Source organism: Electrophorus electricus, chromosome 17 (genome assembly GCF_013358815.1).
Source record: "Electrophorus electricus isolate fEleEle1 chromosome 17, fEleEle1.pri, whole genome shotgun sequence".
NCBI lineage: Eukaryota > Metazoa > Chordata > Actinopteri > Gymnotiformes > Gymnotidae > Electrophorus > Electrophorus electricus.
In genome coordinates, this window is record NC_049551.1 from 8,142,743 (window position 1) to 8,211,075 (window position 68,333).

The 68,333-nt window shown below is 41.0% G+C and overlaps 1 protein-coding gene across 1 annotated transcript; it reads left to right on the top strand.

Annotated features, from left to right (window-relative positions):
• Positions 1-30,418: 30,418 nt before the first annotated feature.
• nrg1 (neuregulin 1) lies at positions 30,419-59,534 on the top strand. Its single transcript, XM_026998233.2, has 9 exons — positions 30,419-31,881; positions 47,282-47,420; positions 50,136-50,194; positions 52,572-52,595; positions 54,063-54,165; positions 54,457-54,592; positions 55,002-55,132; positions 55,890-56,090; positions 56,292-59,534. The coding sequence occupies exons 1-9, from the start codon at positions 31,179-31,181 to the stop codon at positions 56,974-56,976; spliced, it is 2,181 nt and encodes a 726-aa protein (XP_026854034.2). The 5' UTR covers positions 30,419-31,178; the 3' UTR covers positions 56,977-59,534.
• Positions 59,535-68,333: the final 8,799 nt, after the last annotated feature.

The window sequence follows — 68,333 nt, forward strand, 5'->3', positions numbered from 1 at the left end:
AGCATAAAACTTTAAATGGTAGAATAACATAACAGTTATCAATCTTGTATAAGTGTTGCTATTGATTCTGCACTCTAGATGGCAGTGTTGTACACTATTGACTATGACCATAAGCTTCACCTGTATCACGTAACATCCTAGATGCTGAGACACTGCATTAAAATCATTGTTGAGTCACATTAGTTTTCAATGTATTATGTTACATTAGTTTTCAAATACTGCGTTACTGTATTACTGCATGTAATTATTTTAAAATACAGTAAATTAGGACAAATAAATTGACAAATAAAAATGTATATTAGGCTGTATAGATCGATATATATGTAGATTATATAGTTTTAATTTAACTTATTTGGGTAAGGGAAATTTGTGTAAACCTCACCTTTTTGTTGGTCTTTTTCGAGATTTGAACCTAAATCATCTACAAAACTATTTAATTATTTTTGTCCTTCATCTCATATAGCGACTTTCCAAATCAGTTCTAATAACATATTCTTCCACATCATCTTAATTTCCTGCATGAATTTGACAAATACTAATCCAGCATCTTAAGTATGTTCCTACATACATAGCTGTTATTCAGTCAGCATCTAATCCGTTTAGACCCTGAAGGCTTACTCCTTCAGCACACACAAGTGTCCACCTAACCCTTGTTTTAAACATCATCAGTCACTTTTTGACCTGAGGCGTGTTCAGTACTGTCACTGTTCTCTGTAGAAGAGGCAGAACACATGTTGCCACCGACAGCGGTAGATATCAACAGGAAATGTTGGACAGCCTCTCTCAAATCTCCGGGTAAACAGTGATCTCACCGTGGCATGATTAGGCTTTCCATTAGCATGGCTGCTCACCTAGATAAGCCTCTTACAGATGGAAGCGTCCCACTCGCACCAGGGTAAACCAGTTTATGATGCTGAACTATGATGCTGCGGTTTGTATTTTTACGAGATGGTGCCAGTCCAAACCTTTCTAAGTGTTTATCCTACAAACGTCTTTAGATTTTTATGTGAATTGTAGTTGCCGAAAGACTGCATGTCAAAATTAAAGTAGCGTTGTGTCAGAATGAATCCTTGTGGTACATGTATATCACATTCTTAAGGCAGTGTGCTGCTAGATTCACCCAGAGAATGTTTCAGAACATGTCTATTTACGGAAATGGAAATGTTCCGAGCGTGTGTTCTGGAAGCCCAGGAGCGTGTGCAGCCCATGTGAGTCAGGCATGGGGGCGGTTGTGGGAGCAGAGGTGGGGCGGCTTGCTGTGTGATAAGGTCTTGCCCCGCGACCTAATGGACTTCCCTCTTCAGTGGCTATACCCTGGGCCTGGTTCTTGAGCTGAAATCCGGGCCTATCAACAAACTCGTGGCATGTACTCATATGCTAGCTGTGGAAAGGTCACAGTGTGTAGGCACTGGGTGGCCCTTGGGCTCTGTGAGGGCCATTCTTGATTCAGAAACATAGGGGCTGGAGGGCTACGTGCTTCATATCACTGAGTCATCATCAAGGGCATTTGCTTTATGAGTCACAACACAAAACGAAGTCAGTTTGAGTCTCAAAATATAGAATAACCACTTTCTGTAACAAATATATTGAACAAAAAACCTACTTAATTTTTTTGTCATTAATTTTGGAATAATTATCCTTAAGCATTTGCATGTTGACTGTATTTGTCCTGCATTTACATTTATCTTGTTATATTTCAGAATGAGACACTGTACACAACATATTACAGGTTAGAAGTGTATCTCATAACTGTTGTAATAACAAGATTAATGCAAATATTGTAATCTACTCCGGTTTGGTGCATTATTATCTGATCTGGATAATTTGCTCTTTATCTGGGTGTTTTTATTTTACCCAGGGTTGCCAAGAGAGGTCGCTATGCACTGTGCCTTCTCGCCAAGCTTGGGCAGGCAGCATGACCTACCAGTCCTCTTTTACTATGCTCTACTTTGGTTGCCAGGTGAACCATTCTGAAGTTGATACAGTTTGAATTTGATTCATCAATAAGCAATGCTTAGGTCTGGACTGCTTAATTTTTTGTCATTGAATGCTTTTGACATAGTTGTGTGTTTAGCAGGAATCACAGACACATAACTCTGATCTTAGCAACTGCTAAGTATGCCTGGGGATCTCCAAAAGCTATGGTGGACTCTAAAGACTACTAGTAGTAGACTAATGCTCACACCTGCAGGTATCACATACTTTTGTGCTGCGTTGTAAAGAACTGCAACAAATCACCGCCACCACTTTTCTGTAGATGACAGCAATGGTCGATGGCAGCCTTAATCCAAAAGAACACATGGAAATTGTACTTTTTCCTAAGATAAGCATTGTGCTATTTTAAAGAGAGGAAGTTGGAGGAGGAAGGCCTCCTGAATGTCTCTAATCTGCTGTTGGCTTTATGCAGTAGGATAATGCCCTCTGTGTAAGCAATGGACTTTTTCAACAGTCTCAACATGACCTTGTACTTTCTACCAAAAACTAATGCAAAATGGCCTAGTGTTTTTTTGGTAAGGATTCATGCATATACATATATACATGTAGTATGTGTGTGTGTGTATGTGTGTGTGTGTGTTATGTATCACTGTAGTTATCTTAAATGCCTAAATTATTACTTACAGGCTCACACACACAATTAAAAAAAAAAATCTAATCTAAAGTCGCACTTGTCTCTGGTATCAATGGCCTGGCCTGAAATAGCCATTAGGTACTGTTAATGCATATAGCAGTATCATATTATTCCTTGACCTGCATGTTCGCAATTGTTCACAAAGTGTTTTTTACTGAAACTGAAGGCTCTCTTTCTGGTGTTTGCCAGATGTTTTAATTCAAGTCCAAAATACTTTAGCAGAAGAGTTTTGTGTTCCTCCAAAATGAAAGTCTCAGAAACATTTACATTAATATTTTTATGACACTCATATTTTACAATCAGTTGGTAGCATAATTTTTTTCATAATATAAAATGGAGATGGTTCTGCATCCCTTGAAACACCCTTTCTTCATGTTGTCATTCCTCAGTAACAATGTGTTCTCTGGTGTTCGGACAGAAGTGAAGTCCCATTGGTGCTTTTGGCATGCTAGGCCCTTGAGTGGGCTTCCTTCTGTGTTTATCTACTGACTCAGGCCAGGCGGGTGTGGTGGGGGGGAGTGTACTGTGGAGGAAGGGAAAGCAGTAACTAGGGGGGAACGCGTCAAGCTCCAGCACTTCCCTAGGGGTGAGTGGGTTTGTTTGGAGGACACATCCTGCTGTAAGTCACCAACCTACGTCCCTCCCACCCTTCTTGTGACAAACACTTTGCCATTTCATGGTGAGAATGTGCAGGTGGTGGGCTCTAATCTGATTGGCTGTGTTTACATCTGACTTGACTGCGTTTGGTGCAGAGATGTAAAGTACATTTGTATGACTGCAAAATGGATTGAGAGGAAATGGGGATAGGAAAACCATTTTAGGTTACTAATATAAATGTGAGATTTGCATGATGGATACCACATAGAGTTTATAAAACACTTGTAAGACAGAAATTTGGACGCATTTGTGCCACTTGTGGACAAAATCTGAGCAACATCAATATATCACATCTGTAACAAAAAAAAAAACCCCAAAAACCAACATATGTTACATTTTTAGAATGGTAGCTGTAGTGTTAAGTATTTAGTAGACCAGATCAAAATCTTATTAATTGTCCAAAATGACTTGTGAATGGTAATCTAAAAGATCACCAGATCTCATTAATTAATCTACATGATGTGAATGATGACTGCATGATGATATGTCATATGCTCATATGACTACGTGCTTAATTTAAAAATGTTTTGCAAATGTTATGTGCATTTTCATTTGTCAATTCCTTATTTCCTTATTCCATGAGTATTTCTTTATTTTGCTGTATTACAGCTAGCTCATTATTTACACTTGTAATCATCACATATATTCAGGGGAAAGTCACGTGCTCAACACAATGGGGAAAAAGTCCTGTTCCATGCTAGTAATTCTCTCTTTTGATGAATTATTAACTGAAACAAGCTGAGTGCCATAGTATTCCAATCCTTTTGTTGTAATGTTGGATAAAGGGCACTTTCACCAGACTAACAACTTCCAGGTCTTTTTGGATGAGTGACTACCAAACCTGTACTCTGCCTGGACATGGTGAGTGTCTATTGCCCATGAAACCCTTACTCCAGCTCTCTCAGATAAGCTGGACATTGCTTCTAGAAGCCAGTTCCCTACATTATGCTTGGAGTTCATCTAATAGAAGTGCCTGTAACTACCAATGATATTACCTTTTAATTATTGAGTACACTTTAGCCTAGTCCTTGCCCTGTCTCATTAAATGTAAAACATAAATGTATTACATACACATATGTCTATTAGAAAATATTTCTAACACAAAGTGAATTGCTTTGTATATGCTTTGTAAAGTGTATAACTTTGTATGATTTTCCTAAGCCTCATAGCTCTGTAGCTCGAACTGGCTGGGCCTAATTTTAGCTTTGTTTGGAACTTTTGTTAAGTTGATGAATTTGTAGTCTTTTATTCGAGGTATGCGTGGCAGCTTTACATGGAGCTAATGAGATTGTGCACAGTATGAAAATCATTGTAGCTCACCTGGAAGAGCATGATGCTACTAATACCAAGGTCATGGGTTCTTTTCCTATTGAACATGCATGCTGATAAACCTAAAGGTTGCTGTGTGTAAGAGCACCTGCCAAGTGCTGTAAATATATTATATATGTATTTTTCTTATTTAGAGCCGATATAGCTGGGAACCTCTTTTGACTTTCAAAAACGTCTCCTTCAAATCCTTTGTGTTGAAATAAGGATGATCACCATTGGTAAATACTTAAAACATTAAAGCAATTCAAGCACAGAAACTCTGATTTCACAAGTCTAAAGACCAATTACATATACTGTGGCCACAGTGTCCTTTAACTCACATTACATTAGCCCTTAGAGCTCACCAACTGATACGGTTGTTCCACTATTCTGTGGTGCAACAATCATTACATTTCTATCAATTGCAAAAAATCAATGTCATTTATTACTGTTGGAGGGTATTATATTATTGGGCTGGTGTAATTCAACTGTATTTCTTTTCTCTGAGACTACTCTTGGCCTGCTCTGTAGCATCATTTCTGAGCACAAGGTTATCTGACCCTAATTTCCAGGTAATGCACGTAGAATGCAAATTACCTGCTACTGAGTCATGGATAAAAAAAGTGTAGCTTGGAACAGGATTTATGCCCTCTGCTTTAGTAAGTCAGAATTGGGTCACAAACAAGTAAGATTCTATTGACTATTACTAGACCTTCTTGTAAGACTTTCCTGCGTATCTTGAAATGTATGTAGAGCGGGTCACCATAACCTAATATAACCTTTGTACTGGATGGGCTGGATGAGGATGGGAGGACTGAAGGCTTCTTTATGTCCAAGGTCTTTGTGTCCAAATGCTGATCTAAATGATGCTGTTTTCCGCAGGTAAATAGCCATCCATCCTATAAAGCATATTAGAGACACTATAAAAGACACTGCCAGACAATGCTGTGCAATAAAATCTGAAAGCACTAATGCAAGAGAAGAGAAATTCAGCAGATGCTTACTTTATGTGATATTTATGATGTGTCTCTGATGTTTTGGCGCTCCGTTCTCTCCCGCTATAATCACGATGGCTGAATCATTTTTATTTTGACATGAATAAGTGAGCACAAATCAGGAAGTCATTAAAATCCAAAGAGAAATGACCGTATTTGTATTGGTCAGCAATTATATAACACACCGGTTAGAAATAACCAAAGTACAGTGATTATAATATATAAAACAGGCTTTTATTAAATATATTATTGCATGATTATACTGCGTGCATCCATGTTTATACTTCTCATGTATGCTATATCCACAAATGAAATGGTTTGTCTGTATTTATGCTTATGCTGATGACTCCCAGTTGACTCCTGAGCTTGGGTTTATTTGTGTTGATTTATACTGGATGATGCTCCACAATGACGTTAAGACTGTTGAGCAGTCAGTAAATGACTGCGCAGTGAGAGAGCTTAAAGCAAGAGAACATGTCCACCCGTCCACTCCCTGCAACCGACCTACACGGTGCAAGGCATGGCAGCCAAGTGCCAGGCAGAAAACGTGAGGCCATGGGGTAGGGACGGGGCTGTGACCCTGAATTGTGCCTGGATTCAGTGCGGCAATTATCATAATTCTGCCATTAGAATGTACTGGTGCAGCAGAAAGCACATGAAAGGTCCCGAGATTAAGCCGTACCTGACCTCCATGCTGTTTTGTTCTCCTTCATAAACCTAATGATTATGTACAGTAGGAGAGCACATCTGCTGACTCTGGAAATTACTCCATGTGAATTTCCATTGGAGAGAGATTTACTGGAAAATAGTGTCATGGAAATTTACCCTGAATGCTTTGTTACACATGATCATTACTCATATTGAATGAAAACATTTACATTTACATTTATGCCATTTAGCAGGTGCTCTTATCCAGAACGACTTACAAAAGTGCTTTGTCATGTACTCATAGAATATCCTAGTACAGTACAGTAGGGTAGAGCCCAACATACCAATGAACTAGAATACTGGAATCAATACTAGGAATCAGTGCTGATACCTAGAAGTACAAAATACATAAGGTCTATCCTAAACAATGATAAGTGCATTAAACAACATAAACAATACCCTACAATAAGTACTAAATAAATCAGTCAATATGGGAGCAGTGTCAATATTCTGCAAATAGGTGGGTCTTCATTTGCATTCTGAATTGGTGAGATTCAGTTCTTCCATCAAGGAACTTTTTAGACTTGGTTGTTCAGAACTACAGGTCCTATATTGACACATTTGCAGATGTATAGGAACATTAATGCTTATACACATTACGAGTCTGCCTAAAGCTTCATATGTTCGAGACTTTTTCCAGTGCACTTTTCCTTGAACTATACTGTGTTTAATAAACAATTTAAAACAACTTCACTTTCAACAACGTTTCATGAAAACACTCCATTACACAGAGTACACATATCATGGTCAACATCTGGCTTTTTGTGTGAAGGGAAAAAAAAAAGCGGCTTTGGTGATTCTGCTGTCCACTCTTTTCATCTAAGTAAACGTTGGAACACAGTGAAGCAGCAGTGCTGTGTTTAATGCTCGCCTCCGTTGGACTCATAATATTTACGATACGATACTTTAATTGTGGTCTTTGTCATTCGGTTTTTGCTTGGAATGACCTTTTATGGAGATGAAAACATGCACCTGTGAAGCACGTTTATTGGGTTTAAACTCCCACTTGCGGCCTGTAAGGTCTGAAAAATATTTACTTTATCGAAGCTAGCATATTTTTCAGAAACAAAACAACACTGGCAGTAATCATAAATTGCCTCATCATGTGTCAACACAAGAAATGGAACAGTGTCCAAGATCAGTATAGGACTATACTATGGAGAGTTTGCATACCTCATTATCATTATCATTACCTTCTGTGTTAATACATACTTACTTAACATTATAAAAGCTTGCACACCTCTGCCTCATCTCAATAATGTTAATGAAGCTGTGGAATGGCATAGTTGAGGTGAAGAGTGTCTAAGGTTTTGGGAAATGTCTCTACACCCAGACCTTGCCAGTCGATTACCTTTCAACCCATCTGTAACCCTGAATATACTGCTAAAACCACAGCAGAGGGTTTAAAGAAAAGATTCATAAATATATTTGGGTATCCATAACCTTGGTCCAGTCTCACTTGTGTTTTCTATTAAACAACCTTAAAATCACCATTGTACAGTATCAGTTTCATCACATTTAATCGCAGTTTACCTCTTACCTTGGCCAATGATTTTGTATTGAAATGTAACTTTATTAAATAATGACTGATAAGAATATTAACACTTGAAGTTTCTGTTCTTTTTTTATGTTCTTTTTGTTTGTTTTGTGCTGAAAATGCCTAAGATAACTATACATTTGTGTGTGTGTGTGTGTGTGTGTGTGTGTGTGTGTGTGTGTGTGTGTGTGTGTGTGTGTGTGTGTCAATTTGTTCATGTATATGTCTGTAATTTATAGTTTCTTGCAGTTAGTAAAGTGATTAGTTAGAAAGTCACTATTTTCATGTTCCATGAAAAATACTACAAGCTACCAAAATTGAACAGAATCCTTGGTGCATATTCCAAATCAAATACATAAATTCATTCAATGGTTGATTCTTGTTTTGATGGCTTTTAGGCCAGTGAAGATGGGGTTGAAGGCCTCATATGTAGGCGTCATGCTTACACCATCTGTGCTCCTAAAAAGCCTTCAGTTTCTCTGAAAAACCCTCTAGAAACTTAAGGTCCCCTAAGTACCCTGAACTCACTAGTGTAAATTGTTTGTATGAGAGGGCTTGGCGTAGGTGAAGAAGAGTCATCGTTTGCGCATCCTGTACACTTATTGTCTATAAGGAAATGACGGTAATCAAGAAGTCATACATGTTTTCACGGTGCCTAATTTTCTGTTTTGAGTCACATTTCTAAACCAAAATAATTTAAGCTCAGTGCAGCAAGCCAGACAGTGTTTTTCCCCCATATTTCTCCCATTTCCTTTTGTTTATTTACCTTATTTAAATTTAAGGACCAATAGGAGAAATCATGTTTAAGGTCATGTTTTGTAACGTCATAACTCCCCCCTTTTTATAGCACTGGTGCTCTGAGAGTATGCCAGTAAAAGTCTGTGGAGTTGCCGAGCTGTTACTGTCAGCGCTGTCACCCAAGCATGTTTTCTTAGTATCAGGCCTGTGATGACTATTCGATGACGTTGATAACACTCATCAGGAAAAAAAGAATGTTAAATGTTAAAATAAAATTCTTTACCACTTTGTTGCCAGCTTCACATCATTAAAAAAGGTGAACAAATTTAAAGGTGTCAGAAAAACTCTTTGGTTGTGACATTCATTTGGTAAGCTGTTGAAAACCCTTTGCAAGAGCAGTTGCAAGGACCATGGAGTCCTATGACTATCATGGTCTCAGCATGGAGAATGGAAGCAAGGCTATCATCACCTTATTAATTGCTGGCTCCACCTCCCTCATTAACCAGGTCTCTCATCAAAGACTCCTGTGTGTGAATAAGCTCTCTAAGCACCTGTCTCTGCACACTCTCCCTTTTCCCATGGAGGTACTAAGCCTATAGCCTGTGTCTCCTGTCAGCTTTTCCCCACTTATTGCCGTAGTGTGTTTATCTTTAACTGCCTTGTCTAGGCCACCCCTGGTTGTTCTGCCTCTTTGTTTATCGACCGTTCAGTTTGGACCTGTGCTTGCCTTGCTGCATTACTAAAGATTTGTCTTGCACATGCATCTTGCTGACAAGTATCATTACAATCATTTTGGAATATTTTAAAAAGTACTCTGTTTCCAAGGTTCTGCTGAGAAGCAAGGATCTTACCTAGGAATTCTGTTTTGATTTAAATCTCAGTAAGATTAATTTTATTATAAGTCTTTATAAATTCTTAGAATTCTTTTACTGCACAACTGTGCAGGCATGAAAGGCCCTAGTGGTTTGCAGGTAAAGTTCCTTCTTTTGCAGTTTTGTTATTAATTTGTATACATTTCTAAGGCATATCAAGAGGTGCTCATGAGTTTTGCAGAGAGATCCATAGCAAGGGAAGTTCTTATGCTGATCAGAAGCTACCAGGTTATATATTTTTGAATGTGTGATTTCTAGGCATTGAGATCTTTCCTCATCATGATGATAAAACAATGTTAAAAATAAAAGTGCTTTCTTTAAAAAGGGATTAACCGATTAATTGAAGCAGCACTCAATAGATCAACATGAATGAAAAGTGTCAGGAAATCTCACAGAGGCAGTGATGTCACGTGACTAAGCTCTGTCTGGCTCACTCCGTCTCATGGAAACACTGACACTAAGGTAGCACAGGAAGAACGTGTTTACCATTCTGAAAAAAAAATGTTTACAGTGACTCGGAGACAACATCATAAAACGTTTCACTGCACCTTATTGCTTTGTCATTGATGAGAGTAAAAGGGGGGGCTGATAATAAGGTAATTTTAAGTGTCTTGGTAAATCCAAATTATACAAACAAGAAAACAATGTTCTCTTGAGTAAAGAAATAAAATTAGTAATCATGGCCCAATTTCCCAAAAGCATGATATGATATATATAAAAAAATATCATATTCATCATATACCATGTTATAAAAATCATGTTAAAGTCAATTCAATGGAAGCAGAAGTAGAATTTATATCATCAAAGTTGATTTTAATGTACAAAACACAAGGACAGCATCAGGATGCAGGGTTTTATTCTATAAGAGTAGTTACTAAGTGAGATGGACAGCTTGAAGTATGGTTATTTATCAATTATATAGAACAAAATACTGCATACTAATGCTTTATGTTTACCTGTAATACAGGGGTTGATTTTCCCAAGAAAGCCGTATGAAAATGTTGACGTAGACGACGCCACATTTCTTGCACTTATTCTGGTCAGTTTTAGCAGAAAGTTTTGCGTCATTAATCCCTTTGATGTCTTTCAACAGGTTCCCCTCCCATGTAACCTGCACTCTCTTTGTGGGCTGTGGGAGGGAACTAGGCTCGGAGTTTTGTTAGCACATGCTCCGATGCCCTTTGCGCCTGAGCCCAGTTGTGCTCCAGCCTGCATCCTGGGTGCCTTTTCAGGGCACATTCCAGAGTCTTTGCTCAGTGCAAAATCAGATCCCCATGTCGATAAGTGAAACATCAAGGAAGAAGGCCACTCCGAGTTGGTTTGGGATCTTTCCATACTGCAGGCCCACCCCAGATCATTCCCCTGGTGTACCAGGTAGCACCTCACTTAGCATAAAGGCTGAGCTTCATTGAAACACCCACAGAGTGAAACTGAGCACAAAGATTACAGCAGGACAAGGAGTTACAGGCATTCAGAAAGAGAAGCTGTTTTCTTAGGACTTTAACATGCCACTGCTTGCACTGATGAAAAGATTGAGGATTATATCTTAAGAGCGGAAAAGGGAACCATTCTCAGAATTACTAAGAGTGAAAATATGCGTACATTCATACATAAATCATTTGAGAACATAGATTATGTAGTCTATCCCATTTAACTAATTTTCATGTAATCAATAAGCATAATCAATAAGTAGAGCTTTTTTTAAAGGGTTTTTCTTTTTTACAGACACATTGTAGACACATCTTATCTGACCCTTGTAATAGCTGAACTTCAAATAATTTCTCTTAGGTGGCAGTGTTCTTAGTGTTTAGTAGGGAAATGTTGATTCTAATATCCTTATTAAACTCAACTTTTAGGCAAGCACAGTTAACTGATCTCAGTAAAGATATGAAAGCTGGTATCACCTAAAATCTCCAGAATGAAAGCTTGACTTATTGATAGTAGGCCTGTTCTTGTTAATTGCTGTTGTCAGATAGCTAACCAAATGGAAAAAAAAGGATATGACTCAACAACCCGGCATAAGAAGTCAGCATAAAAAGAACAGTGTCATCTAATTTGTCATCTCACTAGTTCAACGGTCCTTCATTGTAAAACACAGAGGAAAACTAGATGGTGATGCTAACAACATTTCATGGTTATGGGTGTAAAATGCACCTGCCTACTGCAGGTTATTTCTGTTTTATTCATATTTATTCATTTTATTTGTAATCTATGTGCCATCTATCAGCCCTCTCTTTAAATGGAAAAAGACAAATTTTCATTGTGATGGAAAATAAAGTGAAACTAGTCTAATGTAATCTAATCTAAAATGAACTGCATTTTGTGAAAATGTCGATTTTAGTACTGCAAGTCATCACAAGTAGTATTTAGAGGCATATTATCCACTTACACAAATAATGCCGATGTGAAAAAAAGTTTGGCATTCCATGTTATCTGTATTTCTGCATGAAGGACTCCTAAAATGTAATATAATAATAATAATAATAATAATAATAATAATAATAATAATAAATACTTATTTAATATACCCATTTTATATTGTCCAATCTTTAATGAACAAATAGTTTAAACAGTCAAGGTCACTGATAATTACTTTTTTCAGGTAATAAAGTTTTTCGGGATTTCTAATGAGTGGTTTTCCACTTGACAATCAGTATTTCATTAAATTTGTTATTTCAGTAAAATTGGTTATCAGGTTTTTGCAAAAGAATTCCGTTAAAGTGAAATTTGGCCTGATCAAAAACAGTTTAAGGGAATCTCAGACAAAACGCTGTTGAAGGAGTTCCAAAAGGATCTCCATTCACTGGAGCTTCCATCAGTTCACAGTCAGATAAATTCAGCAGCAGTATCACTTTCCCTAGGCACACCACTGCTTCCTCATAGAAATGGTAAAGAAAATGAGAAAAGAAACATCTGAGCAAAATTGGTAGAATTATAAGCATGACATACTTAGACCCCTAACTGGAGTGACAACTGAGGATATGCAGGTAACTTAATAATGTGTGTATCAATGAGTCTTCTATAATAAAACCACTGAGTAAAATTATTGTTACTGAAAGGTTACCGTTAAAGGAGAGCAAAAATAATTGTAAAAAATCACTGATGCCTGATACTAGAGCAATGTTCTGTATGCAGATGAGCCAAAACTTGATTATTTTTATAACTGTATCTAGCATTCCCCAACCCAACCCCAACTGTGAAGCATGGCTGGAGAAAGCTTCATGGTATGGGTTCCATTGTGTCCACAGTATCTAGTGGTACAGAGAGAGCAATAGATAAAAAAGTGTGTAAGGAAATTCTACAAGAGAATATTATTTGATCTGTGATCTAAAACTCACAAGAGGTTGCAACACGCAGTGCACAAATGATCCAGAATACAGGAAGAAATACTTACATATTGGGGATACATATTTTAGAATGGCCACATCAATGTTATGTCTTTAGTACTGTTATAAATGCTTTGATCTAAAGCTGACTTTTCAAGACAGATTTTCACAAGAATATACATAAACTGAAAGTTTTTATTTACAGAAATGAGCACACCTATCCCTTGACCCATGTGCAGGAAATTATACTGCATATCTGATATATGTTCTTGTCAGTACAGGGGGCTTCACTAGTTTCCTCTTGATTCTTTAAACCATTTAAGGTACAGCATCAAACGTGTACAGTTTGATAAATGTAATACTTAGTCAATAAATAGGTTCATCTATTAGGAGCAATGCGTATAGAAATCCACATATCTTTATAGCATTCTTAGGAACTGTGTGATTTTGGAATATTTTGGAAAAACAGATGGTGATAATCTGGTCTAGTAATTTATATTCTAATCCTTTTTCATTGAAGGTTTATTCATCCATGCAGAAATCTGGGGATCTGAAAGATTACATTTACAACTGCAATTTTGTCAGTTACAACCGCTAATGACAGTTTTATTTGTAAGCTACATTATAAAAATGTTTTTAAAAAAAACTGTCCTCACTGCTCTGAGAGTGGACAGCAGCTATTTGGGAATTGGAGAGAAATGTGCCCTATTGCTGTAGGTCGTCGTAAAGACCGCCTCTTGCTCGGGCTGTAAAACACATGCGACAGAGAACGTTGCTATTCAACAGTTGGTTGGAGTAGGTGCGGAAGTCTTCGAATCTTCTCTACAAGTACTGCAAACGCCTGTTCAAATTGAAGAAACGACCGCAAAGTCAAGAATGTCTGGAAAGGGTAGAAAAGGTGGAAAGGGTGGAAAGAAAGACGATGTCCCAGGTGTGTAAGTCACTTAACAAGGAAAGGTGTTTAGGTGAGAGAGCCCACCAATGTTGCTGAAATACCGTGAAACTGGGCTATAGTTATGACTATTTTGAATTATTTACCAAATAATGTTTTCTTTTGATGTAAGCTATACATTTGTTTCGAATAAGTCATTAAGCTACTTTGTCGCCCACCACCCCCGGAATATCGATTGAAGTTTCTGAATTGTTTCGTGAGCGGTGGGCGCAGGTGTTGCACGTAATGGATTTTCTGCGGTTTGTGTTGGACAGCGGCTCTACTGTACGAGCGAAACTGGCACTAGTGACATCTTTTTGTTTCTTTCGGTTGTATATGTACCAACATAATAAGCACGTTTCGACAGTTGCAGACGTTTATTACACAATATTTATGCAAATAAATACTCCCTTTTGCCCGAGGGTAGGCCAGGATTTCAGGAAAGATGAGGGACTGGTGACGGTTCCTTGGGCAAGTTTAACAAGATCACAGAAATTCAGGAGAACTGGTTACCTTGTTGAAAAGACGCTTTGAAGGGGCAACCTAATTTTTTGGTATGACAGGTGCAACGCGTGTTTCCTCTCGGGTCGCACGAATGTTGTCTGATCCCATTGTCTGTTAATGTTAGGAATTCCTACCGAGTGCTTGTTTGTTGCATTTTCTGTTATTTCTCAATTTAGTGCTTGTAAATCTACTAGACATGACTTCCTCATTTCGCAGAAAGTACATTGAAACCAATCGTGTTGGAACAAGCACATTCGGGCGCTGACGCTGGAAATCTTTGCCAGCGTAGATGTGGAAATTTGAAGGGGTGTAACACGATCCTATTTATTTATGAAACATTGTTGATTTCTGGAATATAGCGGCAACATTTTTTTCTATGTCATTTGATATGTCAAGCCTGCAGATTTGGAGTTGTTTCTTGAGGATGTCATTGAACTCTGACAGGTGTCAGTCTATTGGTGATGAACTGTGAGTCACTGGGTTTTAAATGGGGACTTCTGTAAACAAAGGATTGACGTGATAAAATTTAATTTGCTTTGTACTTTGCAGATTTCATTTAATAACAGAGTTAAGTCTTCCTGAAAACCTGTTATGCACTGTTTAAATTGTCAGTGTCATAGGTATTGTAGGGAATTATTTATTCATTTTTCACTGCTTATTTGTAAATAGTATATTATTTATTGTAAATGTGATTGTTACTTTTTAAAAATGAATTTGACATTCGTATGATTGAATGGTAGTCTATATTGGCTTCTACTGGTCAAGGCAGAATGGTCAGTACTTAACCATTTTTCAAATCAGATGTTAATGCTTTATACAAATAAGGAACAGATTGAATTAGTGAAGTACTTAAGAAGCAATTAGATTCCCTTAGTGATCCTTCCTTTCTGTTGAACAGTTAGTTATACTCTTTATTACATATAAAGAATTGTTGATTCTTTATAATAAGTTAATTGTTAATAAGTTAATTGGAGTAAATGTTAAAGTTCAGACTTTAGGTCTCTCCCAAAGAGGACTTGTCAGTGTGCATTTAACCCCTAACCCCACCTCTTTCATCCAATTACAACACCAAGTCCAGTTCTCCAGCGGAGGCACTGGCATTAGCTATCAGTTACTGCTCAATTCCCTGCTGTCCAGTGATGGCGGACCCCGCGTGTGTCTGGGCCCCATATTAGATCATGGAATTCCTTGCTCAGCAGAGCAGCGAAGGCTGGAATGTGGCCCCAGATCCGTGTAAATTTTGTGGCCTGTAAACCGCGTAGGAGTTTTCCCCCAAAGGGGGCTCCTCCATGACACAGAGAAACAGCTGGCGGTCCGGCCTGAGCAGGCTGACGCCCTGGGCCCTGAGAAAACAGCGAGATGAGCCAGAATGAAGTGATCTTGTCTTACGTGAGGACCCTTCATGTTCTTGCTGTTTATTACGTGTTTTGGGGCCATCCGCTCTGAATGGGCAGTCGGGGGGGTGCACAGTGCTGCAGCAGACATCTGTGTACTCTGGCTATAAGTTGTATTGAGGCATTGACCCAGTTTGGCTGTAAATATCCCAACTAGAGTGGGAACTAGACTGCTCTTTGGAATAGGTTAAACCATATCTGGGGGTGTCATGTTTTGTAGTAGCTGACACTTGGTATTGCTCTTTTGCTTGCTGTATAGTCATTTTGCGGTAGGACGTCTTTATTGATGGGCAACACTGAAGTCTCCATCTTAATAATTCTTGCATCCATAACCATGTTCTGTGTTAGTACGGGTATATAGACAGTTGGCTGATTGAGATGTTTGAAATGTTTTACCTTACATCGCTTGACCAGAAACAGGTACATCTGCATTTATTATAGTGTGCACAGACAAACAAGCACAAAGTGCATATGTGCATGTAAATTGGAATCCATCAGATCCTCAGTGATTTTAGTTCAAGCGAATGAATGGCATGTTTTTATCATGGGGCACCTATCATGGGGCACCCAGACAGTGGGTTGAAGCAGGCAAAATTTTCCTTGTTTAGCAACTAGCATTGAATTACACCTACTTAGCAATGGAATTTAACCTCTTAACAGATTTCTTTTTTCTTTTTTTTTTTTTAATGAGAATGAGAGTAAAAGGTTCCGGTTTGGGTTGGGCGACATTCCCCTGAGGTGATTGGGAGTGAAAGTAACAGCTGTGAGTAAGTTTGTTCCCCTTCACGGTGAACTAAAACCGGTATGAATGCATTCAGTGTGAAATCCATGCGATTTCTCCTGAGCTTTGCCTGTTCAGGTATTGTGAGTTCTGCATTGCTCAATGCTTTGTGTAATCCCAGACCTGCCCAGATATGAAAGGTGGACTGAGAAGAGCCTGCAAGAATGGAAGTGTGTGTGTGTGTGTGTGTGTGTGTGTGTGGAGCAGTTGGAGTGTTTGAAAGCCTAACCACACAGCTGATTTAAAATTTAAAAGAATTATGGATGAATTTTTTTAAGCAACCAGAGTTATTCACTGATTCACAATGAGCACCTTTCTCTGATTAACAAAATCTTGCTTACCTTCTAGTTTCAAAACACCAACAAATACACTTAGCTGAATATCATAAGATCCAAGCTGCAGAGGGCATTATAGCCCCTTAAGACAACAGTGAGGCTCACACTGGAGCAGTGTGTCACTCTTGGCTCTTGGCATTTGTCATTTTTTTTCATCTCAAACTTCTATGGTAAACTATGTTATCTATTTCCCAAATGATGCGCATCACTAATCTTATTGGCTTGAATATTGAAATAACTCGTGTGAATTAGCAATCCGCACTTGAAATGTCATTCATGCATCACAACCCTCACAATGCCTAATGCCAACTCATGTTGCAGGGTGCAGTAACTACAGATGCATTCCTCTCCATCATCATTGTCCTCATGCTATTTGCAGACCACTATTCTTTTCAGCATTCTTAGACACAATGATTTACAGCACATTCACGACATCCTTCATTCCCCCCCCACTTTCTCTTTCATATTCTGTCTCTCTCGTACACTCTTCAGCATTCCGCTAGATCCTTTCATGTTTTTTACATGATTATATTGGTGGTGAGACATAGCCAGAACTGGGAATGAACATGAAGAAACTGTTTTCAACTGCTTCCTGGGAAGGTAGCATTCAATTGAATTACAGAATGTTTGATATCAAATAATCAAGATGTTTAATACTACTTTAACAGTGAGCAGAATATGTATACATATGTGCTCCATCTGCAGTTGATGTTTTTATCTTTCTTCATTTACTTTAGTGTAACAGTTTCCTTTGGAGGAAGTTTACATCAATAGAGCTAAACCATTACTGACTGTCTGTTGTGCCACTGTATGTAAGATTTTTGTTGCATCCGTGAGAGGGCATCCATCTATCTATCTCTCTCTCTCTCTCTCTCTCTCTCTCTCTCTCTCTCTCTCTCTCTCTCTCTCCTCCCAAATTGCCCAAATGCCTTTCCTTGCATGTTTTGCAGGGTGCTGATGTAATATCTGTTGCATATTTTATAAAACCATAGATATGTCCCCTAAAGTATATACTTCCCTCTATGTCGCTGAGGCATCTTCATGTTTGTTCCATGACAGACCATGATAATCTGTCTGGGTGGCGTGGTAGCTGCGTGCATAAGATTCATGCCATGTCACTGTGCGAGGAGCCTTTGTGTGGAATCTCAAGCCTTTGAAGTCCAGTTTGTGAGTGACTGGTATACTCCCGCGTTCCCCACCAGCATGCTCCAAAAACTCCTTCTGCTGTTAGAGACATCAAATAGTTGATGGACCACTCTGGCATAAAGCTGGTGCATAATGAGAGTGTTCTCTCAAAGGCAGAACTGCATTGAACTAGACAGTTTCATGGCAGCAGTGTGGGTCACTTCAAGCATGGGGTAGGGGTGGTGGGGGACCGGGGTATTGTTCTTCCGGGTTTGTCTGTAACTGGAGAAGCTGCCTTAGAGAGAATCGGCAGACCCTCCATGGAGCGAGCTTTGGTTGTGCAAGGGGGCAAAAGGCATCACTGACTCCCATGGTATTGTACAATGACTGGGGTTTGTTGAAAAGATGGTCCAGCATAATGCGTTTACGATAGAGTGTCGTGATGCATAGAGCTGCGGTCTGTTCTGCTGGCACAGATTGAACACATGTCCATGTCTCTCTTTCTATCCCACTGTCTAAGCTGGCCAATTAGTTATGGTTTCAGTCAGCAAAGGGACTGGACACTTCAAAGGAGTCTATGCAGAGGTTCTTGAGATAAACACAGAGCACTAATAAAAGGTCTAGATGAAGGAAAGCGGTTACAAAACCACAGCTTGTGGTATCGTTGCCGTGCCTTTTCTAGTTTTGTATAAGCATCCAATCATCCGGTCAATTTTCTACACTTTTCAATGACTTGGATTATGTGCTATTCTAGGAGAGGGTATGTGTGCCGCTCAGATGACACCAGTGATTAACCTACCAATGCTTTTCCTGTGTTCCAGCCACACCCAAATTAAAGGCAGTGAGGAGCGTGACGGTGCCAGAAGGGCAGAAGACGACCCTGAAGTGCGAGCTCCTAGCTGGCGGCAGGCAGACCAAGTTCAAATGGTACCAGAATAGGATGGAGATAGCTAGCACCAAAACCAGGAAAATCAAGATGAAGAAAAGGTAAGCACCTCCTTGCCATATTCCTATTTGGCAGCAGAAGATTCGAGAGGACTCCGTTTCTGAGCGGTGTTCCACCCGCTCCAAGGAAATTTGAGTCATGAGTTAATGGGTAACGTAAGTGTGCTGAAGTGATGGAAAAGTTATGTCCATCCATGCTTGCTGGATCCCTTGGCTGTGGAAGTCTACACTAAACATCCGCCTGTATTGTGAGTCTAGGGGACAGATTTTTATCAAAGTTCACAGCTTGATGTTAACATGATGTAAAGATATTACTCCCTATCAAAAGATATTCTCCAAATATTCCAGATATTCTCCAAATACTCCAGATATTCTCCTATCATTTAGCCAAGATATTTAGCAAAGAAGTTCCTCTGTGTTTAAGTTCATTTACATATTAGGTCTGCCACCCTTCCTTAGCTCTCAGAGTTCCTGGACTCTGATTTTCATCCAGAAACATTTGTGTCGTGACAAACACATTCATTACCCTGGGCAAAGGACAGGATAGTTGAGGAAGTTACCTGGATGCATAGTGACTTTCTAAACATTACTGGCAGATTCCAATTTGCGTTAATATTTACATTAATGACAGAGCAAACTGGAGATTTTCCATTCCACTATCTATAAAGGAAATGAAATATTCTAATGGAGCAACTCATGGTTATCATACAACATGTAAAACACGGGGGGGGGGGGGGGGGGGGGTCTCTTTCTGAACACGGATGCTGAATAAAAGAATATGTAAATGAGAATAATATATAATTTGTTTAGGTATTTCTAAATCATAAGTAAAATAAGCTAATGTAGAATATTTCCATTTTATCCTTGCAAACTTCTCAGTATGATACGCCTTCAGTTCATATTAATACTGTGTTCCAATCCCTTATTTTTATATCACTTGCATGTACGCCCCAATTTACAAGAATGATAGCCAAAGTCATCTGGGTGGTTCATGTGCCACTTTTACAAGTTGCTTATTACCATAAGCATGTGTTCTTCTAATCTACATAAATAATATAAGTCATCTAGGTGGGTGCTGATCTTGTAAATCATTGGTGACTGCAATCAGCAGACTGCAGTCACCAATGATGGACACAAAAGGAAATAAATTCAGAGGAGAGAAATAAGATTTTGCTGAAACGAAGACAGAAGTGTGTGTGTGTGTGGGGGGGGGGGGGTGCTTTACTCAAAGTTTGAGATGGATTGGATTATGATTCATGTAGCTTCATCAGCACTCTGGCTGTGACTGGGTTTTACAGAGCTTTCTTCGGTGTATTAGTCAACAGTTTCTGCCCAGTCAAACTTCACATCGTGGTTGTGCTCCCAGGCATTCCAGTTAAGTTCAAGTCTGCATAGATAATGCTAATGTGTTTATTTAAAAATCAAAAGGCGTGCTGTCCAGTTTGGGTGCTTGCCTTATAATTTTATACTTATCATGTCTGTGCTGTTTTAGAGCAGTTTGATAGATCACATTTCTACAGCAGCCACGTAGTGGGGCTGAATGCTAATCTTACACTGGTTACACAAATTTACATTAGCAATATCGGTTTGTTGGTCATATAACTTTAAAATTCTCAAAAACCATACAAACAGTATTGTTCGCCTCGTCTGGAAGAATAGTACCTCAAGGACTTCCAAAAGCATGATACTGTGGCAAGTTATATTGCGAACACTAAATGGATGCTTAGTGAAACCAGTGTCAGTTGAATACTCTGTGCCTAACTAAATCTGGTGCAACAAAGACCACACATCAGACTACAGAGGCTAAACCAAACTACAGAGCCTATTTTAAACAGCCGTGCAGTCACTTGCTAGCATTGTGATGAACTTGCATTAACATGCTGGACAAGTGGACCAGAGACACAAAAAGGGCAACTTCTCTAGTCATGTGCTACAGTTTATTCATCATTCACTGAAACCAACACGGACATGTTTAATCGAACATAAGATGTGCAGACGTGATAAAAAGTATTTTGTACATAACGAGTACTTGTATTATAGTCATTATAAATACAATCCACCATTCCATTTTGCATGTATATTTTCTGACATGTAAGGTTGTTTTCATGTCATTATAATCGAAGAATACAATTCAGAAAACATGATGGTGTTTTACGTTTGTCTGACAGAGGGACACTATCAGAGCTTCATTTAATGAAAGTTGCAGAGTCCGATGGTGGGGAGTACCAATGCAAAGTCATCAATGGATATGGTGAAGATCAACAGAGCGGCAATGTGACCGTCATCAGAGGTAAGAGGAGCTAACTATTCATTCCAGAACTATCAACTCGAGCACCAAATAAGATTTCAGTGTTTCTTCAAATATAAGCTACTTGTTAAACATGGAAAGCAACATAGGACTGAATAAATTATAACTGTGGCTGTGTTTTAGATATATCATGCTTTATCACAACTTCAGATAGCCAAATAAGTTAATATCACAGGTAAGTTTGAATTTAAGGAAACCCTAAAATACTAAACTTGACGCAGCTGCATTGAACACCTGCAGCTCTTTGTATAATGTAGGATGTTTGTAGTGATTAGCTTTGATGTCCCAAGGGGGGCCAGACAACCGCAAATAAAATTGTTTGGTGACAACATAACATCTTAAATTGCTTCAAGTGATCCTTGTTGAATGTCCAACCTGCTTGAATAGGCCGACACAATTAATGGAACCAAAGGAAGAACTGCCTGCTTTAAGCATGTGATATAGCCCTCAGCCACCTCCACAGGTTGGAGCCTCTGGTCAGCTTGGTACCTCTCATTGTGTTGCCACATCTGGTCAGGTTGGCAGAGTTTATGGTGGCACCTCTCCTTCGGATGCACATGCTCTGCGAAACTTCAAGCAAAAATTCAAGTAAAACATGCCTAAAGTACCTTGAGCAAGTTCATGGGGTTTGTTTTGCCTAGTCTCCGTCTCATCCCTGCACTGAGCACATGACCAGTATGCAATTCTGTTTAATCTGGTCACTTAATCACTTTTTTCAATTAGTGTATAGTACCTCCTTGAATGTCTGCCAAGACTGAAAAGGCTGCTTCATCCCAGACATTATTAGAGCAGCAAGGACAGGGCCCTTGCCAATTGGAAAGCCTTGCTTAATATCGGCACCTCAAGGAGTGTGTAGGCACGATCAATGAAGCTGCTTTCTGCTTCTGCTCTGGGATTATTCTGATCAGTGAATTATCAGTTATATCTGAAAAAAAGGACCTAATGAGGTTTCAGATCCAGAAATATAATCCAGGAACTTCTTTAAGGCTGCATTTACATTTATCTGATGCCTTTGTCCAAAGCAACTTACAACTATGACTGAGTACAACTTGAGCAATTGAGGTTAAGGGCCTTGCTCAGGGGCCCAACAGTGGCAATTTGGCAGTGGTGGGGCTTGAACCAGCAACCATCCAATTACAAGTCAAGTACCTTCACCACTGAGCCACCATCTAGCCGCAGATGTGCACAAGGCACTTTGGATGCTCTAATGTTCAAAATACTATCGAATTGAATATTGCAATCTTTCTGAAAGTCTTTCTATCGTCCCAGGATTATTTGTGAAAGGCATTAACTTATAAAACAGACCATGTTTGCCTTTGACACAATGGTCCTCTGAGACCATTGAGAGGCATCTGTTCAGAACCTTTCAGGTAGCTTTACTTCTCCCCCATTCCTTTCTATTTTTATTGTAAGGTGAGTGCTTTATGTGGCATCGTTCGGCAATCAGCACACTGTCAACACTTCTTAATGCAGTATCTGTTAGGCCGCTGTGGGGGTGAGGGTAGACTTGGCATAGGTAGTGACGACCTCTGTGCTGTGCTGTGGTGTAAGAGAGCCGCCAACCGTGCTGGTGGTCCACTGCCAGGTTCCCCACGGCAGCAGTCGTGACATTGGATAACCTTGGTATCCTGCATGGGGAAGGAGAAAGACAACAGAGGGTTCTAGAGGTGCTGTTTTAAAATCAGGCTAAGAACTAATTTCTAGCCAAGTGATCGAATGCCTCGCCCCAGCGAATGCATGAGTCCGGATTCAGCATGCCATTGATTTGTGGGCATTTTGTCTGAGTGGTTTCCCCTCAATGTTCACCATATAGGTAGCATTTTCTTGCAACTTGAGACCACCAGCTATCATTAGCTCCCCCAAGAAGACCTTCCCCATATTCATCAGTGCTTTTCATTTGATCCATTGAAGGGAAGTCGTTTCTCTCCATTTCATTGATATAACGACCAGCATTAGCCAGCTGTATCAGATGATACTTCACAAGGCTTCAGAAAAATCCTATACTGTACCTACTTAATAGTTAAAGCAACCTCAATTCATCCTGGGAGTTCAGATATACTAGTATTTGGTGGATGAGAATGGATTCTGTATACTTTCACCTCAAGCAACATTAAAATGACTTGCGTGATGGTGGGTAAGGAACATATATTGTGGATTATTTTGTTATGTTATTTGTTCATATGTAAATATGAACACTGCAAGATTTTATCTGTAACCCTTTTTATTCATCCAAACTACTAAAAGGTACTTAAAAAAACAATGTGGTGGGTGAGCACTATAGGGTTTAGGCTCTAGCTGACCATGAATCAACTATTAGAGGGTTAATGTCATGTACTGAAAATAAGTAGAGTTCCAACACTGGTCTGCTTTTTCTCACTTATTACTAATAAGCTGTCCACTCAGAGGGTATGATTTCAAATGGTAGTGGAATTACTTTTATTGTGTATTATGGGTGAAAATGTCACTTTGCTAGACTCCCTTTGTAGGAATAATGTAGTTCACAAAGTGTCAAGCAATATCTTCGGTCTAAGAGCATCTTTATTATGCAAACAGACTAAATCTATGGCTATTGATTTGAGTTCTCCCAACACAACACAACTCCACATTTTGTGGAGAGGTAGACAGCTGTAAATGCAGGATAATGCTGCGAAGGGTGAAAAATGGATGCTGTATGAGTGAAGGGGTTCATTCCTCTCCGGCTGTACCAGCCTGCACCATTTGGTTTTAAGGAAAGGGGAGTTTTTTGCCACTACACCGTACTCAGATGTTGGTTTCCAATGCCTCCTGAAAGCAGCATTTAAAGTTAGGATTGTCTTTAATAATAAAGAAAATGTCCATCTTATTCATATACCTGTTTGAACTGATTAAACTGGTGAGTCATTTATACACAATATGACCAACGCAATCATTTTAAAACCATTTTTATTAGTGATTACTTGTAATGTCTCCCACAGAATACAGCCAAAATCATTATCTCTTCAAGTAGGTATGTTTCAGGGGGTGATTAGTACAGGAGCCACACGTCTGGATACCAGACATAAGGTAATGGTGAGGGACTCTAGAGTGTAGCCTGCTCTTAGAGTCTTGAGTGACTAAAAAGTCCAGCTGTATGCAGGAATAATATGTCAGCGTGTTTAGTGCTGTCTGCAGAGACTATATGTAATACATGTGGTATTTGGACCTCCTAATAATTAAATTCTGTGGAAATGTCAGATTGTTTTTTATAAGCTGTTATCTGAATACGTCCTGTTTTGAGTGGAGAAGATGAATAAATGTCTAGACAAGTACAAAGACTTCTGGGAAAATATCTGAATCTGGTGAAATTCTCTTATCAGACTGTGACTATCAAGTCCCCATTCTCAGGTCTCATTTAGGTTTGTTTTGATTTGAGCATAAAATACATCTTGTTTTTTATTGTGGTTGTTTTTTAAACACCATGAGGCATTACGTGTTACCACAGGGGTAAAGGTTTGCCTGGTTAGAGAAGAGAATGGATCTTCACCCAGCGCTTTACTTGTTGGCCTGAGTTAACAATGACTGCATGTTATGACTGCAGTTGAAGATATTTTGTCTCTTACTTTCCTTCAGAGTGAGAGTGCAGGACATTAAACAGCATACTTAGTAACCTATAGTTCTGTCAAACACAGTGGTTGGGGTATTAATTTTAGTTTGGTCATTTAATTTGGTCATTCTTCACTGTTTTTCACATCATTTTTCACGTCAGTGCCTGTGTATTTTTGCCACAAAAGTACAGCGCTGTAAAACTCTCAATCCTACTGTCTGCGTATCCAGAGTCTTGGTTCTAAACTCTTCATTTCTTTTCTTGCCTCCTGCACACCATATGTGTATTTTTTGCCAAAATAATTACACATTTTCCTCTCTCTGTCCTATCTCTCTCTCTCTCTTGCTCTCTCAGTCTAGTCTTTGTTACAGTAGGCTTATGCAGATCCAAAACCACTGTTCTGTGCTGTGCTTCAATCTTTTCAAATGAATCTCAAACATGAGGAACTTTTTTTTTTTTTTTTTTTTTTTTTTTTTTTTTCCACCCAGCGATCCGGGAAGTGGGATCTTAATATTTCTTTAGACATTAATGTTGCTTTTGCTGTCATGAAATTGATTTTAAATTTAGTTCCGGTTTTAGTTAATGAACTGTAGCAGTAGGGGATATTATTGGGGGTATGTTTCCCTAACCAGTGGCTAACAGTCATGGGCAGAGAGTAGGCTTAGTTCCTGCAGAGTTATTCCCAGAGGATATTGGACAATGACCCAACAGTGAGGGAAAACCGGAGTACCTTCATTATAAACATTGTGTGTCCCTTTTCCCTGTTATGTTTCTTTCCCAAACAGGATAAATATAAATGATAGAGTGGCATGACTCACTCTGCAGGAAGTTCTATTCCATATCCATTTGGGGACAGTGTCTGAACAAGAGAACATGCTGTTCCTCTGCAAGTGCATTAATTATGTCTGCACTCAGAGAGTGCAGGCCCCTTTAACCCTGCACCTCTGTCAGATCACTGCTAAGAGCCAGACTATTGCTCTCTTTTAGTTTTAGAAACTCCCTAATGCTTATAACTTAGCTCCAGAGATGAACTAGAACAGGAAACTGAGGAAATTGATCATAAATGGGGGTGAGATGAAGCTATAACACCTTTTCTTGATGAGTATAATCTTCATTGCTGGCATTTCAAAAACATATGACTGAGTTTATTCATAGAAGTAATTTAAATAAAATTTACATTACAGATATTTAGTTACAGATTTAATTTAATTTTCTTTAATTACAAATATTATAGGCAAGTGTTAAGGCATTCTGGTCAATTATGAATAATTTTCAATCAGTGCATCATAGCTTATACTAGTTATCACTATGGTGTAATATTGCAATTTGAATTTCATATTTTGTGTGCAATATCTTAACAGTTCTACATTGTTTAGTGTTTTACTAAGCAAGTTAAATGTAAAACTGTCACATTTAGAAGTTGAATTTGTTTTCATGCCATTGTAACTTGCTGGATACTCTGGTGATGTATTATAATGAAGGAGTCTTTTTGCCATCCGCTCATACATTGCTCAAACCTAGGAGACATGGGCTAGGATCTTAAAAGGTCATATCCTACATAATGTATACTGTTACACAAAGGAACTCTGCGCTCTGTTTAGCTTGGGTCAACATCAACATCAGGGACATATCAACTGTCGTCATACATGTGTATACTGTATGTCTTCCTGTGTTAAATCAAAGTTTCAGTGCAAAATCTTCCACTGAAGGGTAACTGAACAAGTTTCATTCTAGACTGTAGATTTGTCTGGGAACATTAGGGCACTCTATCAGATGGGAGCTGTCCAGCAGAGCAGTGCTGAACACAGACAGCCCCACCCCCTGCCCACTCCTGTGCTTTACCCACCCCTGAAGGCGTTGTGTAAAAAATGAACTAGTGTCCACCTAACCGTAATGATAATGGGGTTTTTCTAACCCCCACTCCATCCTCAATCGAATGACTTACTTCCTGCCCTCGAGCTCCATTACATGCACAGCTGGGAGGCCGGCCACAGCATAGGCGTGCGTGTGTGTGCGCACAAGCGCATGTGTGTCAGGCGACACAGAGAGGGTCAGGGTGGGAGACGGATGAGCTTGTGGTGAAGGCACCAGCCAGGCGGGCAGGCAGAGGTGAAGAGACGCGCGCGCGCGCGCACACACACACACACACACACGTACACATTCAAACACACACATGCAGAGCTTGGCCTCTTAATCTTGTCCTCCTCGTACAATGACTGCTGCCTTTTTTCTGTTCAGTCACAGCCAAGGGAAAGAATAGGCTGCAGCACCAAGCATCTCCCCCCCCCCCTCCACAGGCTACCAGCAGGGGGTAGCATTTTAGTCACAAATGTTGTCTGGGCCTGGCAATGATATTGTGCTTAAGAAGGATGAAAAGAGCTCTTTTATTTTTCTAAAAGCCTCTTGTTGTCTGTACGTCAGCACATAATGGCAACGTTATTGAATTTGAGCCTGCCTCTAAAACCTCTTCCCTTTTTGGTTAAAAGTTATACTTCTCTGTCTGCTGGCATGAAAATGCCCCTCATCTTCTAATGCACCAGTAACCACCTCTATGCCAGTAGGCAGCCTTCTCTCATCAATTTAAACTCTGCACAGGGATTTTTCCAGGTCAGTTTGTTCCAAGAGACTCACTCTCTTTCTCATCTCTTTCCTTCATTCTCTCTCTCATCCATAAATAATTCATGTGACTTCCTGTAAAAGGCCACAACAAGGAAATTTAATTTATCCCCCTTTTTGCTAGTCAAATAATTAACATTGGTATTTACCTCTTCCTGTTTGATGGAACTTTAGCACCTTCGTTTGGCTCTTGTGAGGTTTTTTTTCTCTGCAAGAGGGATTCATCATGAAGCTGCACGTGTTTGTGATGTGCTGTATATTTCCAGGGAGCAGATGGTGAAGTCACTCTGAGTATCTGAGCTGTGATTGTCCTGCAGAGTTCGTTGACCACATGCTGTGGCATGGTGGCTCTCTGATGGAAGAGGCTCAATGGTGTGAAAAGGCTCTTTGACATTTCCACATCTCTGATGGACAGACCTGCATAGTGAGTTAGTCTCAGACACTGACTGACTTTGGCAAGTATTTTGGCTTTGTTCCATCCATCTCTGATGCAGTGACTTTCAGTAACAGAAGTCAGTCCAGTCCATTAATCAAACCATACCACTGTTCTTATCATCTCAAAGCTTTTGAATCAAACAATATTCACAAGGCTGAAAATTCTTAAATTCTGGAAGCCTCCAATGAAAGGTCTGGATGCCTTTTTTCCAGAGGGTTTTCTTCCCATTGACTAACTTGAGAAGAGCCACATAATGTAATAGATGCACTGGAGTTTACAGCTTTCCTTTTGAACGAAATCTAGCCCACTAATGTGCTAACAGGCAACATCATTAAGTCTATTGTATATCTATCTAAAGTGTCATTCTTGGGCTTAATATTATTTAGCCAACCATCATAATCATTGTACTTATCACCCACAAATTGTGCTCATTCCCTCAATAGTAATATCAATGACAAGACTGTTACACTAGACATGGAGTGCCTCTGGCATCCTGTCTGTTCTGAATGTATAAAGATTTAAATGTATTTATTTATTTAATATGAGAAAGCATATAATATTTATAATAAAAATGACTTATTATAATTCATATATAATAATAAGAATTATTATTATTATTGTTGTTATTATAAAAAGTAAAGTTACTTCATGGACTGGGTGGAGTACACTGGTAAGCCCCCCAATTCCCCACCCACTTGCCTTTATGTTGTGCACCTCTGAGCTATGGCTCCGCCATTTAACACAATAGGAATTACAGGCAGACGAGTCCCCACCTCCTGTTTAAAGAATCTCATTATCTCTGTCAGACAGGATTGCTTCTGTAGGGGTAGAGGGGAGTAACTGTGATACGGCCATTGACCTGACCTCAAGACCTCATGCCTGGGTTTAGCCCTTGACCTGGTCTGGATTTGACTCTTGGTGTCTTAACACCTGGGGGGTGGGGGTTACGCTGTCTGACCCTCCCCTTGTGCCAGTGTGGTGGTTTTGCAGTCAGGCTGGTGATCCTAGCTGCTGTAGTTTAGGGCTGGCCCACTGCAGGTCAGGACAGCATAGCCTAGGCTTGGGAGAAAGCAAAGGAGGACTTATGTTGGTGTAACACCACTGCTTGACTGCAGAGATATCACTGAAGAAAGTGTGTGTGGGTGGGTGGGTTTCTCTCTCTCTCTCTCTGTGTGTGTGTGTCCATGCTTCAAAATATTCTGTTCTCAGAGTCACCAGTTTCTGCGCAATCAAACTTTTGTATGACCAGGTATTTGAGATACTCAAGTCTTCACCTTTGACACATGCATAGACAATGTCAGTCTTGGATAAGGCCAAGAAGAATAATCTGCTAAGGAGATATATGTGATGAGCAGGTTTTTGATGGACTGATAGAGTTAAACCAGCACAATACTCCAGTTTAGTGTGAACACATTGCTTTACATACATCATGAGAACCAAATCCAGCACCCAGGCTCGTTTAGGTGATCTGCAGACAGATGTTCAGGTGAAACCTTGTTGAATTTCTCGGGGCATTCAAATGCTTATACCTCTTTTGAGACTCAGTAGTGTGGTTCCATATAGTGGTTTGGTGGTGTATATTGTGAATTCTATAGTTCACCTCAAGGTCTTATACACTACTAGCTATAACATTAGCCTCTTTGTGGGGATGATGTGCATTAACTTAATGCTTTAGAGTTATACATATGCAGGTATGTAATGCTGGCTCTCCAGCCCCCTTCCGGGGAGCACCGACATGACATGCCTTTGTTCTAGCATTGCACATTCACGGCAATTAATTTTACTATAGATATAAAAGTGATTGAGCTTTTATTACAGTGTGCTGCAGGAGGTTTAAAAAAAGTTTGACACCCTTACCTAGGAGGTTTGGAGTGGGCTTGGGTATTTTGTCACTAAAACAGCCAGGCTCCAGGAGTGACTGTAAAAACGTCCGAGGAATCAGTTCTTCATCCACTATTTATGTGTAGTGCATGGGGCTTCCGGACAGCCTAGCCCACCCTCCCCCTATCCCCTGAGTCAGCGATACAACGGCAGGTACAGACAAATGTAATTATGCTACGCAAAACGAAGGGGGGTGGGCACAGAGTGCGTAGGAAGTGTCAGCCAAGGAGAAGGGGAAGTAAATGAGGGCAAATCCATTTATCCTTTACAAATCAAGTTTACGATTTTAATCCCCAGTCTGGAAAATCAAATGTTTTCATTCATGTTTTATTCTTCTGCTGCACAATGGCCAGTAAAATCACTGATCTTTTAGCCAGCCGGAGCCCAGTGAAAATAATACCTGCAGTCCCATGAGAAATATCACATGTTGCCATCACTGGTGTTGTTCTTTCTGCTCATAAAAACACCCTGAGTGTAGCAGCATAATCAATGTTATAGGAAGAGGAGGAGGACCAGTGATGGAGTAAGTATGTGTGTGTGAGAGAGAGCGAGAGAGAGAGAGAGAGAGCGAGCGAGGGAGGAAGAGAGGTTGGAACTGTCTGCCTTTCTTGTCTTTGATTCGTTGCCTCTCTGTGTAATTGGATCAAGTGCAGACTTGCCTAGCACCATGCTTTGTTTGCAGAGTGGACAGCAGGAGAGTGGAGCGTGAACATTCCAGATAGAGAGAGAGAGAGAGAGAGAGAGAGAGAGAAAGAAAGGCATGTGTGCGATTGTAAGAGAGTGAAAGAAAAAGACAGACAAGACCGAGAGAGTGAAAAGGTGGTAGGGAAAGAGAAAGAAAGATCAGCTTATGAGAAGGGAGAGAGAGAGACGGAGAGAGAAGAAGGAGGGGTCAGAGTCTGGAAGAAGCCGAGTGGGTGTTCTCTTCACTTGTCCATCCTTCCGCAGTGGGAGGTGCGTGCCGCACTAACGATTGGCTGCGTCTTTCGTCCACGGCACCGGCTTCCAGACACAGGAACGGGCACGGGCACGGGCACCAGCTGCTCCTGGATGATACAGCCCATCTTAGCCCCCGCCAGTGGAGCGTGACGGCATGGCTCTTGAGCTGGCTAAGCCCCCGCTACAGCCTCAGGCCACTCACACCGCTCACCCTGCCCTGCCCTCAGGTGCGTGCTGAGCCCTTGCCACCGCCCCTGCCTCCAGAGACCACCGTTAATTATAGGCTCCGCTCTGCACGTGTATTTTTCCCTGCGTCAACAAGAGAGGAAGGATGCCTTGAGAGTGCAAGCCTGGGAGGAAGAAACCTCATCTGGCGTGGAAGTCAGAGCTGCGTCTTGGATGCTAACAAGGTTATCCTGCCAGCGCTTGAAGATCGTCACTGCTTTCTCTTGGTCTCTCCCCCCCCTCCCCCAAGCGATCTGATAATGGACAGCACACTTTACGAGCCACGACGCGCGATGCCAACAGCGTTGCTCCCACTGCTGCTGCGTAGCTTTCGGAGCTAGAAGCCTGCTGTCTGGAGACCAAACTTTCACAATAGACGAGAAGGGGATCAAAAGCAAACAAACGAGCAGAGACAACCCAAGAGGGATGGAGGTTGGAACGGAGGACTCCTCGGTCGGACTTTGTGCACCTCTGGACGCTGCGTCCCCTGCGGGCCCATCCTCGGAAGCTCCTCCTGAAGCTAGCCCCGAGGAGACTGCTGAAGAGGAGGAGGAGGAGGAGGAAGAGGTGGTAGGGGAGGGTGGGGGGGAGCGTGGTCCGCTGGGCTGCCTTGGCTTGGCAGCCGCCTCCTGCTGCGTATGCGTGGAGCTGGAGCAGATACGCAGCTGTGCCCGTTCTGAGAAGATCTGCATCCTGCCTATCCTTGCCTGCCTGCTGAGCCTGGCGCTCTGTACTGCCGGCCTCAAGTGGGTCTTTGTGGACAAGATCTTCGAGTACGAGCCACCCACCCACCTGGACCCAAAGCGAATCGGCCAGGACCCCGTGGTCATTGACGCTGACCCCACTCTGGGGCTCCCTGTGTCTGCCTCGCACCCTGCTTCATCCATTACCCTGCCGTCATCCCCTAGCACCACCACGAACCCTGGACAGCCTGAGGTGTTCGTGGAGGGTGAGTCTACGGCAGGCCCCTTCGCACCTGCCCCACCCAAGGTGACCCCCACATCAGCATTGACTAGCCGCACAGGCCCCAATGTCTGGCCCATCCCAAAAACCACCCCAGAACCTGGCAGGAACAGCACACCAAGCCAACATCCTAGTCTGGAATCTAACAACATCATTACTAAAACCTGTAAGTACACTTGCTGTTTGTCTAGTGCCTTATTGGGTGGATTGAAATCTCAGCTTTTGGCTTGAAGGTGCCCTTGTACAGAGGAGGGGGTCAAATCTCAAATTCTCGGTCGTGATTTTACTGTATAAGCATTGCGTAGTTTTATAATAAACACACAATATCCATATATTTTAGTTACTTATAGTGCCATTTTTTTTCTAGACGAATAAGTGGTTATGAGCAGTCCAAGTACTTGCCTTAAAGTAAAAATTCTGTGATGCATAAATATCTGCGTTAAATTATTTCTCATATATCAACACATGGAATAGTTTTTATTTCCATGACACTGAATAAAAATACTCATGGCATTTTCTTTTGTCTTTTCAAACCAATGCTTCATTGACTTTTCAGATGTAACTCATGTGTCATGTCATGCTAGAAGGAAGTGCCTGTTGCTCACATCTTTGAGGGCCAGCATGTTGCATCTTGTTGGCTCCGGTGACTAAGCCTACCAAGAATGAGCAACTTTACCTGAAGACCTAGTGTAATCCACCCTCCCTGTGCAACCACAACTGAGTTACTCCCCTGTGACCCAAACCAAGATAACACCTGCCACAGTGCATCAGTTACTTCCACCCTCAGTGAGGGTTGTAAAACATGGACATCAAAAGATGAGTCACCGTGTGCTCTAGGTATGGGCAGAGCTGTTGACCTGGCCACACACACAGACTATCTCACGCTTGCCACCGTGACTGAAAGCCGAACAAATTAATGGAGGGCCTCCAGACGCAGCACTGCTCTGGTCTGCCACCGTCACGTCCTCCCACTCCCATTCATCCTTTCCTTTTTTTCCCATGGCATCCACTTCTGCTGCTTGTAGCAGTTTCGCGTGGTAGGGAGGTCAGCCTGACCTAGTGTGGCCAGCTGCAGTGGTAGAGCTAGAAAAGAAAAGGGCACAGTGCACATACCGGTTATCACCACTGAATGGAAGCGGATGGGTTTTTCCATTCTGTGTTCAGCTAAGTGAGACGCTAACAGTGTCAATTTAAAGAGTAAATTGTCTCCGTCTTTTTCAGTCTTCCACAGTAACTGACACTGTGGTATTTGCAGCGCACTGAGTGGTTCTTGCAAGGGAGTTAGGGCACGTTTCTCAGAGATGACAGAAATTTGTTCAAAATAAAGCAATTAGTTCAAAGTGAATTTAAAAGTGACCACAATTTAATACCCTGTTGTGTGTGTGTGTGTGTGTGTGTGTGTTGTGCCAAATGTTCGTAAATTGTATCTTAATGTTCTATAAATATAATCTATATGATCTGTGTAACCTATATAATAATAATAATAAATGTAATTTGATTTTCTATCTGATCAACTTAAGTAAGCCTGGCAATACATGCTGAAACAAGTGAAACAGTAAATCAGTAGTGTGCCTTGGCTAAAAAAAACAAAAACTGGAATCAGTTAGATCTGTCAGCTTTTCTGTCCTTTTAGTTACATATTACTTGAATCACGTGCTGTCAGAAAGCTAAAAGCCCTTCCCCTTACTGAGCAGCCATGATCAATTGTCCGAGGCCTGAAATGGAAATGCGATCGGTTTCAGTGGTAATCTCAGTCTAAATCAATATACACAGAGAGCAGGTCAGCTGCCCCAGAAGGAGGCCCAGGGAAAGCGATAGCGATTCTGACCCTGCCGGACATGCACCAACTAATCGGCAAGGACCAATGATCTGAACGGAAGTGTAATACAAAAGCAAATACATCGATATGTGTGGGTGTGTGTGTGTGTGTGTGGGGGGGGGGGGTGTACTCCTTTGAGCTTCCTCATTTGTACCTGAGCATTCAATACATTTTGTGTATTTGAAATGCAGTAGGCCAGTATAAAGATGTTCTAAACTGTTTTCTGCAATTTCAGAAAAGTTCTGTACACTAATTCACTTTATGCATAATATTCCATATTCCTCTAAACCAGCTATTTAAAGTGCGTGCTTGCCTTTTTGTGTTTCCCATAGCAGCTGGTCTAAGCAATTTTAAAGCTAAATGAATTTCATTACTTAAAATGACCGCGATCTCAGCAAGTTTTCTGCCGATTGAAATTTCACTCTGTGTGGAGTAGCCTCTAGCCTGATTTAGCCTAATAAGACACACACATTCATACACACTCTACTTTTTCAGTCACACCTGCAAACTACCTGTCTTCAGGCAACACTATCAGCATACGTGCATTTGTTCCAACCAAGCCAACTGAACTTTTATCTCATACAGAGCTGATTAAAGTCCACATCCTTGAAGGACTCTGGCACTAAGCACACACTGCTCTGTGAGGGGTCATTGCATAGCAGTAAAATAGTTTTTCCTCTTACTTTTTCTACTGAGTGCCCGAAGGCCTCTTCTTCCCTTTAAAGGTTTTCACTCTAAACCAGAGGATTTGTTGGGAGAGAACTACTTGTTACTACATTCCCACTTCATTACAATACAGTGTATGACACACCAGCTGTCATGTCATGCGCGTCACAGGGATGTGCAATTACAGCTGAAGGCAATAATTTGCGGCTGACTGAGTGTGAGCTCACTGTTATTTCACAAGTGGAGCTTCTGTTCTCTGCAGTTCTCCTGTGTTGGCCGGTGGTTTTGTTAATGGAACGCTGTGCATACACCAAATACAGCACATTAGATGAGAATAACGTTAAGCGTAGGTAGGTTAAGGGACAGTTATAATGTGATGACCTGGCTATGATCTACTCCAACAAACAAACTAACTTTAAGTGTCAGAGTTTATAGAAATGGCTAATACATATATAAAAACATTAATAAATTGTTACTGTGTCAGGCCACTGGTGCAGGTAACAAATGCACTTTGCACTTTGCAAATGTATTGATCAGTGCAGGGAAAATGTTAGTACACACTTCTGTGGTTAGCTCCCCAGTCACTTTTCATTCTGCCAAGTTTATGGCACAACTCTTCGGCCTCTCGAGGGTTTGGTGGGTTTGGAGCAGACTGGATGGAGCAGTTTCCATGGTCACTCTCTGCCCTCTGCCCTTTATCCAGATCCTTTAATGTGTTCTTTTTTTTTTCTTCTTTTTTTAGAGAGCTTGAGATTTATGAATAATACGTTTGATGTGATTTGACTCTGAACAAGTGAGCCCTGCTCAGAGATTGTGAAGACTGTTGTAACTAGAATATTTATGGATTCTGGTGTGTTTGTTCAAAGTAAACACTTCTCATACATGTTACAGGTTTCAGAAAATATCATCAAAACCATTGTAATGTTTATTTCTGCACTTTTGTATAAATGCATAGCAGCTTTGGGTGAATCATGCTGAAATATTCATCTTGGTGCTTGTATAATCTATAATGGTAAGCTTGTAGGTCTCTATCCTGTGGTATGCTTATTTAACTGTACGGACCTATACGCTTACTTAATAATGTATACATGACTTCCCATAGACTGCTGTGCTTTTATTGATTGCCGCAGTCTGTTTTACCATCTCATCACTGGTTCCATATCAACCATCAATTTGCTATTGACTCCAAATCTCAAAGCTTTTCTTATGATACTATTATGCTTTTTATGCTTTCTCTTACTCCAACATTACTTTTTTAAAATCATTTTTGATTTGAAATGAAAGTTGATCTTTTTTGTAATGGTATGACTTTGTTCCCACTCAGCAGTGGGCAGCTTATTTTGTTTGTCATTATAGATTGCCTGTTGCTTTTTGGCCCTTTTATCATTTTGGCTAAATGATCTTTTAAAGTTATACATATTCTTGCAAATGATACGTTTATATCCCCCCACCCCACTGTTCAGGCAGCCTTTGTTCTGGGATAATTAGGTTCGTGCAAAGGTCATGTCAGACACTTAGCAAATGAGTCCTGGTCCATTACAGCCACCTCTTATCCTATGATGCTATTGTTCTCTTTTACAAGAAGCATGAGATCTCAGGGCTATTTGAGGTCTCACTGTTTGCAGTTCTGGAATAACATGGTTTTTCAGAGTATACTGATGTGCAGTTTTATTCAGCTAATGCCATGTCTCCCATTATTTGACACAGTGGGGCCAGTTAAATCCACTTATGCAGGCCAGCTGGTGGTTTTTTGAGGCTTACATTTTTATCATCAGTCATGGCAATTCCAAACCCAGTTTTGCAGCAAATCAGATGAGTTTATTCACATATGAGTGGCCAAAGAAAACCACAAATGCCTTGTGAATCTGTGCCAAAATTTGCATTAGCTGTTTGTGAACTTGCATAGTTTTAGTGTGGACAGGTAGCCAGCATGGTGATGCTGGACTGTACAATGTACCCGGACTGTGTTTTATGGTCCGTGAGGCCCCTCACCTTACCTGGATGTGGCAGCAACCACCTACCTCTTTGGCATGGACACTGGCTATCTAACATGACACACTCTGTTGTGCCATGGGTTCATTCTAAATGCCTGACCCAAACTGAAGAGCTTTACCATTTACAACCCATGGTAAAGCTGGATGGAGCGTTACATTAGCTGGTCGGGTCATGTTCTGTCAGCAGCATTTTCAGTCGAGAGAATTCTTATGATTTGGCTTTTTCATCATATAGTTAACGTTGAGTGTAGCATTCGGTGGGGCGAGTTTACGTTAATAAGCATAAGTCAACAGGATTAGCACGTCAAACACATGGGGGGTCAGGGGCTTATGAGGAACTGAAGGACCCTTAGATGAGGGCAAGCAGGCTAACAAATTCATTACCCTTATGGAGTAAGGCCAGCTGAGGCGATGCTCAACTAATTGAATTAGACCGAAATTAAGTGACATCTGGCACTGGTGCCATGGCTGAAGGTAGATGCCGTTAGATCTCTGCCATTCGGAACGGATTACACGAACGGCCACTGGTGTTCGGTCCTTTGCCTTACCCCAGTGACTCAGCAGACACACAGCACTGTCTCTCAGATTCACCGCTGTATGATGAACCTTTCCCCTTCTGCCATACCATCATCGGGGCAATTGTTACCACAGCCACTGCAAAGGGCTTTTGGCACCACCTCAGAAAAGCTCTTAGATTTTTTTTTTCTTAAGATGCAAAAATGTCTTTCTTTAAGTTCTTTCACTAATCCTTCTCCTGAGCTGTTTTTTTTTTTCATTTTCCCCTTCATTTCTCCTCACTCTTTGACCATATGAGCCTGAGGTGAATGTAACGTGTTCAACTGATGATGGGATTGCTGCTGTACCATTTGTTATATAAAGTCCATTACCTAATGATGTGCCATGCCTCATCTGTGTGGTGCTGTCGCCGCACAGACCTAGATCACTTTAGCTGTGAGATTTAGTGCTTTTATTCTCCTCTGGGACTGCAGCCGATCCCAACAGACGTGGAGGATGAAAAATGTGCGGTGTCTGCTTGCAATGAATAATGTACAAAGAGCTGTAGAGATAAAATCAACAGTCTGAGAGGTTGAAAAGCCTGAAATGTGTGGAATATGTCTAGTCAACCTTCCTTTGAATGGGTCTCAGACAGGTCTCAAAGCTTTCTCATTAAGCTGGGTCAATGTACTTTAGATCTGTACCGTATCATATCCATAGCTTGTCCTGTCTTTTGCAGTTTCTTTTTTTCCTTGACTGTAGTAGAGCTCACGGGAGCTCATTTAGCAGCTTTAACAGCTGTATTCTTCCATGATATGCCATTATATGAATACTGTATATTCTCTTCATTTGTGCCTTTGCACAGCCTTACCGGAAGGGAATCCTGCAGCATATCGGATACCGCGATACTGATACTCCTCCGGAAAACCAGGTCCCCTGGAGTCTGTGCGGTGATATTGCAGGGACGCTCATGAGTCTTGTGTTACAGCACAAGCAGGCAAGGTCACCAGAGCCGAGATGCACTGCATCGGCAGCTTTGCTTTGTGTCGGTGTGCCCCTAATATCGCAACAAAAGTCAACTGTGTCGATATGTGCAAGATGCTTCAAACTTTATCTGATTATTTACGTATTAGCATCTTATTTATGGTATAGCCTATTGAGCTTACTCATCATAGTCATCTATTCTACAAACCTGGTGTTTGCGTTTCTCGTTAGTCAGTAAGAAAAAATGAAACGAATGGGGCTTCAGTTGGGCTACAACTGGGAAAGCAGGGTTGCGTGGTCCTTTCACTCACTGACTATAATGGGGTGTGGCAGTGTGCAGACCACACAGCCGTCGGCCCTCCTGAGACGAGCTCGTCAAACGCCTCATAACGGGCCACGCCACAACGGCTGAGGCACACCTCTGAACAAGCCGACGCCCAGGCAGCCGTTGAAGCTCTTTTTTTTTTTTGTTCTCGCTCTCAAACTCTCCATGCAGCACATAAATGACAAGCAGCGCAGGAATGAAGTGGCTGCTAAAAGCATTCTGGTATGGAGGGCCTGTTTTGTCTGTCTGTTTGCTCTGCTTTTGCTTTCCAGCATCTACTCATTGTGCCTCTGTTTGGTGTGGTGCATGCACCAAGTTGGTGTGGTGTAGTTTCTGGGGGCCTTTTTATCCTGGAATCTGACCAGGACCAATCAGTCAAAGGTTTCTGGCCCACAACAAGTGGTCTGTCTCTCTTATAAAGCACTGCAAGCATTTTTTTTTTGGCTCCTGTACCACTGTTGGGCCCATGGAAGAGTGTTTCATTTAGTGCATCGCAAAGCACTCCACCTATCTGGAGCCTACCCTCGACAGAGAAACACTCTCAGGGATAGCAATCCATCCTGACAAAAGGTTAAAATATTAGTACGTATACAGCTTATGCCTCATGCAGCATTAAAAAAGGAGAGAGGATGTTAAAATGCCAATAAGTATGCATGACCAGAGGAAACATGCAGAGGAGCATTAGTCGTGATAAAAGCGCAGCGGTGGACGGAGAGATTGCGGAAGCGGCCTCAATGCAGTAAACCCCCCCCCCCATGTTTCTTTTTCTCTTTCCCCTCCTTCTATTTCTATCTCTCTTTCATCCTGCATGCCCTCTTTCTCCGTTCACTCGTTTTGTTTCATTCATTCCCTCCTCCCCTTTTCATCTCTCTCTAACTCTCCGCTCCGCCACCCCAGTGCCTTTGACCACATCTCCCTGCTCGCGGCTCTCCGCCTACCTTACGGGATGTGTATTGCTTTCTCATGCAACGTGCCCCACCCTCCGACCCCACCCCCGATCCTGCAGAGCTCATGGTGGCATACAGTGATTTCTTTACCCAGTACATGCACTTTTTGTTTTCTCTGTATCTTGCTGACATGGGCTCTGATAGGATGGATATTTTATCCATCAGCCTTGCCTGCCTGCCTTCTGCAGTGTATCTCTCTCTCTCTCTCTCTCTCTCTCTCTCTCTCTCTCTCTCTCTCTCTCTCTCTCTCTCTCTCTCTCTCTCTCTCTCTCTGTCTCTCTCACTTTCTCTCTCACAACAGCATAGTGTCTCCCAAGAAAAATGGGGTGAGCCCCACACGCCACCCACCCTGCTTGAGAAATGTGGGAAGGACAAAACCACTGCAGTGCAGCTGGTCTCCACCCACTCTGTGTACTGCCCACCGTCTTCCCCTCATCACGCTCCCGTTGCTTCATCTGACTTTCCCAAGTGTACTTATGCCTCACAGTCGCACGGCCAGTGGAGTGTTTCAAGCACTGGGGGCTCGGAGATTTGTTATGCTTTTATGCCTTCTGTTTGCATACCCAGATTTATTGGCTGGTTTTTGCCAGATTACTTAGGTTAGTTTAATCAACCGGGTTAGTTAATCAGCAAATGTTTTGAGTGACACTTCGGCTGTTGCACATAACTGGTGAAATGAATGGCAGGGATATGTCCTCCCATTTGGCAGACCAGCCTGATCCCTAGGGCCAGTCATAAACGGGCTTTGTCAGCAAGACACTGTCAGTCTGTTCTGGACTGTGTGTGCCCACAGACTGTGCTCAGTATTAAATTCCTTTGACACCCACAAGATAAATCCATGATTCATGGTTCATTGGTCACCCAAACATCCTACCTCATTCAGAAGGCGCACGAGTGCCGGTTCCAACCAGCGCCTGAGTCTGGGCTTTCATTGATGCGTTTTCTTGCTCTTCAGTGAGGCTGAAACAGGAAGAAGCAGGTTGGCATACAAGGCTGGGTCTATTTGAGCACTTATGCATGAGAGATGCTCACCTGGTGATGGGAACTTTTTGGAGCACAGACAAGTCTTGTGTGTCCATGAGATGGAACGCCAGATTAAAAAGATGCCATTTTTTTTCCTATATTTATTTATTTGTTTAATTTATTTATTTTAAATGCATACTAGATTAAATATTTGTTCATTGCTTCTCTAAAAGGCCTTTGTGAAACCTTGTGAGTGTTTTTTACTGTAAACATTGAAGGTACCTGTCAAGTTCCACTGGATCATCGCATTCTTGCTCACTGCTGGAGAAAGACAACAGTCATCAGCAGGTGCTGTCACTGCTCAGCAGTGAGGGATGTTTACTGTGAGCAGGAAAGGACAAATTCAGTAGTGGCCACCTAAAGTCCCAGTAAAGTATATGTCTCTCTCTATATCTGTCTGTCTCACAGACATCCATGGAACGCTCTGGGGTACATTCATGAATACATTTTGGAGTAGCTCAGAATATCTTCCAAATGATTTTGTGTTGAGCTCCCACAATGAATAGAACAGCATAAAGAACAGCATACAAAGTCCAGCCCAGTGTTTATTACAGATTAACCCTTCTATCTAGCATTCCATTCATATTGCAATCGGACTATCTGTTGTCAAGTTCAAGTTACAAAATATACACCTACTTTAATATTACAAATTCATCAAACTAATGGAATGTTGTAAATAATGACTGGAAAATGGTTCACCACTCCAGAGAGAGCAATGAGACTGATCACAGTTTGAGGACACTGTGTATGTAATACCTCTGTTCTTGGAACTGATAGTAGCCATATACCATCTTCGTTCACATTCCATTCCACTTGCTCTGCTAGCGTGCGATAATGTTATTGCATTATACTGTGTTATCTTGCACTGCTATCTTAAGATAATGTTGATATTATACACTGATTCTAGCTCTAAATAAATTTTGCTTTCCTAAAATTACATAGCCTACATGATATTCCCAGTGTCCCAGTGCAGGGCCTGTTTGCACTTTGGTTTCTTGTTATGTGCCAGTGCTGTTCTAGAGTGTATTTCAGAGACTCTAGCTCCCCAGTGGATACTGGTCTCCAATAATATGCTGGTGCTCTGATGCAACTCATTCATTTCCTCTCAACCATGTGGAATTCGTTCATGAACCACATACATTACAGTGTCCTATTTTTTTGTATTGTTTCTTTGCAATTGACTATTAAATATGTGGGAGGTATGTGTTGTGTAATAGAGAGTTAGATTAATTTAATCCTAGAATAAATGAGCCTCGGCCACTTTTTATGTCCTGTTACCAATTATGTGGATTTCTGCTTAACAAATGGTTGAGTTCCATCTAATCATTTGTCTTATGGCTAACCTTACTTAAGTAGCCAGACATACATTCCATGTCCTAGCTCTAGACTCTCAGTATTAGAATATTGGGCATCACATCACTGCAGCAGGTATATGCTTCGGTCACATTTGTCTCCATGTGAGAAGATGTGTCGGTCAGAGCGCGGGGGTGAGAACCAGCAGGAAGGAGGCAACGAGAGAGTCCTGCTGAGTGCAGCACTCAGATCCGGCCACACGCCTGGGTTGGGGTAGGGGTGGGAGGTGAGGATGGGGTGGGTGTGGAGGCGGGTTATGGGTGGCAGATGGGGGTTGGGGGAGTGGGGGGGGGGGGGGCAAAGGGATGTGCTCCCTGGCTTGTGGCAAGCAGAGGCAGAGAAAGCCAGACAGAGTTGCTGGTGCAGTGGCATCATGGATCAGCGTTTTTGCAGCACATTAGTGGGTTTTGGGTGGGTGGGGGGTTGTTTTGAGGGTTGTTTTTTTTCTTTTTTACTGTAATGGCTCCTTTTTTTGGCTATGTAGACAAATTTATCTGTGTTGCAGAGTAACCAGCTTTCATCGATAGCCAGGAATATTTAAAGCCAATCAATACACATCAAGTGCTAGCTTTGTGGCAGTGCACATTTTAATCACCAGGCATTCAGGGTTCCTTATTTTACTGCTCCTTGAACTGACAAAACACTTAGCACTGCACTGCTGTGCAATTTAGCCTAGTGTTAAATACAGCTGACTGCAGTGCAGGTCTTCTGACTGGGATACTTTTAGGCAAGCAAGGATGAACCTCAGCATCTGAGATGCTGTGTACAGTCAGTGATGGTTGGCTGCATTGAATCTGCTGGATAGCACCTGGGGGCAGAATTAGGGAGAGAATTCTGCTTCATCACTAATGACGAGGCAGTAAATGACAGGGCAGATATCTGCTTCATCACTAATGATTTTAAGGGCGAGAACTGTTCTAGAGGCCCTTTCACTGGCCAAAGCATCAGGCTTGCTGGAAACACATAAAATGGAGTTTAAATGCCATTTAGGCTATTATTTGCACTGAACCAGTGTTCCTGTTAAATTGATTGATTGTTACTACTTTGTCCATTAACAATTGAGGATATGTTCCAAAAATACTTTTATTTCAAATTAAATTCCGTAAATACCATACCAGGTGATAAAGAACACTGAGTTATTGAGCATTAACATAGATTGTTGACCCTGAGTGAGACCCCCCCCCCCCCCCCCCCCCAAATCATCCAGGTGTTGCACTGTGTGTGTGCTATGAGAGCAGAGTAGAGTGAGGGGAAATAATTAACTTTTCATAAGACTGTCCTCATTAAAACAGATGCTTCCTCTCCCTGCCACCCCTCTACTTTTAACCTACAGCCTACTTCAAACAACCCAGTCCAGAATCATCCACACTGTCCCTACAACGTTGTCCACCTGCTCCAGTAAGCATGTAATTGGAGATGAAACACTCTGGGCCTGCATTCTGTCATTCCAGTGCCAAGTCTTGTGCTTTTTGCAATGTTTCCCTTTGTGTAGTGGTTGATAGCATTTAAACCTTATTAAAAAATAAGGTTAAAATTATTCAGTGATATGCCACTGTTCAGCATGCTACTAACGCATTCCAGTGAGGTGGTCGTGTTCGGCAGTTTTAAGTGTATTTGGGTCTTCTTGAAGGAGTGTCACTTGGGCAAGTCTTTTAATATTGATTTGGACATGATGGATATGTACAAATGAAATCCAGTTGAGCAGTTTTAGGATGTTGCTTTTTGATGTCAGGCTATAGCCCTTTTGGTGGTTTAGAGTGCCTTGTCACAGGAATTTAAAAGGTTTGCATTTTATTAATACACTGTCTTGCCAAGACAAACATCTGCACAGCTCCTGAACTCTGTGCTCATTGGAATGATTTCCTGAAACGGAGTACATTACTCCAGGCTCCTTTGCAGGAAGCTCTTACCTTATTTGGCTCTGCCAACAAAGGCACCTTTGGGCCAAGGCTTGCCCACGCATTCCACAGCCCGGGGCCTCTCAGCGGGTTCCTGACATGTGCCTGCTGTTGCGTCAGGTGAAACACACCTTTTCCCACCTGGCGGCTCAGCACACACTGTCGCCATAGATTCATACGCAAACAGATGCTGTGGTCCCTTCTTGGAGTGGCCCGGCCCAAGAATGTGTGAAATGAATCAGCCAACGCCCCTGAATGGCGGCGTGAGCAGAGGCCAGTCAGCTGGCCAGTCCGATCAGTCCCACCATCTGATGGACCTTCACAGGAGTCTTCACCGGAGGAGCTATAGCAGTATTCAGGCTGATGAGTAGACACAACAGTTTCACACCTGTTATGGAGATAGCACGCAGGAAAACGGAGTTTGTTTGGGCATTCAGTTTGAACTTGGGATGGTAGCATATGGTTTATAGACCATAAAGCAGTGCTGCTGTGGCATTTGGTTTTTCTGTAGCCTAGAGAACAGTGTACAGTAAGAAATGTCTAGATTTTACACTGATTTATTCGTTCATCTGAATCTAAGACACTGAACTGTCATATTTGTGGTGTTCCTCATATTTGTGGAGGTCCGTAGTAGCCTGTTCAGATGTTTTCATCAAGTCTAGAAGATAAGATGTATTTAGCAATGCTAATAATGTCATGCTATCACTTCTGTCTGTGATGCGTTGGTTGCTTTTTATATAATAGATTAACAGTGTCAGTTTTATTGTCAATATTTTTAATTTGTCTCTGTTAATGGGTCATTGTTAAAAGTTGCCAGTGTATCAAACTGCCAGGTAGATACAGGATAGAGTGATGATTTAAAGGGTAATCATCTCAGTAGGACACTTGTAGGACATTTGAGAACATCTGAGAAAGTAAAAGCTGTCCTAAAGGAGCAGCCAGCGAAGGACACCACTCTTACTGGTTGAGTATAAATAGAATATTAATTTGTATATGACGCCCTAAACTAGAATAGGCAACATAAATTCAGATTCATAATTTGTTGCTATTATTGTGCACAAAGCACTGGCCTTAATTGGAGTCATTTACTCTAGTGGAACTGGTGTGGCTCTGGGACTGGTTCTCACTAGTCTTGAGTTAAAGCTATTCCCTCAGTTTGCTGAGCATGGCATCCTTCCTTTCTGATGGGTCCTCTCTTGGGGACAGCTGGAGTGCTGCAGTGGCATCGCTGCCCTCGATAGCTCCGTCACTCGTGTGATCGTGAGGCAAGAAACTGCTTGCCCAGCAAACTCCAGAGAGGTTGGGGAAGAGGAGGAGTAGGAGCAGGAGGATTAGAAAGCAGGGGGGCAAGCTGGAGATGGCCTTTTGGCACCGCATCACCACGTGCTGTCTGTATAGCACCAGGGTCTTGAGTTTCTTCCTACCAGCAGAAAAAAAAAAAAAGAAATGGATCCAAATCGATTGAGCCAACGAAGAAAAAAGAGCACAGCTCAGCTCTCTTGCATTGAAAGCCAAAACCCAGCTGCCTCAAATTTAGCCTGGACCTCTATCCCACGGACATCTTTTACACTGTTTTAATGAAGCTCATATTCAGCATTGATTATAGTGTTACTGCAGAAACATCGTTAAACCCGACATAGAAAAATTTGTATATGGCGTAGATGTTGTGGGCCTAATGTGGTGGTGTATGTATTGATTAAATGATTTTACATCAGACCTCACATGACATTGTTCACTTAGTCAGGTGAAAGTGAAGCTCATCTTCTGATGAGATTAGCTGCAGTCAGAGTCCAAAAGAACTGACTGGAAAGACAAGTGAAGGTTAAGCACTGGAATGCAGTTTTTCACCTTGCTCCTTTTGAGCCATCACTCACGGCAGTGGTGTCTTCGGGGGAGGCAGAGGCGCTTTGACCACACATTAATACGTGAGCTGAATTACTTGGATGCTCCATCCCACACCTTGAAAAGCCTGCATGGCCCCTGCCGTTATGGTTGCAGTGCTACTTTGTTTAAGTGTCTGTCAGATGAGGGACAAGTTGCCAAAAGCATTGCATGAACTGAATAGTCTTTGTTTTAGGCTTCTCACTTGAACTGAATCGCTTGTCACTCCACCCAGTACCTCTGTGCTATTTGTACCCAGTCTTATTGTGTTGTCTCTTTTTATGTGTGTTGCTCTGATTCAGACATATGCTAATCCATTTTAAGTCTTTTTCTCTGGAGCCACAGAAAGCTGTTGGGCCCTGACTGATGATCCGTGACAGCCTCTGATCTCTGATCCAGTAGGTTTAATGGGAGAGAAACACAATAATTCAATTATACAGACAAAAGCAATCTGTTGCACTGTCAATTACTCTGCCAGTGGTGGTTGTCTAGGACAGCAGTGGTATGGACCATAGAGATTGAATTGCGTTTAACTCAATGGTGATGTCTCCCACCTCAGTGGTTACCTGACTGGGTCCTTGACCCATGATTTCACTCTGGCATTTCATAGTGATCTCTAAGCAAACTCGATTGTCTCAAAGGAGACACAGTGTTGCAGTATCCAGCCGTCTAGTCAAAGTGCAGCAATATTCTAGACTTTAGATCCATTGGTTTCCAGGTCACGCATGGTCTGTGATTGTGCTTTGGAGGACAGGGATTTAGCCTGTCAGATGAGGGCACTTGGCACAAATTGTGGAAATATAATTTAAGAACTGCTTACAGATAGTTATTGATATTTCCAGTCCCAGGTCCCGCTGAAATTAATCTTCTCCTAAAACTGATTGCTTACTTGGTAATTTACTATGTGGAGTCACACAGCTGAACATCAACCACCCTCTGTGGGTGGATGGCACATGCATGTGGTAGGTTGTTCTCCGATACTTAATCACGTCCTCTTTGTGAGGGAATGTGGATGCAGTAGGAAGTGAACTCATTAAAAAAAGGCTGGGCCGTCAAGTCCTACCTCCAGGCGCCGCCATGCTCAAACGTTGGCTCTCTTGGCAGGCCGAGGCGCAAACTCATGCCCTTGGGCTCAGCGCAGTGACGTATGCACTGGCGCTGCAGACGTCAGCCAGTGCCAGCTGCCAGCTGTGACGTGGGGAGGGTAGGCAGACAGCCATAGGCAGCAAGGGCTTGTTTAAAAATGCAGCCGAGCACTGAGCTGGCGCACTGGCGAGGGCAGGTAGCGGGGAGGAAGGTCGAGTGCTCAGGACTATTGATCCCTGCTGGGAAGCACCGGGAAGAAGGCATGCGGCTCCACGCAACCAGGCATTACCAGAACATCACAGGTAACGCCTGCTCTGTTCTACTAGCAGCATTCAGTGAATTCAGCTCGGAACTCTGTGATCGAGAATAGCCTTGGGCATTTTAGGAGCAAGTTCGTTTCTTAGAATATGGTATGAACTTGTCTGTTGGTCTTTAAACTGTCTTTGTAAAGTTATTAGTGCTGTTTTGTTTGATTGTATCTTTCCTTTTTTCTTATCTGAGAAAACCTGCATGCAAGTCAAAGCTAATTTTACCCACTTATTAGCTTTGTGCATTGCTGTTATATCGGGACCTGATTTTGTGGCTATTATATGAAAGTCGTCCAGCACTAGTGGTCAGTGCCTCCCTGCAGAATTTAAAGTGCATCTTTATTTCAGTAAAGTTTGAAACTTCTCCACCTGGCACTGGCAGCTAATGCATTATTCCAGGAAGAGGTATATGGCATTCAAGGTGAGCAGTCCACATTGATTGGAGCTGCATCAGCAAACCAAAATGCCTCGTCAATGCAGCTCTCATGTTTCTCCAATATTCAGCCGGTGTTGAGCAGTACTGAAGGACACTAGGATCAAATGCGGTATACTTTCTGCAGCATCTGCTAAGGAGACAGCAGGTCTGCAGCAGCAGCGAAATGCTGCACTCAGGGGGATACTGTTGGCCTCTACTTCTAAACATGCCTCTAGCTGCATATCTCCAGCCAGGCTTGCTTAACTGATGACGGCGTAGAATTTGACAAGTGGAGCCCCAGAACTGTTCTCAGATCAGTGTGCCTGTGTTTTCCATGTGCTGAGCTGTCTTGTGCTGTCTTGCATCCCCCAGCAACCACCAGCACCACACCTGCGGCTAAGACGTCCAGCCACGTGACACGCTGCAGCGAGAAAGAGAAGGGTTACTGCGTGAATGGCGGAGAGTGCTTCACCCTGGAGGTCACACCCAAAAGCATCAAACGCCTCTGCAGGTAGGACCTTTGAAATGGTTGCAGATATTACGAACTCCGGTGGACTGTTTCATAGCATTGCTCTGTGTCATATTTCATTTAGGTCACCTGGTTTGGGTTTATTTCATTGTTATGGTCCTGGTAAGAAATCATTTTAACAAGCCTAATGTCAAAAAGCTCTTTCAGTGTAAATTTATATTGGCTTTTCTGATGCCATGAGGAAGTTAGAACCCATAAAGAGTTGGAGAACTGTCATGCCTGCTTGTACCATTGGGATATACACTGTTCAAAGCCAGCTGCTGGTCTGCTTCGTTTTTTGGGGGGTTTTTTTCTTTAAGAAACTCCCCTCATAAAAGAGCCCCACTGAGCTGGAAAGCTGATTGCAGTGTTAAAAGCGTGGGATGCTGTGTTTGTGCGGCTGCAGGAGTGAACGTGTGCGTATGGTCACAGGAGAGAGATGGCAACAACAACAAGTGTTTGCGTCCGTGGGGGCTCTCTGCAGCAAGCTCTGTTAGCAGTGATACACTGGTACATGCAGGACAGGGTTAGGCTGCTTCTGTGAGATGTATTCCAATTCTATCTGGACGATTACAGAAGCTGTAGGAATAATACTAAATACTAAACAGTTTTACCTTGCGCACAGCAGAGATTAAATGTGCACTGAAACCATATGTCATACAGGATGTTGGCATGGATTTTTTTCCCCCTCCAGTTGTCTCTGTCGGAAAGCTGCACGGAGGTGCTCAAGTGCATGTGCTTGCATGAGAGATTCCTCAGCATCTCACGTGCTCTACTTTATCAGGGATGCGCAGTGGAGCCATTAGCCTCATTAGGGATGCGCTCGGCCTTCCACATGCTCTGCCCGGCATTGGGCGGCTTCACATTGCCAAGGAGAAACTTTGGCACGGGGCCATTCAGTACATAAGAAGGACTTTTACTGTCCACTGAGAGATTTAGTTTCACCTTAAATACTTCAGTGACTAAGCACAAATACAATGTTGCTGGCACAAATTTCTGTTCCGCATGCAATGCAGGACAGGAAAAGCATGCCAGTGCTTCATTTTTCTTTCCCTCTCTCTCTCTCTCTCTCTCTCTGTATGTCTATATGGTACGGAAGTAGGAAGGCTGTTCGCATCTCCAGGGATCACAGAGTACTGACACCTTGGCTGTCTTAGACAGGCCAGGGGATGAATCCTGACACAGGATGCAGAGAGCTCCCTTTTTGTGAAGCTTGATGGCCAAGACAGTAATTTTGAAGTTTTTCATTAGAAGATTTAAGAGGCCTTGTGACTCAGTCTTTAATAATTGAGTGACATAAACAGCAGTTGCAGTCCTAATGATGACTTCTAGTCGTTCAGAACTAATAAATGTACTCTCAATCTTCTCTCTCTCTCTTTCTCTCCCACCCCTCTCTCCACCCTCTGCGGAGAGCCTCAGCTGTCCCAGCTGTTAAGACCTTTTAAGAGGCACAGCTGGGAGGGCTTGAAGGTTGTGCCTGTCACGCCACTAGAGCCACTTCATCAGGGCTTCAGAAAGCCCCCGCTCTGTCATCAGACAGCAGATGGCCTGTTGAATGCTTCAGCTCAAAACAAAGCGGTCTTGGCCAAGGACTTTCCTTTTAATGCCTGCTTCAGTTTAAAAGAGGACCACAGACCAAGAACTATAGTTATTCCCCCAAAACCAGCCATGCCCTTTCTTTGGGCTATCAGTCCATGCCTAAAATAAGCCCTTATCCCCACAGTTACGTTTTAGGCTGTTTTTGGACATCAAGACCATGCGTGGCAAAGTGTGCCAGTGGTTTAACTCTAACCCTGGAAGTTCCCATGGAAAAACACAGGTCCAGGGCTTTAACACCACTAAGGATGCCAATGAAATTGTGCCTGTTCAACGACAATTAAAAAAAAAATCTCCCATGAAAGCATGAGTCCCACCCTAAACTTTTGTTTACCAGCACCCCACACATCAGTTTCCTCATTGTTTAATTGTTGTATTGTGCTATTAAATGTGTGTTGTGCTGTGATGTTCTGTGTGTTCGGTGTCAGTATCTGTGCTGTGCTCATTACCTTACCCCACCACCCCCCTCCCATTTTCTCAGGTGCCCCCCAGGATTCATAGGGGACCGATGTCAAACATCAGACGCTGTGAGAGTCATAGACCAAAAACGTATGTGCAGTCACTGAACCTCCCCAAGCGCACGATGCATACCTGTGTTGGATACTTCCCCCCTCACTCTCTACCCCCTCTGTTTCCATAATCACAGTCTCCACAGCTTAAAACCTTCCAAACTACCAATCTGTCCCCCCCTCCCCCCCGTGAGAAAATGGACACGTGCGAGACTATGCAGTGGTGTGAGGCTCCAGGAGCCAGCAGTCTCTGCTCTCAGTAATCTGAAGAAAACATTAAAGCTCTCTCATACTAAACGTGTTGTTACTTCCATGGGAGGACACTCAGAGCAGCTGATGAGCACAATATTTTCTGCATCCTAATTTCTGCAATGCTCCTTCGTCTCTTTTGAGGGTAAATGCTTGGAAATTAATCTCACCCAATCAAGTTGTTATTCTGGAGCTGTGATTTGGTTAATGGTTGGGTGGAGAGTGTTTTAACAAACATGCATAATGTTTGTATGACATTGGGAAGACACCACCGGAGATGCACGTGGGCATTGGGGAGAACTTTCGGGTGTCAACTCACTTCCTCTCTTCTCTCTTCTCTCTGACTTTTTTGTTTCCCTCTCAGGTGCCCAAATGAGTTTACTGGTGACCGCTGCCAAAACTACGTAATGGCCAGCTTCTACAGTACGTCTGTTTCCTTTTCCTGTCTGTGCTTGGATTGGAGCATGCTCAATCAATGCTACTTCCTGTTGCTTCATTTTTGGTTTTCCTCATAGGCAGACCAGGGCATTTTTCTCCACAGTTTTGGGGTTCTGTTTTATGTCTTTTACCATACCTACTCCTTGCATGGTTAGCATTTTTTAACCTAGTTTTTTACATTAGTTTACTAACCTGGATAGATAAACTGTACATATAATATTTATTTAATTTAGACACAGATAAATGAAAGATATTTTTCCACCAAAGTATACTTTTAGTGACACAGTGTTGACAGTTGATTTTTTAGTGAATTTTCCATTTTAGAGTTCATAGTTATAATTGACTCTTCATAGACACATAGCAAGAACCCTGGCAAGCTACCTTTCTAGCCAGACAAACATCTAAATTAGCTTACTCTTCACATTTCAATTGATATGGGGTAGTAGGAGTATAGGCTGTAGGGTATGTACTATGAATATATCCCCAAGACGGGTTGATTATGGCTTTTGCTTTAGAGCAAGAAATGTGCTTTTTTTTTTACTAATTTAAGATTAATTTCCCAAGCATAAATATAATTTCATAGCATTGTTTATAGCACTTTCCTAGAGCTTTTTAGCCATGTGACATTATATTCATCAGTTATCCTGGATTGCAAGGGGAATATAATAGTAGGCTGCAGAGACCTCAAAATAGTCCATTTTTAAATCTTCATATGTAGTGGAACAGTGCGACTAAAGTAACCCAGGCACTGTCTGAAGATTTTATTTTTGGTCATCACTTTGTTGAGGACTTCTTGTCTGTTTGGGGGAAGGCGATGTTTGAAGTTGGACCAGTGCCAGCAGAGCAACATTAGCAGAGGGTGCAAAAAAAGTGATCCTCGGTTTTTGGTGCCACAGTGTTTTTGTTGAGCCCAGCACCTATCAGTATCATGTATCATGTATCATGCTGAGCGCTGTCCATTTTGACTCCCCATTCCTAAACCTATTCGTTTGCCTTCTCCTTGCTCTGGGTCTGTGCTGGAGGCTATGAGGGATAGTCACGGTGTCAGCTGCATCGGCGTGGCATTAGAGCTGTATCTACCATTCTTCATTTCCTTTTAGAGCTTCGTCACTTTCGTGTCTTTCATCCGCTTGTCATTGGTGGCTCACTAGCCTACGATCAGAGCAGTAGATGAAGTACAGGTGACTCCCCAGCTACTGAAAAAGCTAGGTCACTGTGCAGTGCAGATTACATCCAAAACTGTCTCCCTGCAAAGCAGCATGTAGTTATCGTCTAACATGTCGGCTGTTATTTATTCTAGTAACCTCAGGTAAATTGCTGAAGGTCAGTGAAAGAACTCAGTCAAATGGCCCTGTTAAGCTTCTGAGTTGTTAATCAAGATAACAGTTATTCATTAGGTGTCCATGACCCTGGTGCTTGTTCACTTACAGAATTTTTTTAAAAAGCAACTGATGCAGGAAACCCCTTCCTACCGTTTTGTATCTGCATTTTCCTCTTTCCATAACTGAAACTTCAAATGCAAAATATATAGGGATCAAATTTATTTATATAGCACTTTTTACAACAGATGTTGTCACACATGGGCTTGAAGCAGCACTGTGAAGTTTAAGATAAATAATGATTTTATCAATTTAGGTGCCCTTGTCCTGTTTTATTTATACTCCATGTATGGCAAGTTTGAAACCTAATTGATTATATAACATAGCTTCCAGGTGATTCAGCAGATCGACAACTCAATTTGACACAGACAAATGATATTTATATATATATGGCATTTAGTACATTTTGTTTAATTAAATGCTGACTAGGCTGTATGTGAATCTCTTGATCTTTTTGACAACCATGGATGTTAGGCATGGAAGTTTTCGGTTTTGATTTTCGTGTAAATGATGGTGTTGGCTCATTGCAGGATTTAAGTCATGTAGACAAGCGAAAAATGCATGTCTCTGTCAGCATGTTGATCTGAATTGCGTGTGGTGGTGTTGAATAACTGTTGAATAACAGGTTCTACTCTTGTTTAAAAGGATACAAGACAATCTCTTATGATGCAAGCACAGAGATGTTTGCATGTGCATGCCATTGTACTGTTATCATAACTAACTTACATGAGGCATCCATGAAAGGTATTCTAAGGTAATAACTGATTATTGATATGTGCCATTGAACTGTATTGCTATCACATGCCAAGATTTAAAAAAAAAATTCAGCTGTAAGGCATATAGTTGCTTTTCCACAGAAGTGCTTTGCAGTGAGGTTGTGTTAAATGTTTGCTTAGATAGTCAGGTGTTCATTACTGCATTATCACTTAAATCTCCAACCAACTGTACTTTCTTTCTTTTTTGTTATCTTTCTGCCTCGGCAGAACATCATGGGATTGAATTTATGGGTATGGATTGCTCCTTCCTCCTAGTCTGTAGGGCTAGCGGCTTGAGCCTTTCTCCTTCAACTCTAGCCAGTCTCCTTTTGCTAATGAAGGGATCATACAGCCATAACGGAAAATGTGATTTGGCTCCACACAGCTATATTGGATTGGAGTTTTTTTGACTACGGTCCCATTAGTCAAAGAATGTCTTTTTTTTTTTTTTGTAATTTTTAATTTTTTTTTTATCCTGATCTCTCAGAATGGTCCAGTAGTCTCCACTGGTTAAAAAGCTTAAACGGTGCATCACTGCTCAGGGGCGTTTTATACGCAGGGCGCATCAGCACAAATATGACAGTGAAGGATGTCTTTAATTATTCATGTGGACCTCTGACACGTTCCATTCAAGGCGTGCTCGTGCGCACACACCCACATACACACACACAAGCCCCCCCTGTATTAGACGGATTGTTGAGCAGTTATGCTGTATGTGCAGATCCCTTCAGTCTTTGCTTTGCTGTACCCCTCTGCATCCAGCCCACCTTAGCATGCCGTGCCAGACATCCTGACTCGCCTCTGCCCTTTGTCCTTTCCTCTCATTTCCTTCATCTCGGCGCTCCGTTTTTCCCTTCGTCACAGCTTTGTTTCTTATTTCTTGCTTTTTTTTCCACCCTTTACGAGTCCTCTTTTCTTGCTCTGTGTTGTTTCTGTACGTAGTAATGGCAGTTGTGTCATGTGCCTGTTTGAGGGGACATTTACTACCTAAACTGAACTAAACGATTGTTAACCAGAATCAAAAATGTTTGAGGGTGCTAGCAGCGTTTGCTCACAGCGATCTAACTTTACAGAGAGTAATTCACACTCTCTGGTATTCTTTTACTGAGCCTAACCAAAGACAAGTTCATGTTCTGCATAAAGCAAATTGACCAGCCTACTAAAGACCCTGTGACCAAGCACTGCTGCTCCTTAAGAACTGTTTCCTAAAGCCTTGGGTATGTGCAGAACTCTAGCACCTGCAAGACAAACCAATTTTTCCAGTAATAATTGAAACATTTTTTACCACAGTTGTGATGGTTTTGCATGTGCTACAAAGTATTTCACATACTGGAGGTCTTGAATATGGTCCCTCAATGTCTTAACAGTGTACTGAAATAACCCTTATTGCATGTGTGAGTAGATTGTTAAAGATGTCCACTAGTGGTAATCCATAGATTGTTTGTATGCATTACAGAGGATGCATTTAGAGTCCTTTGTGTTGAAGTGATGATTTGGAAACTTTGAAATAACACCGCCCTGTTTTCCCTCCCTACTCAGCAAAACTGCATCCTGAGATAAATATGCATCACGATGCATCTCCGTTTTCCCATTAACAGAAAATATCCGCTATTAAAAAAATGTTGGACTGGAAACCTTTCATATAAGATCCTGTCCATGTTTGGGGTGTTTGAGCAGTGATGTCATGGAGTTGTAAAAATGTTCTGTGATCTCTTCCAGAAGCTGAGGAGTTGTATCAGAAACGCGTATTAACAATAACAGGCATCTGCATTGCTCTGCTTGTTGTTGGCATCATGTGTGTGGTGGCCTACTGCAAAACAAAGTAATTAACTTTCTTTTTTGTGCGTTTGATGTCATAGACCAGTGGTTTCAAAGTCTGGTCATAGAGGGGCGGAATCCAGCCCAGATTGGTGATTTCTCTACTCATACACCCCATTCAACAATTTGGTTAATTACCTGCTTTAGTGGAAAGCATTTGAGCAGGGGAATCACCAAACGAGGCTGGACTGAAACCCATCAGGCGTCTTTATTCACCAACCTGAGCAATGAATGACTGACTGACATGTGTCGCTGTCATGTGTGACCGGTGCCTTGATGTTTGTTCCTTGCATAGGAAACAGAGGCAAAAGCTGCATGACCGCTTGAGGCAGAGTGTGCGAGAGCGCAACGCCTTGGCCAACGGGCAGCAGTGTCCCCGAACCCCCCACACGCCTCTGCCACCACCTCCACAGAGCCTGCAGCTTGTTAGCGTGAGTGACTGTGCTCGGCACTGCACCTGTACTCTGCAGTGGGAGGGATGGGTTACGCATATCATGTGGTGCAAAGCTGGGGTTGGATTAGAAGCAGAGCTTGGCCCTGAAACAAGCAAAACTGCAAAAAACAACCAACCCCAGACAAAATTAAGAAAACTGTGCTCCTAAAATAATGTTTATTTTTGGACTTGCATAATAGACAGTGTTCATCTAGTGTTTTATTTAGATTCAAGATGAAAAGCAAGTTTTATAAAACAAAACGTTTTTGTTTTTTTTTCCTTACAAGGACTCTTGAAAGTAAGTCATAAAGTAAACTTATGACTGGCCTCCTGAAATCTGTACCTGCAGGACGCATTTCCTACTGATGGCCATCTGTTCATGCTTTGTGAATTTCTTTCGCTTTCAGCAATATTCGTTGAAAAATGCTGTCCCTCCCCAGCACGTGATCGAGAAGGAAACAGAGACATCATTTTCCACAGGCCACCACACACTGTCGACCCAGCCATCCAACACAGCTACTCACACCTCCAGCCACTGGTATGGCGTCTCCCTCGTCCCTGCTACACCTTCAGCCTGGGTGGAACTGCCCACTGACCCACTCCAGAATCACTTACCATGGCCTGACAAACTGGGCCCAATGGCAGAGCTTTAGCACTGGCAGAGTGACAACCTTTTATAAGATATTTTCCTTTCCAGTTCAGCAATAGGTCTGAGTAATTTTGTGAGGGGTCATTTATGGCATTAAAATAGTTTGCTCGCTGCAATTGCAGGCATCCTCCCCTTAAAAAACATTATCAATGAAGGCTAGTTGTTAGCATTTACCACTTCACTTCAGATAGAGCTCAATAAAGCTTCATGGTGTATAGTGTAGTTCCAGGATTTGTTTCTAACTACTACTGAATAGCCCATAAAGGCCTATTCCAAAGACAGCAACAGTATCATAATGGATGGGATGAAGATGGTCTGCTGAATGGGTTTCAGGTAGATGAAAAGAGCATATGAATGATTGAGAGAAACTGTGCTTTATGGATAAAACAGTATATGAATGAGTGAGAGAACATGTGCTTTATGGATATCCTGCATACCTCTTCTTAATAGTAAAATGTAGCAGATTTTGTTAGTGTAGGATTTGGGGGTTTCTTCCCCCATTTCCCTATTATTGGCACTTAACATAGTAATAAACAAAGAATACTGGCTTATTTATTCATTGTAAATTGAATTCATCCTAAGCTCTGTCTTTGTCAAGCTTACTTGTACCGGTCAGTCTGAATGTTATCCTTCTATTTTATAACAGCTGGAGTAATGGGAAGACAGTGAATGCTGGGTCTGATACTCGTGTAGCCATAGTGATCCTGTCAGCAGAGGGCAGCAGGAACGGCACTCCCAGTCACCGTGGGCGTCTGAATGCCACTGGTGGCAGTGGAGACCTGAATTCGCACCTGAAGAACTCAAAAGAAATAACAGAATCATACAAAGACTCCCCATACAGTGAGAGGTAGTCACCGTGCTGCTGCTTTTATCTTAATTTTCTGTTTTTGGTGATTAAACACTTAAAGGAACATTTTTCATATAAGAGTCAATATTTTATCACAGGCATAAGAACATGTATATAGTTGTTAATGTATGAAAGAAAGCAGATGTGATTTCTTCAAACTTATGTTATAAGACTGATATAAATCTGTCCTCTCTATGTAAGGTATGTTTCCACTATGACAACACCAACCCACCTCTCACCTGTGAAACTGCTCTCCCCGGGAACACCCTCATCGCCTCCCTCTGAGATGTCAGTACCTCTCTCCAGCCTGGCAACCTCTGTCCCTTCCATAGTGACAAGCCCTTCAGGTGAGGAAGAGCGCCCCCTGCTGTTCCATGAGAAGTCAGACTCGAGCAAGGTGCAAGAAGCCATCCGGAACCGGCAACACCGCTCCTCGGCCCACTACAACCACGCCCTAGAGGCAGCCAGCCCGCCCCCAAGCCCACTACACATCACTGAAGATGACCGGTATGAGAGCATCCAGGAGTGCGAGGGTGTGCCCACTGCTGCGTCCACCCCCACCTCCACCCCCCGCAGTCCTGTAGCCAGTCGCCCGTCCAAAAGAACCAAGGCCGCATTTGGAGCCGGCCAGGCTGCGCAGCCAGAGGTGGGCAGCGACGCCAGCTCCGAGAGCAGCGGCTCAGAGAGCGAGATGGAGGACGAACCTGTGAGTGAGGATACACCCTTCCTCAGCATACAAAACCCTGGGGCAGCAAACACGGGCATCCTGGCCCTGGACGTGCTGGACAGGAGCAGGACTAACCCCGCACTGCGCCTCTCCCCACAAGATGACCTGCAGACCAGACTCGCCAGTGTAATGGCCAACCAAGATCCCATTGCTGTGTAAAAGTAACATACCAACGCTTAAAAACAGAATAAGTAAAAAAACACTTATGTCAGATACTAAAAGAATTATACAGAGTCAACACTAAACCTTTATTTTCTATAAATTAAGTATTTGAGGGAAATAAGTAAACACAATAAAATAACTTTTATTTTAGTGATGTAGTGAAACAAAGTCTTTTATAAATTAAATGTATGAAATGTGTTTAACAAAAGTGCCATTCACATGTATGTAGCAGTGGTCCCAGTATTTCAAGGGCAGAAAAATATCAATGGTGCCTTTAATTTCAGCATGGAGAACTAAAGGAACCTGCATTAAGACACAGAGCCATATATTCAAGACTGTCAGCTAACAGAAGACATTTCCTGGAACACCACTAGCATCCAGTGCTGACATAAATCACAGCTGACATATAAAGATCATTAAATGTCACTGTAGGACAAAAAGTGTTGATCTTTATTGTCAAATTATACAAATTGTTTTTTTATTATTAATAGTAAAATAATTATTGAGTCTTTTTTATAAGCTAGTCACTTGAAAATGTACAATCAAAAAATTAGAAAACCAAATGAGTAATTGGACGATATTGGAAAATATTACAACTGCAAAAGAGCAATCGATCAGTTATCAGTCTTACTTGCTTGTACACTCTGTCATACACTAGAAGTCACAGGTTAGTAAGTCTGTCACATTTAAACAAAATATTAATCCATTCAATATCATTAAGCAGCTCATATGTGGCTGTTAAATTATTTATCTATAAGCATATTTCTGAGACTGTCTGAACAACTGAATATATGGCTCACTATGTCAGCAATCTGTCGAACACATCCATTGGCTTCATGAGTAATGCATTGTGGGGAAAGTATAGCACCAATTTATGACCCAAATTCCAGATTGTATGGAAGACACCAAGAACATTTTTCAATTTGTTTAAATATTTTGTCCTAATCTTTTGCCCTTCAATATCCAGGTACACTACATTACTCCCAAAGTGTTCCTTTGTCCTGGTTTTAGGCCATGTAAATGTAAATACTTGTTTAACATAGTCACTTACATTTTGTAACCTAAAAAAATTAGTAGGACAAGGCAAATAAAATGTTTTACCAGATCCTTGCTTGAGAAAAGGAGGGGTTCCAGACACTAAATTATTGGCATTAGCTATGAATCAGTAATGATCCATAAATGCCTCTGAGTACTACCTTAATTTTCACATTCACAGTACTTATTGTGTTAATTAAATTAACAGACATTTGGCAAAAGTAAAAAAAAAAAAACGATATTGATATCACTTGTGATACTCGTAGCCGAATTGTTTTTAATTGTTCTAGTTTGTTATTGAAAAATGTTCGTTAAACAAGTTTTTTTCTGTTTGCATTGCTTTATTTAGGTCTTTGTGTATATGTACAGTGTAATAACTATTCTTGTACAGTATTTTGTTACATTCAAATGATATATTTTGGGGTCAGAAAAAAAATATGGAGGATGAGTGCTTATTAATTTCAGCAAAATAAGTTTTTTTTTAATATAAATCTTTAACTGTCTACTTGGCTAAGCAGACAGATGACCCAATAACACACCCATAAAAAAAAGATATTTCCTATAGCTTTGGTGAAAAAGTCTTTTTTCTTCAGAGTTAACCCTTTAATAATCATAATTGCCATTTTCTATCAGAAAAAATCTGGCTCAGTGATGTTTTCATTTTATAGTATATTTATTTTATCTATTTATTATTTATTTATTTATTTATTACTTTGGCCTACTATATCAACTAGCCTACAATCTATATTTTAATGTAGATATTTGAATCTATCAAAAAATCATTACATTTAAACTTTGTTTTAATTTTTCACCATTTCATTCCATTATATTCCTACACATTGTTTTATGTTTGAGGCCTAATATTGCAAAAAAAAAAAAACATAATAAATGAATAAATTCACAATCGCTTAAAGTCATGAGTGTACACTTACATCATGCTAAGCTAATAAAGCCTCTGACTCACCTGTGGAGCCCATATTAATAATACCCCATGATGCATTGCTTTCAAACCAAGGAGTGTCTTTGATCTTATGTAAATATGCCTCCAACAGCTTGGATTTTTTTTAATTCAAAGACTATTAAGGCAAGATTTGTGTTTCTGAGGCCCATGTCCTCAACACCTATGCGTCCATTTCACCAGTGATACTTTTGTGACATTACAGTAGGTAATTATGTGTAAATTGTCTTCAATTTGGTAAAGAAAAAAAACTGTTTGATGATTGTTTTCAGATAAATAATATGTAAGAGGATGAGCTGTTAATCCTTTGCTGGGTCTCTGTTTAGTCAACTATGACTGCACTGTTCAACCACAGTACAGGTACCAGAGAGGGAACAAGAGCAAATGTATATGAAGACAAAATAATAAACTATTGTTTCCACAGCTGCATGAGCACACAAAATGACAAATGAATTGCACAAAGTATGCATTATCAGAGATGTCTTTCAAGCCCATTACAGTGGTCAAAGTCTTACAGATCCCTCTTCTAAATGTCATTAAAGAGCTGTTAATTTTTATCCAATATTGTGTGATATATTAACAGTATTGAATTATGTTGAGTACATGATATTTATGTACTTAGGTTTTTATTATTTCATTACCAATTTAGAAACATTACAATTTGTTTTATTGACTACTCTTAATGAAGAATTCCTGAAAAAAATCAACAAAAAAGTGGACTGAGAAACATTGAAAGGTAGAAATAGTCGTTACAGCCTCTATTTTTACTGCATTTAGTCTTCTTGCCAGAAGTTTGGACTCATAGACTGCAGTTGACACTGGAAGAGAGCTGTGCAGTTAGGAGCTTTTCTGCCACTCTGACTTTTACATCTCTGATAAATATCCCGCTATGACCTTCTTTGTGTACCTCCATTGAGTTTCACATACATCACATCTGCTTAATCTCTATTAATTAGAATGTGGTGCTTGCACAATAAGGGAAGCTTTTTAGCACCTGTCCCCATGGTTTCCCTGGTAGAGTTTCGCTTATTTCACACACGTGTCTAGGCATGATCCGCCTCAGTTCCTGTGCTGTAGGTCTTTCAGCATTCCATACATTCTCTCCACCTTAAGTAATCATACAATTCCATGACCCATATGTTAATCACTTGTCAGGTACATTAAAAGGCTACAAAGAGCAGTCCACTACCTGAGAATGAATGGGCGCTCGCCTACACAACTGCCCTTGTGATAAAGTAAAGAAGTTAATTTCTTCATTGACAAAGACCTTTTAGCAACATGCTTGTTTTGGTCAATGTGGATTGAATTAAGACCAATATGTGCTTAATGATCTTAAGCTTTATAGGTAGTACTTAGAACTACTTTATAAACTTTGTTTCATTTTATTTATTTTATTCCATTTCATGCACATTTTACATTCACTGCATATTTGTTACACCTTATAAGGTCAATAAGTGCATGTGACTAATGAAAAGTATCGGTTTTCTTCAAAAGATCAGCAGACTGTCAGGTGTACTGCTGTAGAGTTATGCATGTTTTACATACCTACTGAACCAAAATCTGGCAAACATTGTTGACTCATGCTCTGCTAATGGCATCACTGACTTTTATGGCATGTAAGCTGTTCAGCTCTTGTAATTGCCCTGGCACTGAAATAACTCAAAACATCATTCCTAGGCAGGGACATTTCCTTCTGCAGACTGAGTGCCAAGGTAAAAAGTTCACCTGAAGTCTGTGCACACAGCCAGCAAAACACACCTGCTAAAAATAATTAATAACTCTCTGCTTGGTTCTAACACATTCAGCTCACACACAATATTTAATATTTAGTACTACAGTTTTCGATTGAGATCAAAAGTTATGCAATGCTTGGACACAGACAAACTTAGTGATAGGCTGGCTACAATAAATGGCTTTACCACCAAATATTAAAAGCACAACTGATTTCCTGCACTGATTTATTGGCTTATAACCTTATGATGCTCTTTTGACCTCTGTTGCATTATATTATGGATATTTTGGAGTCTTATATTTAAGACTAAAACTACACGCTTACTAGTAATGACCTAAAACACACAGCGCAAGGAGTGTCATGACGTACTGCAATACTTTTACATGAAATTTCGATTCAGCGCAGGATGAATGTGTCACAGGCTGAGGGTGTCATATTGTGGCCTCATATAGGGGACTGAGTGAGACATCATTCACAAAATAGATCAAGATATGGATGTAATTACACACCTGGTCAGAATTATATTGGAGATGATCAAGTGCACTGTAATATTCATGGAAAAATCCATTAGAAGGCCTATGAATCACCACAATTGGTTTTGATTCCTGGGTATTAAGTGAACCTGAAACCTTGCAGTCTTCCTTCCACAGCACAACCTTTTCTCAACTGTTTTAATGCATTTATTTTATTATCAGAATCATTTTCACAAATACATTAACCATCTTATATTTCATGTACCCATAACTTAATATTTTGGAATTCTACTAATCTATATTGTGTGAAATCCCATGGGCCAAATTATGTATTTATACATTTCATTAAGATATGAGATAATTCTTTATTAAGCCCAGATAAGCAATTTAGTTCTCAGTTAGTTGAAAGGTAAATAATTGTAAGCAATTTAAGGATATATATCAAAGAAAGATAGATGTGATTGTTTTATCATTTTTATCATAAATTGTCAAAAAGCAAAAATTATAAAAAGCACAAATAGACCGGGCTGTCTAATTGTCACACAATGTTTTTATTATTACCTATTTCTAAATTATGAATTATGCAGTTAAACATTTGCTTATTTGATTAATGTTGACAGATTAAAGAGAAGAGACCTTTTAATAATTTTTCCATAAAGATTTCTGACATTTTATGCTGATTGGCTGTAAGAACAGAGAGAAAGAGAAATCAGTCTTGAAGTAATGTTTAGGTCGGGTTTAGGAATCTAATAAAAATGTCATATTACCACAGGACTAAATGGTATTGAGAGGGGTAAAGGTCAATATTTTATTAAATGAAAAAAGGAAAGAAATCATATCAACCCAACAAATGTATTTCAGATAATGGATTGTGGAAATCAATCTTAGCAGTAAATCTGTTCATGTATGTTTTTGGACAATGTTTGGAGCATTTTAAATTGTTTGAATTTTTTTTTTTGGCTGGGGAAAAAATCACTTTGCATACCAAACAGACATTAACAAAAACAGCAAATTTAATTGCAATGTCAGGGAAACTAATAGCTACTAAACATTTGTTTTCCACAGCAACACAGAGGATTGATAGCATGCTATCAGTCTTCTCTGGCTGGTGCTTCTCGTGCTGTTAATGCACCAAAGGTGCATTTCATACATTTCACTTTCATTTAGGTTCCTCTGACATGGTGCATTAGGCATGCACTAGCAGTGAAGTAAACAAAGAGAACCAAATTGAAATCAGTGGGTGGGCAGCTGTTGGGAGCCCCATTAGAAAACCAGTTTACTGTAAGCTGTAGCAGTGGTTAATTAAAGTGTTCTTTTGGACTTTGTTCAATTTAAGTACACTATGCCAATGGATACTGTGAAGGGGGGAGGCTTAGCAGCATGCGAAGAGAAGCCGCGATACACAAAACAGCATTTATTTAGACACACAGTAGACAACGTAGCTCTAAGGCCATTGGGGAATCAAACACTGACAATATTAACATTTACAAAAAGGACTTATATACGCTGACATTAACAACACAACGAGGATCAGGTGTGAAACACATGGGGTATGGCCACACATAGATAGACGTTTGGTGGCGGGGCCCGTACCATGACAGAGCCCCTCCCCAACGGCACAACTCCCGGAACGTCAGCCTATCGGGTTACGGCCCCGAAACCCACGCCGAATGGTGAAGCCAGAGAACCGAGCGAACCGACACGTGCCTGCGCGAGCAGGACAGCAGGGGGAAGGACAGGGACCAGGACAATAACAGACACAGGGACGGACACGCTGATGGGCACAGACACAGACACAGACAAAGCGATGGATACATTAAATGTGACTGGGACTTGTTGATATTTGTCCTGGCAACATGGTACCAGAGCTGTTGCCTCTTTTCTGTATGTTGTGTCATCACCTCCAGTGATCAGGGTCTTTAGAATCATCAGCAAATTTGATGATAATGGTGATGGTCAGGGAAGCAACAAAGTTGTATGTGAAGAGAGTGTAGGGCAAGGGATACACAGCCCTTGGGGGTTCATGCATTTGTGGTTTGTGTGCTGGATATACAGTTGCCAATTCTGCCAGACTGAGGCCTTCCTGTTATAAAGTTCAGGACCCAGTTGCAGAAGGTAGTCATCTGTCAGAGTTTGTGAAGCTACTTGGCCAGTTTAGATGGTATGACAGTGTTGAATGCCAAACTGTAGTAAATGAACAGCATTCTCACATAACTGTCCTTGGTCTCCAAATGTGAGAGGGCTGTGTGAATAAGTGTTCATAGCATCCTCTGTGGACCTGTTCTGATGGTAATCAAACTGGAGAGGGTCTAATGTGTCTGGTATGTTCTTCTGGATGGTGGTCAGGACTAGCCTTTCAAAGCACTTCATCGCAATTGGAGTCAGTGCAACCAGCCAGTCGTTATTGAGACTGGGCTCTTCTTGGAGGAACTATGGTGGTTGTCTTGAAACAAGTGGGTACTGTGGCTTGAGCAACAGATGTGTTGAATATGTCTGTAAGGATACGAGCCAGCTTCCACGAGCAAGCCCTGAGTGCCTGCTCAGAGATGTTGTCTGGGCCTACCACTTTGCATGGATTTATTCTCCGTATGGTCCTACTCACTTCTGCCAGTGATACTGTGAATGATGCTCTCTGTGTGCTCCCCATTGTCACAACACTCCTTTGTGGCTTGGTGTTAAGGGATTCAAAGCATGCATCAGATCATCTGGCAGTGTGGAATGGCAGATTGTTTGTCTTCTGCTCTTCTGTTTATTTAAGTGTGCTATTAGTATGCTTCTTTTAAACTAAAAATAAGTGAGTATGCTTTCAGTTTACTTTTTATGCACTTATTGGAGATATACTAAACAAAATGATACTTAAGTATACTTGGCTTATGCTGACAAATATACAAATATTTTTAAAAAGCCTAAAAACAATACATATAGTTAATCTTTTGATCGAGACATGTATAACAAACTATATTTAAGCATTCTTGCCTTATACATAAGGTTTAATTATACCAGGCTTGTAGTACAATTCAATTATCAAGATTGACGAAGAAATTGCAGTAAATTCAAATTGAAGTAGTGCATAGTGGGTAAGTAAAGGTACAGCAGTCACCGTCATTTCATCGCAATTTTTCGTCTGATTTTTTTATTTTTTTATTTTTGTTCCTTTTCATTGTTGCACTGACCACTGTGGTAATACTCTAAATTATTTAGAAAATGCTAATATTACAAATAATAAAATTTAAATAAATAATACCAGCAAACATGGATAGCTAACTTGATGGATTAGCTACTTTCCCTTTAGGAAGCTTTTCTCTATAAGCTTGCTTGCTAGCTAGCTAGCTAGGGGTATTATTTTTGATTCCTTGATTGTTTTATTTCTTTATAACTGATTCGTGGTGTATCCTATGTATTGCTGTATTCTTATATCTCTAAAATTCCTTTCCCCTAATCGTGAACAGAGGTTATTGAATTTGCATGACCTAGGCAGGCTTCATTTCTTCCAAAAGATAACTGACAAATTCTACCCCCTCAGCTGAGTTGAGAAGTTGTGAGGAGAGGTTGAGAAGTGAGGAGTGTAGTCTGTCGAGTCAAGCAGTTCAGTCAGGGGTGAGGTGTGAACTGCAACTGAAATGGGGGTCAACCCCCCCACTTCGTCAGAGACAATGTTTTGTTTTGTTTTTTCATTTGTTAAGTCAATAACATCTCGATAAACATCAATAAATGCTAGGTTGTCATAGCTTATGATATTTTAATTGGATGTCTTTGTTTCTTTTGTTATTATCTTTAGTTTGTTATTTATTTTAGTTAGTTTGTATTCATCGGTATTGACCCATCACAGCTTTTATTGTACACAATCATCTGGTTAAGACTGGAATTCCAATACACTGCTGGTAAAGAACCCACTCTAATTTCTTAAAGGTCTGCGAATATCTAAGTGACTCTCACTAGAGCCAGATCCGAAGGTACTGTTCCTTTGTCTAAGAACCCTTGTCTCCTCATCGCCATTGGATCCCAAGAACTACAAGGAACAGTTGACTTTTTCAGAGTCAGCGAACAATTTCACAGAAAGGATGCTACACTCACCGCCATTCAGGCATTTGGATGAAAGATTGATCTTAACATCTGGCATGCTGACCTGACGCCTGAAGTCAAGCGGATATGGAAAACCAAAGTGCTCAAAATTTGCCTCAAACAAAATGCATTTTATTTGTAAAACAGCAAAAAAAAAAAAAAAAAAAAAGACATTTTGGCTGTAAAATACGCCTCAAAAACCATCAAAAATGCCATTCTTACACCATATATATGTCAGTTTAAAACTAACTAACTAACTAGCTAGAGGTTTAGTAGACATAACAGGTTAGGTTATATACCATATACCATAACCATGGTTAGGTACTTCAGACATCGTACTTTAAATGGGCTATTTAAATGGGCAAGTACTTTTAATAGTCAATTGGCTAACTAGTTAGCTAGCTAGCAACATTTCCTACAGCTGGAAGATGGCAAGGAGGAACTTCATTTTGCCTCGTAGATGGACACAGAAAGTGTTGTTATATATTTTTTGTATGTATATATATATATATATATATATATATATATATATATATATATATATATTTCCTTATGCACCCCTGTTTCTTTCTTCAGTTTGGACAGGGCACTCTCAAACCATTTCACTGCGAGTTATACCGTGTATGACTGTACATGACAAATAAACCAAACTTGAAACTTGAACTTGAACTTGAAAGACAGCACTTGACAACCCTGCACCCGATGTAACTCAATCAAAATTAATGAGGTAAGGGCCATTTTAAGTGAGTTAATCACTGAGTCTGTTAAACAGGTAAAATTCTAAGCAGAGACAACTAGCTAACCGATAACTGTCTGCAAAACAAAGCTCACCCAAAGGTAGCTATAGTTGGCCAGTCAGGAGTTGTTGCTAGCGCTAGACTGAAAGCAAGTTTGTTATCTTGCAGAAACAAATGCATGTTTGTGTTGGACCTGATGGATAGCTAGCTATCAGAGGTGCGGTTTGGTAGTGTCGTTACAGCAATTGCTGACTTCAGACTTTTGTTATGATTAAAACAATGAAAGGGGAAGAGGTTATCACAACAAACTCAAGGGGGATGCCAAACAGCGAATATGGATAACTGCGCTATTGGTCTTGGAGTATACCTGTTTTGTATACTTGTGTCCTTACTCCAAGTCTAGCACTGGGCAGTTGGGACCCCCCCCCCCCCCCCCCTCTCAGATAGTTTAAGTTTAAGAACTGCCTGGTCACAAAGCTTCTGACTTTATTTGGTTATTTATTCAAATTTGAGCAGTGTCTGTCTTCAAATGGGAGCTACTGAGTATTTCCAGCTTAGAAGATGGCTAGTAAGAAATAGCCTTGTTCTTTAAAAACTATACAAATTTTAAGAGGAAAATGTTAATTGGAATTATCTATATGACAATGATCATCTAAAATTAAATTTTTGGTACAGGCCTTGTGAAGTGTGTTGAGAAAATCTATATTCAATGTCCTTTTCCCATTCATTCTAGTCCATTTGACCTGTTTGTTCTTTTTCTCAATTATACACTGGATTTTTTAAAATAATGTTTGTTTGGTGTGCCCTCATTTGTTTTTCTGTTTGTCTACCATTCTATGTGCTGTTCATGTGTGTGTTCTTGGTCATGTTAGTCTCTATCACAGTGGTGTCACCTGCATGTATCAGAGACACTCCCGCTGTGCTTGAAAACAAAGGCCTCACCTGTATGATTACTCACCCTGCTGAATAGACTGAAAGACTGGGCTGCAGATTTTACTAATTAGACCATCAGCAGCAGCAGATTTTTTTCTGTCTGCTTTGGTGACTGTGTGTCCTCTGTGCACTCCAACTACAACAGTTTCACCTTCTGACATAGCTGTGATGGACTCATTATCACTCTTTTTAGGTGACCTCACATTACTTGCTGCACAAACATTACTCATTGGTCTCTTCTGATTAATCTTAAGATTTCTGTTTAATGACCAAGCTATCTATCTATCTTTCCTAATATGTTACTAATTACTGTATGCTCCCATCTTTTCTTAAATTGGCTCCTAACTCGCATTGCTTTTTTTGGTATTGCTGGTGTCTACCAGAGGATGGGATCCACGTCTGAGTCTTGGTTGCTCTCAAGGTTTCTCCATGATCTGAAATGAGTTGTTCTTTACTAATGTTGCCTTGTAACTGGACTCTGATATCTGTAAAGCTGGTTTGTGATGACACCTGTCATGGAAAGTAAATCTGAACTGAATGATACATGTGCAAGCTTGTGAAATTTAAGATGATTTAAATGAAATTAAAATATATTTTATTACCATGATGAGTCTAACATTTGCTTCAAATTTGGTAACTGAAAAATTGCTGTCATCTCCACACCCAAATACCCCCCTGTATATCTATTCAGTTTACCTGTATAAATATTTATCTCGAGGTTTGCAAAGAAATGTGGCTCAGTAGGTTGAAAATAGCCTCATCTGGAGGAATGGGTCTGTAAAAAATGACTGGAAAAGAACAGAATCAGTGGGAAACTGGGCTGGAGTCAGTCCAGTATTACTGCATATCCATTGTAATTTCCACTTGGTTATCTGGGCACTGAGCCCTAAATGTTGCAGTAGTAGCTCAGTGGTAAAGGTACTAGTATTAAGAAGGTTGCCAGTTCAAGTCCCACCACTGCCAAGTTGCTACTGTTGGGCCCCTGAGCAAGACCCTTATCCCTTAATTGCTCAAATTGTACACAGTCATAATTGTAAGTCACTTTGACTTATATAAGAGAAAAAAAAAACAATACTGGACATTTATATAGCTGGTTAGACGGATTTATCAAGTTAGTGATATTGATAATAGTCCATTATGCACAATGGCCCTGGCCCAAGATGCCTCAATGGAGAGCTGTATTTGCTTATGTGTGGACAGAAGCCTGATTTGCCATCATTTGACCATGGCAATTTCCAGGATGAGGAGTTGCAGCGCAAATTAGCAAAGGTAAGGAATAAAACCTCTTACGTGGTAACCTGTTTAACAAGTGTTTTTCTAAATTTAGTTTAAGTAAAATATTTACCATTGGTTACCAGTTAATATTTTTATTCTTAGTTATGGTGTATTTAACAGTAATCTAAAGCTGACATACTAATCATACT

Coding starts and splice junctions, on each gene's coding strand:
- nrg1 (XM_026998233.2), top strand. CDS start 31,179: ATGGAGGTTGGAACGGAGGACTCCTCGGTCGGACTTTGTGCACCTCTG. Junction 50,195..52,571: donor CGTAATGGCCAGCTTCTACA/GTACGTCTGTTT, acceptor CTGCCTCGGCAG/AACATCATGGGATTGAATTT. Junction 52,596..54,062: donor TCATGGGATTGAATTTATGG/GTATGGATTGCT, acceptor GATCTCTTCCAG/AAGCTGAGGAGTTGTATCAG.